A 60,948-nucleotide genomic window follows, 5' to 3' on the forward strand; every position below is an offset into this window, starting at 1 on the left:
TTTCCAATAAATCTTGATGAAACTTTATCAAATGGCTTCACGAATAAAAAAAGACTTAACATCTACATCGAATACTACTTAATGTAAATGAGAAGGACTAATATTTGAATCCAATCAGAGTGATGTCAATATCTACTAAAAATAGCTAAATTTGTATATTTTTTTTTATAAATAAAATAGGGACGAGAAATGTAGGATAATTACAGAAAAATATCTTATTCTTTCCAATGTAATAATTAATTTTTATCTACACTATGGAAATAAGATTGTATAAAGATGTAATAACCTATTTTTAATACATTTTATGGTCAGATATATAATAAAACTAGAAATCACGGGATACATTTTCATTTTGATAGACAGTAAGGTTTAAGTCCTAAGGGGTTGAATATTTTATTTTTTCCGAATCTTTTATGATGTGACCAGGGCATTGCTAGCTTTAATCATTTGGGAGGAAGGGGGGCTTAACCCAAAAATATTCAACGCCATTATATAATCACTTATAAAATGTTAATTATATATATATGTTGGCAGGGGCGTCCGCAGAGGGTGGGATGGAGGGGCTGAAGCCCCCACCCCAAAAAAAAAAAATTAAGGTTTTTTTTCCAAAATTTAATACTTAAAATTTTGTAGATAAATTTCAAAATTTATAGCTATTAATAGAAAATTACATTTGTGAAATTTTTGGAGAAAAATTCAATTTTTTGCGAACAGCAGTTATTTTTTTTTTTTTTAATTTCCAAAAAAATTGATATTGGAAATTAAATTTTTGAATTTTTTTTTCCAAAAAATCCAAAAACCTAGCCCCCGTTCAAATATAATCCTGCGGACGCCCTTGGTGGAAGCCAAGGTACGATGTCTTTGTTATAAAATCAATTATTTAATTACAATATTTGTAACATTAATTAACATATATTAATGTTAATTTTGATTTATTAAAATTACATGGTTTATTAATAAAATATAAGTAATATAACTGTGGGCAGTTGAACTTTATAAAGGGCCCACAGAATATTTATATTTTAGTAATTTTGATTAAAATAGTTAAAAACTACACCATTAATATGTCGATCTTCCATGAAAGATCTTCAATAACTGCATTATCCTCATCCAAAGTATTGTAAATCTTTCATTTAAAATTATTCATCTCTTTTTTTTGTTTGCAACTTGTACAATTTGTTTATACAAGTTGTTTCCATGGATATGACTATTTCTATAAAGTCAATTTTACTGGTATACAATTTTTTGTTAAAGGCCTCCGCAATCTCCACCCACCCGTTCTTGGCCTCGTTCCAGTGTGAGTAGTGTATCCCTCCTGTAGTCACGGGCATGATTATAATTGATTTTCGAAGACAGTGCGTGGAGTCTGGGGTAATATTCTGCAATAAATTTAGCCCAATAGACAATAGATTAATGGAGGGTTAACATTCAAATAAATAGTACGTCTTTATCTTTGATATATGAAGCAACCTTTAGTCAAAAAGAAATAGAAAAAGGGCCCAAAATAAGTTGGTATTTAGCCAATTATTCCCAATTATAGAATTATTATTCAATAATCATTGAAAACTGTAACAAGAGCGAATTATAATTCAACCAATCAACGTCCAGAACACTTAATAGCAGAGACATCGATAGTTGTATATTTTTGTGTTACCAATGTAACGCCGCTATAGAGAATTTAGTATCTAAAAGTCATTTTGGATTCTTTTTATTGACCTTTTTTTTAAATTACAAGAGTATAACACGGAAAAAGTCATCTAGTACATACATACACACACATTAAAAACTAATTTGTATTTGGGTAAAAAAAATTTGGGAGTGTAATAATAATAATAATATGAACGCTTGACTCTGGGTTAGTCCAAGTTGGATGGAGAGATCTATTGGAACGGTATAATGTTTGTTATTTCAATGATATAAGTAAGAAAAATATTGGACGTTAAAAAAAACCTGTGTTAAAGAAGAAGTGTATGATGCTCCTAACTTTAATAAAATTGTGCTAATATTGATTCTTGTATGGATTTAAACCACATCAATGTATATAATTTAAGAAGTAGATTTAGTTTTGATTACCTGTATGTAAAAGTTCAATAATTTCTTTTGGTATACGACAAAAAAAAAAAATATTGCTTGGTGTATAAGCATTTTTCATTCAGAAACAAGTATTCATCTTGATAGCCATCAATGTCATGAGGAGAGGAAAATGTGTATGATATGAGCAGTAATGGAGCTTTTAACTACATTTTTCGTTGAGTTAAATCATGACAAGATTAAGGATCCATAATTACTTTATCTTTTTTATACACAAGTATAAAATCAGTGGACCGTCTGAAAAATATACAAAATAATTATGGAAAAATACATATTAATAAATTCATCCATTCACAATTCTCCTTTCATAACATCAATGGTCCACTACAATTTTCAGTTTGACTATTCCTAAATGTACAAAATTGTAATACGTAAAAAAACCGAATTGTGATAAATACTTTTGTGATTTTTTTTTTTATATATATAAAAACCACTATTGTTTAAGATATAAAAATGATATGTTCAGTAGTTATTATTTAAATAAGACCATAAAAAATCTGCACTTATTAATGGAAAGGTATCAGTATATCTTGGATCAATTACTTAGTTTTTAACTTTTGGAACTCTCAAAGATTTTGGGACGAAGAAGAAGAAGTTAATGCTAATTTTAGAAATACATATGTCATTTAATAATTAAAAAAAGATCTTGAGTTGAAGGGACACACGTTATGAAATATATAGAGAAAAATGCGCATATCAAAATAGGTTGTAGAATTGACTGGTGAGAAATATGTAGAAGAAAAAAGGACTAATTTAAAAAAAAAAGTAGTATATGATTCTCTAAAATTTATGAACATAACAGATGTATAAACTTTTTATAATGAGTTAACATAAAATATAGATTAATAATATGTAATTATATAACTGTAGAGTTGTTGCTTTGAGAGGAATGAGCTCGATTACATTTGAGGCTTCTTTTTTCTTATCTTTTTGTGTGTGTGTGTTTTTTGTATGAATGAATAAATGGAATACATTTGAAAAGGGGGATTTGTTTGGGAGTAGGACAATATGAGTTGTTGTTTTTATATATATATATATATATAATCAAATAATATCCAATTATTAAAACACGTTCTTCACAAAAAAATATTTTTTAATAATCATCATATCGTCGTCATAGTCAGAGCCTGTACTATTCTTCATCATATCTTTGTCTCATTTGTTGGAATTCGAGGTCATCTTGATTACTTTGTCCTCGTCGACCGTCTGTTCTCCCAGTTTTTCTAGATCGTTCAGGTGAGGTTGTTCTGTTGTTTTTTTGTCCTCCGGGACGTTGAAGAGTTGGGGGAATGGAACGTTGAAGAGCAGCAGGTGCAGGTTTCATGGGAGGATGTGTTGCTGCCCAATATTCTTCAAGCCAACTAGACAAATGCTCGCTAGCTTCTTCAAGAGAATTTTCATGAAGGAGGATATCCCACATATCCAAAGGACAGAGTGCTAATTTCTCAGAAGCGACGAGCTGAACATTCATATTTCGTGTCTGAGATTTACCACGGGATTTAACAAGACGTTGTAACACTTTAGGAGAGGAAATTTGAAGGTACACTAGAATAGGGTTGAGCGAGGTTTTAAGAAGTTGAGAAGGGTGGTTGATTGTGTCACAATCTAGAACAACTAATTGAAGAGTCTTTGCAAGTTCGAATATTCGTTCAACTTCACTTTGAACCTCAGCCATAGAGGAAGAGCGTGTGTTGGACTTCTCAATAAGAGCACGTTTTGAGGGATTATTGAGAACATTTTTCTTGGCTAGGGATATATCAGAAGTAACACGCGTAATGATTATCCGACTTTCAAATCTCCGTTTCAAAAAATCGAATAGAGCCTTTTGCATCATATCCGTTACTTCGTATCCTTTTAATGAGGGACCTATGATCACAACAGGTCTCATGGATGGAACAACGTCATATGGAGGGATTTGTTCTTGCTTTTTACCCAGTAGACCCTTTTTCTTCCTCTCTTGCTCAACAAGAGAGGAAACTCCAGTAGGAGTTTGATGATCAGACTCACTTCCAGCTTCCGCTGTGTTTCTACGAGATGGAGGTGCTGCTGCTGTCGTTTCCTCTTCCCCATCTAATGTATCTTCAGAATCCATTGAAGCATCTTTTGGATTGCTATTCCCTGGTTTCTTCTTGGGTTGAAATAGTTTAGATGAAGAATTGGTTTGTTTATTGGCATAGACCTTGGCATTTTTGTTTTGAGCAAGTAATATACGTAAGGTTTCAAGCTTAGCAGGAGATGGAATAAAACCTATATCGCAATTTACTTGTACTTTCCTTCCAATCCACCAGTTCTGATCATAGCGCTCCATAATGTGCAAATAATCACCGATTCCGAAGGAAACAGCGTAGCCATGCACTGGAGAGTCATCATCAAGGGTTCCATCGAAAGCTACATTCGTTTTGACAGCAAAAGCAACAGGCTTAGAACGACTTTTCTCCAACTGTAACAAAGCCTGTCTCTCAGTATCACGACGAAAATGTTCTCTTTCTTCATCCAAGCTTAGATCGGATGAACGTTGAGAATAAGAGGATTCTCCAGAACCTTGTCGATATATTGAACTATATGCACTTCTTCCTTTCATAATAATTTTTTTTTCTATTCAAACTTTGCAGGACACAAGCACTATATATTATGAAGAAACACTTATGTTATTTCGTATTATAATGTCACTCTGACGTTAAAATATTTCAATTAGCCATTTTTCCCTAAGGTTTGTTTTCCCCCTTTTTTGATTACTCAGCCTTCGGCCTTTCAAGCAAAAAAAAAAAAAAAAAAAAGACCCCGATGAAAAAAAAAGTATTCGAAGGTATATGTAGTAAATTTTCCTTTACAGAATCGTTAAATTCTTTTTCTAAGACACTTTGTTGGAGATGTTCCAAACTCCCCTGTGTGAAAAGAAAGGCAAAAAGCATTAATACATGTTAATTAAGTAATAGGTATTTTTTTAAGAATTTTTAGTGGAGTAATTATGATAAAATATTCTCAATCCAATATATGTAAATATTTATTTAACTCCATTATCGATAATTACTAGAGAATATGTAGTAACAATGCAAAAAACTTAATGCAATGTCCTTCTTGTTTTTGTATATGTTACTTCTCCCCCCCCCCCTCCCCTAAAGTCCAACAATCCAAATTGAGCTTTCTAGTTGTTTTAAAAAGTGTACACACATTTACAAATCAATTTATAAATATTTAATCATGAATTTTTCTTTTAAATCATTAAAAAATATAGTTAAACATATATTAAATAATAATATGATATACTAATATATATATATATATATTTTTTTTTTACCTTAACTCTATAAGAAGACGGGGGAAAAGGAGATTCCCGAGTGTTGTAGTTTCTAGTAGCGCTTTCGGATACAGGATTCACTTGTGTAAAAAGCAAAGGGTATCACAGCATTCTGAATACTTCTTATTTCGGACTAAAAAAGAAAGATGAAAAAAATGAATATTTTGTATTCAAAAGGCGTGTTTTTTTGTTGTTGTTTTTTTAGAAAAAAAAATTATAGTACATAAAGCAAGTAGGGGGCAAAAAACATCATTTTACCTTTTGACTACTACTAACAAGTAAGCTCTACTTTTCGTTTTATGTACTTCAAATGTCTGTTATTAGTATTGTTACCCAACAATACTAAGAAGCTGTGTACTATGTAATCTTTTAAGTCACAGCCTAATAACTAAGAATTGACTCTCTTACGGCCTACAAAATATATATCAATATATGTATGCCTTATTCAAATTCAGACAATTCAAATATTCCCAAATTTATCTGATTATTACCTGAAAGAAATGTAAGGAATGTCTAGGGTTTGAAAGCCTTGACTTTGCTCTTAATTAGGCCTTGAAAACTACACATTCCAAGAGGCAATAGTCAATAAAAAGGCTTTGATTGAAGAGGATGCTACGAAATGTTTGCTCTATAAATCTGAACACGATCTCCCCAGTCCTTCACCTATTTAATTAATTAAATAATATCAGTATGAAACAATAAAAATATGAATGATTACCAACGACGAAGAATGATGCATGAGTCCTTGATTTTGGATTACTTAGTGAATGTCAATGATGATGAATCAAAAATGAATCCTCAAGCTCTCTCTAACAATGTTGATCCCTTCTCAGCATATCCCCACCCACCCAGCTTCCTCCTGCCACAAGCGAAGAATATTATTAAATATTGTTTTACTCTGCTCCGATCGAAGATATAATAATTAATATGACGTTTGACTTCCTTCTTTCTAGCAGCTAAGAATAGACAGATTGACAAACGTGAAGAATGTATATCTCACGCAACCTACAAAGTTTTCCTCCTCTTCTTTTTTTTTCTTCTTCACTTTTTTCCCCTTCTTCTCTCTACTTTGAAAGAGATACCAACTGTAATTATATTATATACGTAATGAAAATTGTACAATTGTTACCCAATTACAATAATTTTATACTTATTAATTCTTTTTGGATGAATATATAAGACAAATTAATTAGTTAGGTAAATGATGTGCGCTTTAATATGTATTTTCCATATATGAATAAAGAACAATGTTCTATAGATTGATTAAGTCAAATATTATTTAATTGTTATCCACTAACTTTAGATATATATAGATACAGTAATAACTTGACATACGAGTTGAATTCGTTCCAGAACGAAGCTCGTAAGTCAAAGCAATGTATCTCATCATAAGAAATTACTACAAAAAATCCAGCTGGAAGTGCCTCTCGAGTCCATAAAAAAGTTTGTTCCCAAAATCCAGCTAGTATACAAAAACTCGTGTTGAGGCACTCGTATCTCAAAGTATTACTGTATTATTTAATATTATAATTAAAATTTGTGCTTGATATATATATGAGCAAATTGTACAAGCTGCAATTTCTTCGTCTTAAAATGCATTATTTAATTTTTAACATGAGATAATTACCAACTACTAATTGATACATCATTTCATTTTGATTTATTAAAATCAGATGGTTATTTTGTATTTATTAGTAATATAACCCAGGGCATTTGAACTTTATTATGTACCACAGAATACTTATATTTTAGTAATTTGTATTAAAATAGCCTAAAATTACATATACAATGAAGTTATCGATCATCTATAAAATATACTGTGATTGTATTATCCTCACCTCATGTACACTAAATCCTTCATTTAAAACTATTAATCTAAGTTGAAACTTTTACAATATGCTTATACAAGTTGGAACTTGTACAAAACTACAGCTTATATAGAACATATATATATATATATACATATGTTCTGTAGGTGCAATTTGTTGTTTGTAAAGTCATATTGTAGAAGTTACAATATATTCGTCTTAAATGCCTCATTTAATAATTAAATAATTTTAATTACAAGCAGCTAATAATAGATGTTATCATTTGAGTTTGATCTATTAAAATGAAGCATTTGTTATGTATTTAGAAGTAACATTGAATGTCGACATGTGTTCATCAAAATGTACCACTTATCAATTAATAATTTTCAATAAATAATTATATATTACGACATTAATATATCTACATTAATGAATATTCAGGGGTGGCCGCAGGATTCAATTTTGGGTAGCGGCTTGGTTTTTGTAATATTTTTTTTTTGAAACAAAATCCAACCATTCATAGCTATTCAAAAAAAATTGTTTTATTTTTTTTATTTTTCTAAAATTAAATTAATTTTGTGAAAAAAAATTTAAAAATTAATTTTTTTGGAAAAAAAGTTTAAAAATTAACTTTCGAAAAATAAATATTTCAAAAACAAAATTCAAAAATTTAATTTCAAATATATATTTTTTTTTATTTCAAAAATTTTATAGCTATTTACAAAAAAATTAATTTTTTTGGAAAAAAAATTCAAATATTACTTTTTTTGCTCTGCCCGAATGACTAAAAAATTTCTAGTAAGAAGTAAAAATTCCTTAATTTGAAGGAGGGTACCCCACCCCCTGATATTCCATCCTCAATTGCAACACTTTTTTTTAAATTCAATAACTCCAAGCTGGTTTGACTTAGACTAGCCACATTTTAACAAAACATACTTACATATTATGTCGGCTATTGCTTGAATCTATAGAAAGGCTATACCCGCCCATAGTTTCTCCAGAAATTCCATTTGAATGCACCTCGTCAATTGTTGCAACTGTTCCCATAGTTAGAAACGGATGCAACAGTTAAAAAATATCGAATTTGCATTGTTCTACTTAACAAAATTAAATATTATTTTCGTATGAATAAATAACTAGACTTTTCATGATGTTAAAATATTAAATTTCAATGTATTATAGAAGATTACGTTATAATTAGATCTTTATTAACAATACCAGATCAGTTTTTTAAATGTCGATTAGAGAAATCCATTCTCTAAAACCTTGGATTAGACCCTTTTCCCCGTTCATTTTCAGAAAGGTTTTCGTTGGATATTCATTCGTTGACTCCCCCAGTTCATTCAATTCATAAAAGAAGAACACATGTGAGAACGGATAAAATATATGTTCCCACGACTACATGGCAACAAATCCAGTAAATTCGGAGCTTGTCAATATAAATGAATAGTATTAAAATGTTATATTATTTTCTTAAAAACTGTATGTCTAACAGCCACATGTTTTGAGCGTGTCACCGCACTAAGCAAGAGGGTACCACACAGATGTTGTTTTTTTGTAAAGGAAATATTTTTTCTACTAATCTAGTCCCTCGTAAACTTTTTAGTATTTTTGGGAACTTAGTTCAAATTTACATCACTATACAATTAAGTTTTACTTTATGAAGTATATAAACTAACAATCTTCAACGAGACTGAAATATACGTTGATTGTTATAGGATACTTAACCGAAAATGATGATTCATGCTGTAACACTATGTACATAATTATGATTTCCATTCATGACATTAAGTGTTTAGTATTTAATAAATAGTTGTGTCAATTCATTATGTGAATGCTCCAACAATTGGCTCAAGTCACTATTAGAATCGGTGTAACAAAAATCATGGGGATACCTCCCTAAGACAAAAATATACTGTGTACCTTGTTGTCCGTTTAGAATGTTTGGATTTCTTGGGTGAATATTATACATATTGTTTCTCAAATCGGAAGAGCTTGTAGTACAAGTTTCTCATTCAATGACAAACCATCTTGATAATTATAGAGTCATAGTCGATAATTAAATAATGAACAGATAATTGTTATGTATTCGTAACTCCTTTCCTACCTAATCATCTTTTAATTATTGTTATTTTTTTATACATGTATAAAGTACTATCCTCATTATTATTCTTATAAATAGCCGTGTATTGCCTATGTTTGTCTGTGCGGTAATGATTATGTATTAATAAGAATATATACTTATCCCTATTAAATTACATCGTTGTCTTATTCCTCCATGTCTCTTCTCTCCTCATTTCTCTCGGTCGTCCTGGATTCCTTTAATAGTTAGTGTCTCTTCAACCTCGTAAAGACACAACAATAATCATTGCAAGTCCTACAATAATTAATGTTTTATCTTTTAAAATTAGAGTAACGTGAATGGAAATATATTACATGAATTGTCTTACTTTTGGGATATTTTCTGTATTTGCTAATGTATCCTGGCTATTTAAGTCTAGAGCAGTGACGTCGTTACATCCCCCCTCCTTTGGGGAAGGGGCTCAAATTAAAATTCTATGCTCATTTTATTTTTATGAGTAATGTATCTCCTGGGCATTTGAAGTTTATAATGTGCCCCATAATACTTAAATTTTAGTATTTTGTATTAAAATAGCCAAAAATGACACCATTAATATATGGATCATCCATGGAATATTCAATTATTGGATAATTCTCAACACAAGTACTGTAAATACTTCATTTAAAATTAGTCCCCTCATTAGTCATAACTACTTCACCTGCAATTAGTAAAAAATCGCATCTTGTACCTCCAAAAGGATGAAAGCTAGAAACGCCCTTGATCTACAGTCTAATGCTTTGAAAACTAATCAAACATTTTTGAAGAAATTAACCTTAAATAAGTCTTTTAAAATCATGACGACTATCACACTTTGTGGAGATAATCCATGTCACGTTTTCTTGACTCCTCCGCATCTTCTCAAGTGCAGCTACAATACTACGTACATGTCTAGAATGTTAAAAGAAAAACTATTTTTTCTTTTAACATTAAATATAAATATATGGATTGCAGCTAGCCCTGGATTATCAAATTGCTTACAATGAAATTGTACCTTTATAAAATCCTTAATGATAAAATTGCTTGCATTGTTTAATAATCAAATTAACAACAATCCAAATTAAATAGACAATATTATTTAACGTAAAATGACCACACTGTTCGAAATTTCATAGATTGCCTGGACATTTTGCAAAATCCCCGATTTTCCACATTGCCCGTAATATATGTATTTCATCAGCCCACAAGTTGTGTAATATATTAGTATGGGTCGGAGTAGGTTCATAAGCCTCTGCATAATCGTTGTAATTGGCGAATGAATCCCTTATGCAGAACCCTATTTACTTTTTCCAGCGGAGTACGTAGTGGCCTCATAACCCAACGCTAATTGACTGTTTTTTGGTATGACCTCTAGAGTTTAACTAATTTTTTTAGTTATATGATCCATTTGCCTTCCTACTGGGTTTGCAAAGGCGGTCAGCATCAAGATATTCATTAATGATTCACAACCTTCACAAAATTCACTAAAATTTGACAAATTTTGAATATTTAACTTTTTAAACTCAACAAATGCTATTTGGCCCTTAAACGTTTCTAGTCCTGAGTCCACCATTCTTGATGCTGATCCAGTGGCGTCCCCGGGATTATATTTTGAGGGCGCTTGGTTATTGGAATTTTTTGAAAAATTCCAAAAATTAAACTTTTTTGAAAAAATTTCAAAAATCCTTAGCTATTCATATAAAATTAAATTTTTTGGAAAAAAAAATACAAATATTAAATTTTTACGAAAAAATATTTCAAAAACTTATTTATTCACATAAAATTTAATTTTTAGGAAAAAAATTTCGAATATTACATTTTTTGAAAAAAGTTCATAGCTACACAAATAGAATTAAATTTTTTGGAAAAAAATGTAAATATTAAATTTTTTGGAAAAAAAATGTAAATATTAAATTTTTGCTCTAAGGTATAATTTGCCATAATGACGAAAACAAATTTCTATTAAAAAATCCTTAATTTGGGGAGGATACATCCCCTCCAGCCCACCCCTTGCGGACGCACCTGTGACTGCCTTTACAACCCCAGTAGGGAAGTCAAATGGATCATATAAGTTAAAAATTACTATCAAAAATCAGTGAATTGTCATTGGGTTATGAGCCCATTAAGTACCCTGCTACACAACTTGTGGGTAGAAAAAATAAATAGAGTTTCTAATAAGGTTTTTTTTTAGCTAATTACAATGGTTTGGTTATGGGTTATGAACCTACTCCGGGTATTATTGACATATTATTTGGGTACTTTAAAATCCTATTTTTCAATCGTTATTTATTACTAAAAAAATATTAATTAATCTAGAAAATTGTTTCCAATTGTAATGTTCTACGAACACCACCAATAGACGGAAGTAACGGACCGGAGTAAAGTCAATAAGAACACCTTTGGATTGGGTCTACAATCATACACTAAAACATATATTCTATAAGGGATTATATTTAAAAGGATGTATATACATATAACTATTAAAATATACCAACTCGTAAAACACAAGGTACATTACTATCTATTTACAACAAATCCCTACGTCATGATCTAAAAGTAAATAAAAGACAATACATAACACCAATGCAGAAGAAACTCTGACAAAAACAAAATTCTGACGAAGAAGAAACTTTGACGAAGACAAAAATCCGACAAAAATCATGACGAAGACAAAATTATGACAAATACGAAACTTTGACGAAGACGAACTAGAAGATAATTATGACAAAGTCTGTCGAAGACAATATTATGACGCAGACGAAACTCTGACGAAAAAGAAAGCTGACTAAATGATGACGAAGACGAGAAGGGAAACGACAAAGGCGAAACGAAACTGAAAATAGCTGACAAAGTTAACACTGTTACAGAGTTATAATTGTAAGTCCTTGTTGGACTCAGAGTAGAATTGGGGATCCACATCGGAGCAAATGTCCTTGTTTATATATTCTTTTCTCCTTCTTCTTTTGTCACAGTTGATCTAATAAAACGTCATAATGGTTAAGCTACTCTCCTCCATATCATTCTTCAAATTGTCAGGGAGGCCATGTTGATTTTCAGTTTTTTTATCATGTCCAAAATACACACCATTTTCATCAATATGGACAACTGTGAGGAGCATAAAATTTCCTAGTCTTACAAGTACATTTCTATCGAGTTAATTCAAAAACGAATCAATCTGTTAATGATTTCCATTTTCTTGTATTGAAACTGTTAAATCATTTGATGAGCTGAGCCACGGAATTCAAATTCCGTGACTGGCAATACTCCTGCAATAATCTTTGGTTCACTTGGAAATAGAATACGCAAAATATTCACCGATATATTAAATAATATTTTCCACGTTTGAAACTTCTTTCCATTATGTGACTTCAAAATGGGATATCGTACATTTTACGTATTAGTGCCTTACAATTTTATATTTTGAGCATTAATGTCCCTTAAACCATGAATAATTGAAGTTATCAACAGTGAAGAACCGTTCCAACAAAATTCATAATAGTATAAATACAAACTTTCAAATACTTCACGAATACTAAATTAATAGATAGTAATTAAAATGTCTCATTTTAATTTTGAATAAGGCATTATAAGAGTTCTAACTAGTATATACGCAGATTGTACAAGTTGTAGATTCTTCGTCATATTTAAAATAAGACATTTAAATAACTATCTTTTCTTTAGTGATCGTGAAAGTTTATATCTATATTAATAAAGCAAAGTTTTAGTCTGTATGAAAAACAGTCACGGGGTGCACTATATAGTGCCCGCTGATGTATATCGTAAACATATTTTGATCTAAGAAATAACAATGTAGTCGTATTTTTGCAGGCGTGTGGATATAGCACCGAACGTGTATACAGGGTACACATATATAGTGATCCCTGGTGTATACCAAATACCTATTTATTGATCTAAGAAAAAACAATGTAGCTTTTGTTATAGCTCTCTTATGTATATCATAATTGATGTGCATTTCTAGTATATGTTAAAATTTGAATAAAAAATTAATTGTGCTTTTCTTAGTGATCGCTCTTGAGACTTGAGTACTCATTAGTCATCACATTATTTTATTAAAAAAATCTAAAACTCTTATTTTTATTCTTGAGGACAGAACGCATATTAATTGATATAAGTATTGAGTAGTTATGTGTGAGTGTATTCATGAAAAACGAATAGTAAAACTGAGGACATTTTTCTCTACGGTTTGAATCTCAATAAAACTTGTGATAAGACTCCTATCGTTGTAGAAATGCTGAGGCATTTTTCAGGAAAAAAAATTAAAAAATCCACAGAAATTTTTTTAATTATAAGAATTTCAATAATCCACAGCTATTCACAAAAAAATTTAACTTTTCTGAAAAAAAAAAATAAGAAAACTACAGCTGTTCACAAATAAAATTATTTTTTGGGTAATTTGGAGGGCTACAGCCCCTGACTCAATTACCAGGGTTGTCCGCAGAGGGTGTGCTAAATACCCCAGCCCAAATTAAGAAAAGTTTTTTTCGTTGTCATTATAAAAAACTCTTGTCAAAATGTATTTTCTAATAAAATAATTTATTTTTTCTGCCTTGATAGAAATATTTTTTTTTACCTTTGCATTGTTTCACTTATAATAACTTGATAGTTATTCGTCAAAATATTGTGCACTTTAGACTTGACTATATATATGTATAGTATTAGTACTGATAAACATAATGCAATCAATTCATCTAGTGTTTTTTTAATCACAAAGAGCTTATAAAAGTGAAGGTATTGACTATTGAGAGCATCTTCTTCGTTTTTTATTTATTAATAATGTAAAGGTTAATATATCTATTTTGTCTTTTTTTAAATATTTGTACACATGAAGAACCCTAGTGTTGGATTACAGTATTACTCAAACTATAAAAAAAACCTCGACTCCCTTAAAATTACTACTAAAGTCGAATGATCAAACCTCGAAATATTCGACTATATTTAATCTCATCATCATTTGTTTTTGTCTTTTGTGCGTGTTTTTCACTGGATTATTGAGGTAGGGGGAAATTCACAAACGGGATGATCACTTAAGGTAGCAAGCTCTAAAACCCTATTCATCCTCCCTGGGAAGGGGCTCAATTTAACACCACGTAGACCTGAATAATGTGTGTGCTCTTTCTTCTTTTTTGTTCATTATTTAATAAGTCGTGGGCGTGTTAACATCTCCTTCTAAAAAAAAAGAATTCACGCCAATTTTTGGTGTAAACTGATTTAAAAATGCATAATTAAATAAATTGATTATAATTTACATATCATTATAATATTTTCCTTGCTCTTATTCTGTTTTAAATGTAGAAGGTTCTCTTCTACATAGAAGTAATTCCTTCTCTCCTCTCAAAATGATATAACAGACAGCTGATATTAACAATGGTCTTAATTCAGGTGTACCATATGTCTTCTTCTCGCGCTGGTATAGAAATCAAATCTCAAACTCTATGTCATAAACCTCTTTCAAAAAGACAAAATAACTAAAGTTAAAAGTAGGGAGTGTGTAGCTATCTTTTCTCCTTTTTTATTTTCTTCAATTCTAGCTAGGAGTGAGGAAAAAAAAAAAATTTGGACCGACTTATCGGTCCTAAGGCCTGATGAATTGTGAAAAAGATCGGAACGATTAGAAAATAGACTGAAAGGGGCCATAAAAAAAGACTGATTAGAGAAGGAGTCCCATGACCGAACACAAATAATGAGTTACTACATATTAGTCATTTAAAAAGTAATTTCTATATATTACTTCTTTAGCGGAGTAATTTCATTATACCATTACTTATTCGTTACAAGAAAAGTAATCAAGTACTAACTAACGAGTTACAGCTCAATACGGAAAAAGAGTGACCACCTTTTCTGTTTAAAAAAAAAAGTCATTTTAAAAAATAGTAAGAATTATTGGTTTTCTAAGAAAAAAGTCATTATATGAAATTATTTTAAAAAAGCCACAAGAAGGCACTTACAAAAAATTCAATTTTTAAATGAAATTAAACATTCTTTTCTGAATAAGAAGCGGCTATCTTTTAGGATTTTAACAAAATAAACACTTGAAAGTGAATAAAGAAAAGAACCAGACAAGGAGGAACGGAGGGGGGGGGGTTGATAAACCTTATGTGAAAAAGGAACTCCCTGTAAGATGATATTATTTTAACATAAAATATACAACTTACACTATACGTTACTCTGATAGAGGACTCTTTTAAAATTCTTCTCAGAATGCAACCATTTTTCTAAAACAATTACAACAATTACTTTAACCGACAAGTGAGTGACTGTTTTTTTATAATTCACTCATACCCTATTGATGGAAAATATTTGTATATTTCAAACAGTGTTATCACGCTAACACAAAAATATACAATAGTATTTTATTGTCAGCTATTGATGTTTCAGCTCCCCCAAAAAAAAAAAAAAAAAAAATAATAATAATATTTTTTTTAGTGTCATGAACCTTGATTAGTTGAATTGGCTTATAACTACAAAGTGATTTTGGGCCTTTTTTATGTTATTTGTCCGATGAAAGGTTGCGTGATATAGCAAAGATAACAAACTGTTTTGATAGGAACCCTAATAATTCAATCAAACCTTGCATAGTTTTGACTGAATTGATGCCATGTGTGTAGATTATATTGACCTTAAAGAGAAAATTAATTATAAGCTACATCAATAGTAATTAAGTCATTATTTATTATGAATAATATGAGTACAGTTATAATTATGAATATCTAACCAAAAGTACAATGACTTGTTATTATTATATCACAACAAACAGTTATTTGTATAATTTATAATCTTTTTAGAGTAATAATAATTATACTCAATACTTAGACGGAGTCATGTACAGAGTATGCACACAAGTTTTTGGTATTTTTGCCCCCCTCCCTCCCTACCTTTGTATTTGGTACACACAATGTGTGTACTATAAAAAAGCCTGTGTTGGAATTTTTAAAATCCCTTCTACCTGCTTACGTATTTTGTACAATGTACCCCTTATATTAATATGTATGGGCAGTGATGTTAATCAGGAGGATTTTAACAGGGGTGTCTGTGAGATTATATTTTTTGGGAGGAGGGACTTGGGTTTTGGAATTTTTGGGGAAAAAATTGGGAAATTAAGATTTCTGAAAAAAAATTTCAAAAATCTACAGCTATTTTCAATAAATTAAATTATTTGGAAAATAATTTCAAAAATTTTTAGGTAATCACAGATAATTAAATTTTAAGGAAAAAAAAATTAAAAAATTAAATTTTTTGGAAAAAAAAGTTCAAAAACCCAGAGCTGTTCACAAAAAGTGCATTTTTTTTGGAAAAAATTTTGAAAATTAAATTTAAAATATAAAATTTTTTGAATTTTTTTTTCAAATATTAAATTTTTTTGAGAAAAATTTCCATAATCCATAGCTATTTACAGACAAAAATAAATTGAATAATTAAAATTATTTTTAAATATCAAATTTTTTGAAAAAAAGAATTAAATATTAAATTTTCTAGTCAGAATAAAAAATTTCTAGATTGGCTATAGCCCCTCCAGCCCTCCTCCTGTGGACACCCTGTTTAAGCTAAACAATCAACAGAAAATCAACATGGTATCCCTGACAATTTGAAAGAATGCTATGAAGGAGAGTAGCTTAGCTGTCATGACGTTTCATTAGATAAGCTACAAACAGCTGTGATGAGCGTGTGTTGGAAGAGAATAAAATAAAGAAAGATAAAGGCAAGTACTACTCCGATTTCGACCCACAATTCCACTCAGAGGCCAACAAGGAGTTGTAATTATAACTGCAACAAATCCTCGAGGTTACTCTCCGTACTAGCCTCTTTTTTTGGCCGAGGGGGGGGGGGCTTGAGCCCCTACTAAAGATTCTGAAGTCCCACCATAATGTTTATTATATCTTATATATTATAAGTCTATTTTTAGTGTTATCACACATGGAATTTTAAAAAAAACGCGGTGTATCAAACATTGATTGATAATTTTTGTTTTTTTAGAAATCCACGAAAATGATTTGCATTGGGTCAGTTTTAGGGTGAGCGGAGACTAGATAAATGTGCAGGTCCTTTTCTTTTTAAAGTTTAATTTTTGAATAAAATATTTTCTCTTTTTAAAACAATAAAATGTGGGCCCCTTCTTTTTTTCAGAAGATTTTTTTAGAAGAATATAAATATAATGACGTTTTTAGAAAAGTCTTCATCTTTGGTGGATCTTTTTTAAAAATGTCTTCTTAAAATTAGTGTAGATATACAGGATGTGGATTATAAATCCAGAAATTATGAGGATAATCTATATTAAAATTTATTTCCCAAAATTAATGGAGCAATTAACAAATATATTGTTTTTACATGACAGGGGCCTTAGTGAAATCCGTCATTCAAAACAACTACTTCTAGCTTCAACCAAAGCCTCCATACTGTCCCTGAACCTGGCACAGGCCTTGATGAGGGAACTCCTTGCCCATGTTTACCACTGCCTCGAGAATGAAAACCTTCACGGAATCAACAGTGTTATGGGCATGTTTATTAGACCCTCTCTCTAAGACGCTCAAGAAATAAGAAATTGTTGCATGTTACTAGTAATTTATTTTTTTAATAGAAAATAATATTTTATTTTATTTAATTTTTCAATTTTTTTCCAAAGTTCTGAAATTTTTCCCCAAAATATTTCTTTTTGGAATTTGTTTTACAAAAATTTAATTTTTAGAGATTAGCTCTGGACTTATAAAATTTTTCAAAAAAGATATTTTTTTTGAGAATAACTGCGGATTTTTTAAATTTTTTCCATACAAATATATTTAAAATTTAATTTTAAAAAAAATTTCCAAAAAAATTATTTGAAATTTAATTTTTAATTTTGTTTCCAAAAATATTTCTTTTTATGAATAGCTATGGATTTTCGAAATTTTTTTCGAAAATATTTAATTTAAAATACTATTTCAGAAAGTTTATTATTTGAAATTTTAAAAAAGATAATTTTTGGATTTTTTAAAATAAATTCCAAAAACCAAGCCTACCCCAGAATATAATCCAAAAAAGCTGCTTCAAGTGGTTCAGATCCAGGTAGCCAGTTTGGCCAGATTTCATTTGCCCAAAACCTTCAGGAAGGTTGGAGTAAGTTTTTGCTCCCAGAATGATCATGAGTCTTTCTTTCAGATGTTCCCGGCCCATCAAACTTCTTGTAAGCCTTGGTAATTTCGTAAAATCAACGCCCGACATGGAGGCACAAAATAATAGCCGCATGGGGTTTGTTTTTGGAGAACATCTCAAGCATTTTGAATATTTGTTTATACAATTTTGTCACCTGAATCAGATGAGCACACTTTCATAAGCGTAGATTTCAATGTTACCAAGATATTGAGGTCTAAACTTGTTCCGAATTTAGTAATTCCCACTCTGTATTTATACATTTTTTTACAAAATTATATTCAACGTGGAGCCCCTTTCAAGAGCGCGGCCTGAAGAAATTGCTTCTTCTCAAACTGGCCCTGTGTATGTAGCTTGTTACTTATACACATGACTTAAGTATCCAGTCAATTCTATACCAAGATACAATTCCGATTTATTCTATTTCTTTTTCTTTTTTTTTCTTTAATATAATAACTGAGATCAATGATGAGATTCTTCCCCCTTATTCCAGGGATTTCTTTTATTTACACCCTTGAAAAACACAGGTAAAAAAAATAAATTCTAGTTTCAATTTTCATAAGTTGGAGAATGAAATATTGTGTACACAATAATATCGACTAAAAGTTGTAAAAACATATTATTAAAAACAGTGAAAGTATAGATGTATTTTTATACAAAAATTATGATTATAATCGAATGACGATAAAACTTTCAACAATTGTAACTATATGTACTAGACATATTATCCGATCCGATAATTTGTTAAGGATTAGATGGACCCGTACCCCTCGGTGATTTTATTTTGTTTTGTCGCAATTGCCTCTTTTTTTCCCCTAGCATACTACTATTCTAAGTGTAGGTATATATAAAAAAACAAAATTTAATATTCATTTGTAGCTTTTCACTGGTAAGATATGTATCTCTAGCTGAGGAAATACTCGCTCATGATAATATGTATTAATCAATTATTTGATCAGTCGTGAATAGTGTTGGATCAGTCCTAGTCCCAGGACTGATTTCCTGATCAATCATTTTTAAGGGTACAATCTTTTTTATCATTCAACGATTAGTCGTTCCTTAGGCCCTACCAAAGTTAATAGAAATACAAGGTTATACCATGACGCGTCTACGATTGATGTTTGACTTCTACCACGCTTTTAATATTGACGTCACAGTAAATGAGTGATTGCGTGTTTTGTCAAAATATGTTTTTCTTGCCCAGCAATCCGTACGATACATTAAATTGAAAACTCTAGCAATAGTGACGTCAGAGACTATGAGTGATTGAGTGTTGAGTGAAACAACTACCTGTCTTGCTCAGGAGTGGGTACAATACATCAGATTGAAAATTCTAGAAAGCCTGATTACATGATGCCTTACCTAGTATTTTTATTAACCCTGTGTTCTAGCTATTTTTCATTTTCTTCACTCCTAGAATTTTTCCAAAAATTTCATTTTCTGTGAATAGCTATAGATTTTTGGAATTTTTCTAAAAAAATTGTTCGATTTATATTTAATTTTTGATTTTTTTTTCAAAAAATTTTATATTTGAAAATTAATTTTTAAAATTTTTGCAGAAAATTAAATTTTTTTGTGAAAAACTGTTAGTTTTTGAAGTTGTTTGAGAATAGTTATGAATTTTTTAAATTTTTTCAAAAAAATTTATTTTTTGAGAATATAATAATCTGAGAAAACAATTTTCCCGGTTGCTGTTGTGGTTCAGATCGTTCAAGAGTTGTTGATATCGCTGAAGACGGAGTTCTTTTTGACGTTGGGACAGAAATTGCCTCTCAATTCTTCTAAGCGACTTTCCTGCAGCCTTTCGGATGACCTTGCCCACAGTAGACCGATGTACCTTCTTCTTCTGACATCTTCATCGTTGGGTTATCCTTAAAGCATCCATGATATCTTCAGGCTTCACTTTGGTGAGTTGTCCACACTTGTATTTGTCCTTAAAATTGTTCCCATCAGCCAAACGATTTCTGACCCGACAGACTGTGACCTTGCTGACGTTTAAGGCCTTCATGATGTCCTAGTGATCCTCCTGTCGCTGATTAAAGTTAAAGTTCCTATGATGGCTCTTCTTGCTTCCATCGCGACTTACACATAATTTTTGTTTACAAAATGTACATTAATCAAAGGCTTAAAATCCAAGCTATCCAAAAATAATCTCAGCTTTAAGATATAATGAACAACACCTATTCAAAACTGTATTTTTAAAAGGTCTCATTACTTTTTCTACACTCGGTAATTAAAATTGTGGAATGAATACATAAATGATGATAAATGTACACGTTTTTATACGTCTCCTGGATCATTTTAAAAAATATTTCCCAGAACATAGTGCCCAAGACAGTTTAAACTCCACCACTGCTGCGTTTCTAAGTACCAAGGAGCCCTTCTAATATGCTATAATAAACTCTCGCCCACGGGTTGTTCAAGGTGAAATCCGTTAGACATCTTTATGCTTAACGTTTTAATAAAATCAAAGAAAATTTTTGATAAATCTTTGGTAGTCCCAAGGTGAATAGAAATACAAGGTTAGACCATCATGTAATTAGGCTTTCTAGAATTTTCAATCTGATGTATTGTACCCACTGCTGAGCAAGACAGGTAGTTGTTTCACTCAACACTCAACCACTCATAGTCTCTGACGTCACTATTACTAGAATTTTCAATTTAATGTATCGTACGGATTGCTGGGCAAGAAAAACATATTTTGATAAAACACGCAATCACTCATTTACTATGACGTCAATATTAAAAGCGTGGTGGAAGTCAAACATCAGTCGTAGACGCGTCAAAGGTATAACCTTGTATTTCTATTAACCTTGGGTAGTCCCACATAAAAACATTAATACATTTTTTTAAAAACAACAATTTTTAAACACGGTAGTGAGCTCAGAGTCTTACATTGAAACACTTTGGACTTAAAAAGTTAATGTAAATATTATTACATTATATGGCCGGAGTATTTTTTGATATTAGAAGGGTTGTTTGATCCTCAGGGAAGTGGCAGTGGGCCTGAATGTAAAATTTTGAAAAGTTAACGAATGAACAGACCTTAAAAACTAAAAAAAACAACGTTCAATCCATTTATTATTTGCAACTTGTACAATCTGCTTATACAATTTGTACTCGACATATATTTTGATATATAATATAACTTATGATTAAAATTTGCCACATTTTTAATGTTGAAAAATCCACCTCCAATGAAATGTATCTATTTAAGATTCATGATAGAAATATAATTTTGAATATAAGATTAACTTTGGATAAAGTGTAATTAAGGATTATCGTTTACATAATATTATGTAGTCATAATCCATATTCCAATCTGGATTGTTAAGAATTGAATAATCTTTATATATGTAGAAATTCTTTATTTAGCTACATAATACTGCTCTACTTTTTCAATAATGTCCGAGGCTGACAAATAAAACGAAGTTTATTTTTCAAAATTCGAATTTAATTTTCAAGATAGTTTCCTTCAAGAGTTTCCTACAATCAGTCCAGCGCTTCTCTAACATTTTGAGGTTTTTTTTTATCGTACGATTTGTCAAGTCCCTCTAAATAAGCTTCAGTTTCGTCTCATCGATTGATCCATTACTTTTTTCACTGGAGCATTTATTTTAGTTCTGAGAAAATCCAATAGCCGCATGGGGACAGATCTGGAGAATACGGTGGGTGTGGCAGCAATTCGAAGCGCAATTAGTGTATTTTTGCCATTGTTTTTAAAGATTTGTCACATGGTGCATTATCTTGATGAAACATCCCTTTTTTCTTCTTCATTTGGGGCCGTTTTTCCGCAATTTCTTCCTTCAAACGCACCAATAATGCCATATAATATTTGCTATTAATAGTACTTTCTTTCTCAAGGTAGTCGATGAACAAAATACCTTGAGCATCCCAAAATACGGAGGCCAAAACCTTACCAGTTGACGTTTTTACTCGCTTTTGGACCGCTTTCTCCAGATGCTGTCCACTCAGCTGACAATCTATTTGACTCTGGTGCGTAGTGGTGGATCCAAGTTTCATCCATTGTCACCTAACGCATAAAAATATCCTTTTTATTCCGATTAAACAGCTCCAAACAGCTCTCGAAATCATCGACACGTTTTTGCTTTTGGTCCACTGTGAGCAAACGCGGTACCCATTTGGAAATCAACTTTCTCATGGGAAAATGTTCATGCAAAATGCTGAAAACACTGCTTTTTGATATCTTTAATATGTCAACTATATCATGCAACTTCATTTTACAGTTTGCCATAATCATGTTGTGGTCTTTTTTTATGTTTTCCGGTATAATCACCTCATTTCGATTTCCAGAGCGTTCAGCATAACTGGTGCTTGTTCGGCCACGTTTGAAGTCAGTAAACCAACGTTCCAGAGTCCGGATAACACTTATCAAGCCAATTTTTTGCTGTGACGGTATTTTTCCCATACAAAAGCAATGCTTTATCAAAACACGGAAATCAGTTTTTTTTTTTCCATATAAAAAAAGTAGCCTCACTTAGAGCACTATAATTTGGAAACAAATGATCAGATTATCTTGAAATTTTAACACATGACTTATTTCTTTCCAGAAATAATATCCATTTTGTATTAGTAGGCCTATCTATATGTCAGCCTCCGGACTTATTGACCCACCGAGTAGTTAGCTGAGGAGGGATTATAATTTATATCCGTAATTATGGCTATAAAATTTGAATTTCATTTCATTGTTATCGTACGAGTATATGCTATGGAATTGCAGATTACAATATAATGTAGCTATTTATTAGTACTAATTTTGTAGTCTTATACGTCAGTACAAAATCAGTATGAAACAAAAATAAGGAAACCCCAGAGAAATCCAAGGATAATTACCTAGTGTTGGTTTTGAATAATTTAATATAGTGTTAAGTCGAATTCGAGTAAATGCATCTAACAAAGAAAATTTTTGTTTCATTGAGATATCAAATTTAAGGTCAACAATGATGTCAGTTTGACTCCCTCACATTATTAATAAAATAGTGTTGGATTTGGGTTTGGAAATCCTAGATCGGTCTGAGAACGTAATGATTTTTGTTGGACAGAACTTATTCAGTCCTTTCAAAAAGTTCAATATAGACGGATCCGAAGGAAAAAATTGGTCTTTATCGGTCTCAAAAAAACGGTCTTATTTAAAATTATCTCTATACCAAATTTAAATATCAATTGCTTATGAAGTCATACGTATTTTCAAATTGAGAGTACGGTAAAATGATATCATACGAAGTTTAATCACAGATAGCTCGGAGGAATTTCCATCCCGACGGCCCATCTGGAAAACAGAACTCCTAATTCGAGTATATCTTGAGATTTATAAGATCAAGTTAAGAGGTTACTCCTTTGATTCCCTTTATCTTCCTTTGATTCTGACTCTTGGAGAACCTTAGTAATTGTCAAATTAAAAGCATATCTAAATTTCAAATTGTTATACATTTTAGATTTATGGGTATCCAGATATTTATAATCTATGTTAGACCTTTGTTCAATATAATGAAAACATCAATGACGTTTGATATAAGAAAAAAATAGAAATTTGGTCCCTCATAATGACATATGAGACTGAAAAATATCGATCTAGAAAAAATCACTTAAGACCGAATCGAAAAAAAAAAAAAAAAAAAAAATCAAATCAGTAGAGAACCGAGTCTCAACACATAATTTTAGAAAATAATTATTGGCATATTAGGAAACTTCGAACCTTCGGATCAATACTTATTACTCCAATAAGTTCTTACGAGATTAATCCATTTCTCGAATATTTCGATTTTTGTTCATTTGAGTTTAGTCGAGTTTTCAAAAAATATTTATTGAAATTCAAGTCATTTTCAGAAAAAGGTGCACTTAAGTTAAATTGGAGTTTTTTTCAGGTTCCTGTAATACTTGCTCAAATCCATCACTCCATTAATATATTCAATATTTCATTAACATATTTGAATTAATTTTGTAGTTTATTTTCAAAGAAACATTAGGAAAAAGAGAGAAAATCTCAATAATATATTCTTTTATGTACATTATAAATACTATAAACCCCTCTCTAATATTTCGTTGATATAATAATATATGGGCAGCGTCAACTCAAAAGCATTCTTGAACAAAATCAAGCAAATAGGAATTTCCCAATTTATTCTTTTACTTCATAAATATAAACGACACAATATTTCGGAAAGATATTTGCATCAATTATGGAATTTATATTCAAATTTCAAGGATGAGTTAAGATACCCAAGGATGTTAACTAAAGTTTAGAAGCTTCATTTGATTTATGAAAAGGTTTATAGGACCCTTTTCAAAATATAATGAACTAAACAATTTATAATTTCAAGTCTGATTTGGAGGGTATCTCACAAGGATTGATCATAAAAGTTTATTAGTAAAGATGGAAGATTATTAGATGATAAATATATGTAAATGCAGTTCACTCATTCTTGTTAGTGGGGAGAATCATCCAAGCTTGCCTTTGTGTTGATATGTCATTTATTTGGGTCAATTTTCGCCTTTTTTTTTAAATTTTCAGCTTCAGTTGTGATACTCAGAACTATTATATATAATCTAGGTACTACATTTGATTTATGAGATCTTATTCGGCCTTTCAAATAGGCAGAATCCATCCTCTACATTTCATTTACTAATAACCGTTAATTTTTTGCTACCTTTAAGCTTAATTAGCGGTGCTTACAAAAGTTAAATCTGACTAATTTACTAATAGAAGTGGTAGATAATTAGTTGTAGAATACAAATTCAGAATTCTTTTTGATGATGAATAAGAAATATCATTCTAGCTTGCTTTTATATTGACATGCCACATATTAACTATACCAATGGCGTTGGATGATTTCTGATGGTTTTTGTCTGTAATTATAGCTCGTGAAAGTTCATTTGAAAGGTGTTCTTTGCTAGCATTAAAGCATCTTTTTATGTTATAACATGATATTCACCTTCAACTAAAACCATTTTTTTTCCATTCTACTAGCACAAAAAAGCAGGAATTTTAAAATGCATTAGCAATAGCATTCTTCCTGTACGAACAACTTATTAATGTTGGGCGGCATTACCTAGCTAACGTCTAGACTTATGAAACGCAAGCCATTAATCTATGTTGCTTTATTTTATAATGCTGTGTTAGACGCCAGACATGAAATTGTCATATTTTGCTTCGAATGTATGTACATATTTAGCAAAATGAGTACAGTACATACAAAATGCAAAACATTGTTGCTAAAGGAACTCTTATCATAATTAATTGTACTCTATTTTTGTACTTTTGGTCAAAGTACCTACATAGATTGTAACAGCATTGAAAAAGAGAGAGAAAAGACACAATATATATATTGAAAAGGGTGAAATTTAAATAAAATACTGTAAAAGGACCCTCCCAATACTTTTTCTTCTTCTTAAAATTTGGAGGGAAGTATTGAAGGAAGAAAAAAGAGACAAAAAAATGGAGGGATGTAGACGCTGGAAATAGCCAAAGCTGCCACAATTAAACAGTTTTTTACTTTATTATTCCTTTCACTCTGTTCCTCCTTTTATGAGGCCAACGTATTATTTAGATCCCTCCCCCTGGGCTGTTTTTTCTTTTTGGTGAGTGTTGCTAGAGTTGTTGTATGTGTCTGCTTCTGTTTGTCTGTATCGTTCTTTCCCTCTGTGTACGTATGCGGTATGTAGCCTCCCTCCCTCCCTCTCTTTTTTTTTCTCTCTCTCTTTTCCCTCCTCTTGTTCTCTTTTCTTCTTTTTCTAACCTCTTCTTCTCTCTTTCTTCCCCCCCTCTTTGTTCCAGGAGCGCGTCCCCTTCTTCTTCAGAGTTGAAGAAAACAGAGAACAGGCAAAACAGACAATCCGCGGATATCTTCACGATCCAGGTGAGTACTTTTTCCCACATATTGAGAAGGGATCCATTCATCATTAAATTATTTAATTTTTAGACATGGGGTCGGATAACTTTTGTCTAAGATGGAACGATTTTGAATCCAACGTATCTAGTAGCTTCCGTGAACTACGAGAGGAAAATGATCTTTTTGATGTTACTTTGGTCACGGACTCTGAGAAGGAGTTTAAGGCCCATAAAGTGATCCTTTCTGCTTGCTCTTCCTTTTTCAAGGGGATATTGAGACGAATGGGGAGTCCAAGTCCCTTAATTTACCTCAGAGGTATCGGCTCTTCTGATTTAGCCGCTATTTTGGACTTTATGTATAATGGCGAAGTCAACGTGGCACAGGAAGAGCTCAACTCCTTTCTCTCTGTGGCTGAAGATCTGCGTATCAAGGCATGGACACATTCATTCATTCATTAGAAATCCTCTTAATACACTACTTTACTTAGTCATTACCAATTGCTTTTTTTTCTTACTCATTCTCCACGTTGAGGCCTTGATTTGTGGACGAAGAGGATTTCTAATAATGTGTATTATTTTGTTTGTCTCTAAAGGGTTTAACTCAGAAACCCGCCTCATCCGAAAATGTGTCTCAAGGCGGAGAGGACGGCGAGATGCCCCGTAAAATGGGCTCCAAATCCAAGTTACTGTCCTCTCAATCATCCAGTGGTGCCCCCTCTTCTCCTTCATCTTCCAAAAAATTCCGTCGTATCGCTCCTAAGTCGAGCGAAGACGGAGGAGGTGGAGGAGGAGTCAAAGAGTTAATTGATGTAAAATCCGAGCCGACTATTGCATCCATTGCAGAAGCGTCTGGAGCCGATTATGATGACGGTGGAGACGTATCAGGTTCCTACGACGATGCATATGCCGACGAATCCGCGTATTTCGATGAAACTGGAATGATGGGATTAGATGACATGCCCCATGATGCCTCACAAGATAGTTCCAAAGGTAGGAAAGACTTCCTCTTCTTCAAATCCAATTTCATTTCTATTTTCCTTATTATTTTATACAAAAAAAATATTGTAGTAACCCTCCCCCTACCTCTCCTCATAAAATCCAGTCTCTCTGATATGTTTACTACCCAAGAATGGGCTTTTCATTCAGAATGTTGTACACCTATGATGTTGATTTCATTTAACATATAATGGGCTTTTTAATTATGATATGATAGGATTCAATTTGAATGGTGGAGTGATCATATTACTATAACACGATATAATTTCCCCTTTCTCTCTGGCCATTGAGATGATAATATGATATAAGAACCCATTTGGTACTTATTATTTTCGCCTCCTGCTATTTATTTCTCTTTTTTAAATGAGACAGGAGCAGCTTTAATAAAAGTAAATGTAAAAACCTACAACTGTTTTCCAATGTGTAATATTTATCTTCATATTTGAATACCGTTCTAATTTGACTTACTTTAATTGAGCTCTATGGTAGTACGCACAACATATCGTCATCATCATCACCACCTTATATTAATTAGAAAATACTGTAGAAATAGATGATGAGGGGGATGCATCGGTGTTCTACAATTAAATTTAATTTATTTGGTGATTTGTAAATCCATTACTATTGTTAACTGACTTTTGGTTGATGAAGATAATTTTTGTGTAAACATGAAGAGAGTTAGGATATATTTTTTTAATTTTATATATTTATGTTGAACATGTATTTTTATGTTCAGTAGTTTTTTTATATCAATATAAAGTTCTCTTACTATGGGAGGGGAAATGTGTGTTTTAAGTAACCGCGTCGTCGCGTTTTGTTAAGAAGAGAGGCTGTTGAGAAAGCAGGACTTTTTAGAGCACACGTAGTTTTAAATATGATGAAGCAATAAAAATAATTTTATTTTTTGTCTTGGATGGTTGTAGAGTAGCACCATTTGTTCATATACATATATATATGTCGTTTACAAGTTACAATTTCTACGTGTCCATTTACAAAATAGGTCATTTTAATTACCGACAGCTATTCCTCGATGCTATCGTTTCATATTGATCTATTCAAATTACTATAGGGATTTTTAACTAATGTGTCATAGAAAAGTATTATCAATTTTTAATGTTAATTAAGAAGTTCAAAGTTATATCATTACTATGGTATATATTTAATTGCAATTTACTCATCATAAGTAGGATTCTAATGTTTTGAGTAGTTATAACTTGTACTAGTTGCATCCCATTTAAGAGAATATTAATGACTTAAAGTACTTGTATGAGGACAGTACTATAATTGAATACTCGAAGGATGGTCGATGAAAATTATTAATTGATACGTATTATGTGACTCATAAAAGTTATAAAATCCCTATGGTAATTTTGAATAGATTTTTGAAAAAAAAAAAAAAGGCATTAATGTACATATAATTATTGGTAATTAAACTGACGGATTCTTTAATTAAATAGAGCGTAATGAGACGTGGAAATTTTAACTTGTACGATCTTCTTATATAAGTAGTAACTTGTACAACACAACATATATATAATATGAAAAATGCAACGAACACTCAAGTTACAACTCATCGCTAAATTGTAATAGTCGTAGCATTATCTCTCAATATTATTGAACTGCATTTTGAATTTATTGCCGGTTTGGTTCAAAGAAGAGAAGAGAGTTTCCGTTAGTAAGAATTATTATTTAGCTCCCTCCCTACCTCCCCCCTTCCCCCACTTCTTTTCAAATCATATTCGACTATATATTATTTTGTTTACGGAATAATCCAATAATCATAGTTTCTGTTAAAGGTCACAGGTAAAAAAATATATATATATCAGGTAGACACGAGTGTAGGTTAAACATGCATGTTCATTCCATTTTGTTCTCCGTTACTCAAGTAATAAACGTTCATTCATACTAATATGTGGACGAATTTTGTCACAAATTTAACACTTGTTTCTTCCGTTGTATGTAGCAATGTTGTCATTCATTAAGCAAATTAAGTTGCTTGTAGAGAGCGTTCAGTATTTCTTTCCTTTAGAGTTCTTAAATATTGATCAATAACTAAGTAACAGTTAGTATTTCAAATTGATCTAAATTATTGAGCGTTTTCATGTGACGTCAGGATTGAGGATGTCGGCCATTTTGGGAGATTAAACAACCATATTTTTTTTAAAGGACCCCCCTTTTTTTTTTTCCATTTATATTTGAAATAATGGTTAATTATTGGATGTCGAAATGGGACCTACAAATAAAAGCCTTGCTGTCTATCAAAAGCATAACCCTCTATTATCTGATTTTATTATACATCAAGCACTAATATGTATTAAAAGTATGTCGTTACATCGCTATACTTCCTTATTTCCATACTGTTAATAATAAAAAGGGATAGAATTGGATATTTTTCTATAGCCATCCTACTTTTCTACTCTTTAATGGATCCCAATTTTTAATTATTTACAAATCTAGTCATCTTATAGGGATTTTTAGGACCTATTTCTTTGATTTAATTCAAATATTCCTCTTTATAATTAGCATTAAGCAGTATTCAATGCAGGTATTAAGTTTCTTTTATTCTTAAAGCTATTTAATGAAGTTTCATGAAAGGTTGTCGGAAATTTGTCCAATTTATGTAGTACAAATGCCAATTATGAAACCCCAACATGGCGTCTTCTACAATTAGGATATACTTTATGACATCAGTGAAAACGCTCTATAGATTTGAACACTTAACATTTTTGCATTTTTATGTGCAATTATTTTATTTTTAGTATACTCATGTGAAGAACTGATCATTTATTTCTGGTGCTTATAAAAACAGAACAGGGTTGGATTAATGTACATAAATATATTTATAAAATGAAGTTTTACATCATCAGTGAATAAAGTGAACAGCTTATTTAATGGTGTAGGGGGTTAGGAAGGCGCGTTTCTCTTAGTATTCGAGTTAAATTAGTATTGATAAAGTCTGTTCATTTTTGTAGATCAATATGTCCGTCGATTGAAAAACGGAGCTGGTGGAATTTGCCTAGTTTGTTGTAAAAAATTTAGCAAAATGGGTAATGCCCTTCGTCACTACGAGATACGTCATTCCAACTTTTCTCAATGCCTCTCCTGTTCTGTTTGTGGCAAGAAAACAAAAAATCAGATTTCTTTGGATCAACATATGAGGATTAATCACGGAGTTTACAAAAGAGAAATTGTCGGATCTGTACAGTTCCCACATAACAGACCCTGATTATTTTTCTGTTGTATTTTAATTTTATAACCATGATAAAATATTCAAATATATTGATAGAAATTTGGTTTATTGTTGGATATACTTAACTCTAATCTATTTTTTAGTTTAACAGCTGAAAAGTATTCAAATATTTTTGATTCAAAGTAAGATATACGTACTTAAATCTATTTATTAGTAATTGTTTGATGATTTAAAAAATTAAATCTTCTAGTTTTATCGTTCAAGTTTTAAATTTTTGCCTTTTAATGTTGATTTATTATTTGGTTAATTTTTTATTATTCCTTATGTTAAATACTTTTTAAAGTTATAATATCATATTATGCCTTGTTACATATATATATATGTATATGTATATATATATAGTTATTAAATATATAAAGAAGTTATTTTCCTTGTAATGCAATTTCATTCGAGCTAATTGTATCTCTTTGATAACTAAGGTTTTGTCTCACTAATATTATTTATATGTAGGAGGGAGTTATGTAGTATATTGAAAATTTGGCCTGTTTCATTTAAAAACATGAAGTTGAGTGTAGCTTTGAAGTATTTGTATGGATCTTAATGAATTAATTAAGTAAGTTTGTTTCTAGAAACAGAATTGTATATTTGTCTTGAAATTGGTGGTGAGGTAACGGGTCAGGATTCTTCTTCCAGTCCTAACACGATCTTATGCGCGCGCATTTCTTTTCAAATTTAATAAAGTTTCATGCCTTGTTTCATCAAATTCTCAATTAAAAAAAAAAAAAAAGAAAAAAAAAGTGATTTATATCTAGACCGACCATTTAATTCAATTTGGCTTTCAAATAGGTGACCAAATTGTGTTCTATATGAAACGTTGTCTTTTTATTAATTGATAATGACTTGCACATTCCAATTTATAATTAGGCTGTGTTGTTTTTAATGAAAGGTTCGATGACGGTATATTACAGCTTTTACCATTGTTTGTTTGTTTGTTTGATTGATTAGTTGTTTTCTCATGCTTGCTCTTCATTATTCCTTTTGTGTATTTGTAGCCTATTGTAGTAGATATTTAACTGATTTGTTTTTCGCAAGTCCTTATAATCAAACGATACAGACTCTCATCATGATTTGAAAAGTCATTTTTTGTTTTGCTTTTTTTTTCAGAGTCTATAAATACGAATAAGGATTTAAGTATAGGAAAGCTTAAGGACAATTCTGGACGTGCAAGTTGTTTTATTTGTGACAAAGAGTTTAGTTCGGTTAGCACCGCTAGGCGACATGCGAGAAGAATACATTACAATCATAAATGTGAAATATGCTTTAAGAGGTTCATGACCTCCCATTTACTAGAAGAACATCGCTATCGATGCTCTCTTCAATACTCATTTTACAATTTTAATAACAATTAATACATACATGTATAATATTTGTGATTTTTTTAAATTTATTATGATTATTTTGAGAGCTGTGGCATAAGGAATTGATTATGAGTAAAACACATTTATTTTAGTATTTTTTTACGATATCTTAGTGATAGATTGATTTTGTATTTCTTTTAGAGCGCGTGTGCGCGCTCTCTCTCTTGTATCTCAAAAAGTTGCTACATTTTTTTAATTGATAAGTGTGATCAAAATGTCTCAACAAATAAACTTATAAATTTACCTCAATTAGTAGTGGTAGTAAGATAATTCTGATAACTATTTTTAGTATGTACTTTGCCATGTGATAAATAAATACACTACGTGTCTGTGCATCTACTTTTCTTCTCATCTATATGCTATACCATAGTTTACTGTTGCCGTAGTTAGTAGGTAGTAGGACTTGACTATTCCGTAGTGGGAGAGATAAGACCATTCCATGAGACTAGCCAGGAAAATTCATTTAATATTTTTAAATAGTCGTATAGTTTTGTATTTCGTTATTTGTGCCATTTATACCATATCTTATTTTCAATAAATACACAAAGTTTTTGTTCACAAAAGTAGATTTTATTCGTTAGAATTACTTTCCATAAAAAGAATAAACCACTTTTCAGTATTTACTCTCTGTATTATGGCTCATGCTGTATGTGTTATCATTTATTATTACATCAATCCATAGGGAAGTAAATACATAAGAGGAGCCGACAAGGGTTGCTCAGGAATTACTTATGGACTATGTAGTTCGTGGGATGCTCAATGGGGACGGCATACTTGTTTTTGAATAATATTGAGTCATTTCAATTTGAATACAACCATTTGTTTATGTATATCAAAAAGTCCTGACAGTTGATGTATATCGAATCGTTTGATCTAGACCTTATTTTTAACTATCTTATGTTAGAAGTTAGATATGTAAATACAGGAAAACCTAGTCTAACAGCTATCTTTTTTTAAGCGTGTTACCCCACTTTATGTAGATTGTCATTTTTAGTATTAGTTTTGTGTATATATTGCAATGTTGGATCTGGGTAAATAGTGAATTTTATTACTATATAGGGTCTTGAAATAAAAGTCTGTAATATAGCGAAACTTGGACTAAACAGAGTATTATTAATATATTGACTGAATCTATTGGCGCAGCTGGCATAATGTTTTGTATCACCTGCCGCCCAATTATGCCGAATCTACAATGAAAACCCTCCTTATGTTTTTCTTTCTCTATGGATTACTCTATTGAGACTGTAGATAAGTGGTTAGACCCTACTAACGAATATATATCCCCCCAATAGGAGCATCAACATCTGAGGTATTCCTTTCATCCAATGATTGTCCCCTTGTAAATTCTCTATAAAAAGAAAACTAGCTCTTCTTACTTGGTGTGTTTATTGATCTTATTGTCGATTTTATGTATATTTAGACACAAATATAAAATAATGCTATAGGGAACCAGCTGTTTAGTTTATTTATGCATTTTTAACTTCAACTCTAACCCATACCTTACATAGATCAACTTCCCTTTGGAAACTAGCAATATTTACTCGCATAATAAGAAACAGTTGAATGGAGAAGGGCTGCTTCATCATTTGGGTAGTCGAAATTAGTAAAGCTTTATCAAACCTTGATATTTTGTTTTCTTTTAGTGATAATATGTTACTTTTCCTCGTTCTTTTGAATTGCAGCCACAATATTGATAAAAGTACATAGTAGTTTTTCACGAACGTACGTAGTGTAAGTTCTTGGTTTGATTGAAGCTTTATATTCCTGTTTTCAGGCTATGTTCGGAGACTACGAGATGGGAATTCCGGTATTTGCATGTTATGTGGGAAGCGATTTGCCCATTTTGGCAGTGCAACCAGACATTTTCGGCTAGTACATTCGAAAGCTAGAAATAACTACAGATGTACAATTTGTGGGAAGGCGTTTGTTTGCAAATTATATCTCAATGGTCATTTAAGAACTGCTCATCAGATATATCAAAGAGAACTTCTTTCTGAGCCTACAGAGGATGTAATTAGCGAGGAAGTAACAACTAATTCTATTTAATCTGAACTTTCTTTCTGTTAACAATTTTGTGATTGAGCTTTGTTGAGTTTAATATGTTACATCCTTTATTTGTTTATTAATGAATTCTTCTAAGATATAATATTATATAATTGAAAGAAATAAAGTAATTATTTGTATTTTTTAATTGACTTTAAACGTAGTCATAGTTCTCAGTCTGATTATATATTAGACTGAAGAGTGTACTACTCTAAATAGGAGGGAGAGTGCTGATTTTCACTTACTATTTCGCTCTTATTTTAATTTGCCTGCAATGATTTAACTGCTTTAATATGATTGATAGTCTCTGGATAGAATAATTTAGAGATTAAACAAAGGAGACGAAATCATGCCAGGAAGTAATTATGTAGTACATCCTAAGTGTGTACCAGGGTATTTTTATTTCCCGGGAAATAAACTTCCGGGATGAGATGGTAAATAAAAAATATTGTGAAATTAAATCATAAATATTATATTTTAATATATTAGAATGCATTTTAAACTAGCCATACATTTGTGCAAGATCCTAAATTAATCCATGCTTCCTTGATTACCAGGGCAAGTTAGCCTAATTAAATATATATTCAACTGTTGGAATGTTAATTTTAGGTGATTCGTACTTGGGGTATAATGAAAAGCTTTTTATCTCAATACGAATGAACTTTTCCATGAATGAATTATGAAAAGGAAGTCTGTACCATTATGAAATAATTAATTGAATTTGAGATTTCCTGGGAATTTATTTTGGATGTATAACCCGTATAAATCCCAGGAGAGAAACCCCCCTAGTGTATACCCATATCATTTTTTAGAACTGAAAGTATGTACATTTTGTACTTAAGATAATATTGATAGAATAGAGCGTTTTCATGTGGCGTAAGCATTGTGGATGTATGCCATTTCGGGAGCCTCAATAACCAATTTTCTTCATTAATATTAAGGAAAATAGTCAAATGTTGGATGTCAAAATGGAACCAGAAAATAAAAAGACTATCAAAAATACATACCTTTAATGTCTAGTGTGATTATATATCTGACCCTAATATGTATTAAAAGTATGCTATTACATCGTTATACAACCTTATTTCCATATTGCAATAAATTAACTATTACATCGCAAAGAAGACTATACTTTTCCATAATTATCCTACTTTTCTCGTCTCTAATCGACCCAAAGAAACAAACGTACAAATTTAGATACCTCAGGGGTCTTCAGTTCATAACACATGGTCTGAAAAGTCCTGGCTTAAAAGAAACACGTTTTTTTTTTTTGTTAAAAATTGGCTTCTTTAAAATTATAATTTGTTATATTAACTTTAAAGAGCAGAGACCATAAAACACTTCTTAAGCCATTGTTTAGCTTGAACGGTATCTTTTCCCATCAAGAAGCAGTGTTAAATTATAACAAGAAATTGTTTTCGATCCATTCTTTTGTGTAAATAACTAAAGTATCGTCACACTCATAAGCACTATAGCTCACAAACTAAGCAACAAACTGTCATGACAATTTTGACTGCTGTCTTTTAAAGGTTGGAACTATCTGAAATTGAGGTGAATAAAGAAAAACACAAATAAAAAACAAAAAAACAAGCTTTGTGTGGATCCCGGGACTTATCAACCTATGTGTTATTACTTTGATTAAATTCACGATATCAGTGTTTCATCATTGGCGTCCAGTAGTATTAAATGTAGGCTTAAAGTCTTTTTTTATTCTTAAAACCATTTAATGAAGTTTCATCAAGAGATATCCGAAATTTGTCTATTTTAGTTATTAAAAATGCCAACTATGAATCCTTAAGATGGTTTTTCCTTTCAATGTGGCTGTAATTTAAGACGTGAGTGAAAACGCTCTATTGTTCATCTATTTATTAGTGAGGACATGTAAAAAATACTGATTCATCCTCCCCCTCCTCCAGTTGTTTGAATTTAAGTCCCCCCTCCCTCCAATAAATGTATTAACGCGTTGTTTTCTATGCCAATAAAAGTTTAGGTTATTCTGTATTTCATTTTAGGTATGTATATACGACTCCCTGGTGATAGAGGACAGTGCTTAGTCTGTCAGAAGATTTTTTCTAGATTCTATTACTGTCGTCGACACTACGATATTGTACATAACACAGAAACAAAAGGTGCAACTTGTGATATTTGCTTCAGGTCTTATAAAAATATTGATACCGTTAACTCTCACAAGAGAAAGAATCATCACATTAGGAAAAGCATTATTAAACCGTTTAAAGAAAGAATGGAGATCATTTGAATGAATATACGTATTTATACATACTCTAAATAGTATATATATATATATATACATTTTAGTTATTATACCACATTTTAAAGGGCTGCACCGATGTACGCGTAGTTCTCATTATTCATTTAACGAATATAATCGTTCAACTATGTTGTATTTTGAAGATTTGATGGGATCTACATTATATATATTTTAATTATGATATTTCTTTAAAAAAATATAGAGTTAACATGTACCTCTATTTAAACTCTATCACTTATTTTATAGTCACTTTTATAATTAATTAATTATTGATCCTTTGTCATGTGTATGTACATTATAATTTTTGCATTCTTCTCATCAGATGATCTGTCGTCTGAAAGATATTTTACATTAAAAAGTATTATTATTTTAAATCTATCTCTATTAGAGTGTTTTCATTTAACATCAGAATTGAGGATGTCGACCATCTTGGGGAGGAGGAAGGGGAGGCATACACTATCATATTACTAAGCCTATTAATATATTTTTTAAAAGATTCCTTAAATAATGGGGAATTACTCTGCTTGATGTCAAAATAGGACTGATTAATAATAGAACATATCTGTATCTAACGCAGTGGTTCAGAACCGGGGCTCCAGTGAAATAAATTTATTAAAAAAATGCTGTGGGGACTGTTTGATGTATAAGAATAGACTCTTAGGCTCCCTATATCCAATCAAAACCTGACAGGATCTCAAATATTAAAAAAAGAAAAGAAATCCAATTCAAATGATTTACTGGCACTTTGCCTTGAGCTGTTATTTTTCACATTTCATAATGTTTCCAGTTATAATGATCTCGTTTAAAGTCCTATTGAGTTTTGCCACGATAATAGCGCCGTGTGCATCTGTAGATAACAGTCCCTATATGATTTTAAAATATGAAGTTGCATCATTTTACCTACTTTGTTATTGACATAGTGTAGCCACCAATTAACTGTTTAACTATTTCATCTGCAAGGATCTGATCTATTTCTCCAATTATTCTACTTTTCTCGTCCCTAATCGATCTAAAACAAATAACTAAAATAACCTGCCAGTTTATTGGGATTTTAGTACCTATTAATTTGATTTAATTCAAATATCACAGTTTTTCTTCGCCATCAAGTAGTTTTTTAATAATTAAAGCTATTTGGTTCTCCAGGAAGATATACTTCTGAAGTAATTGGAGAAACATTGTCCCTGGATATGAATAAATAAATATCATTTGATGAAATTGATTCACAATAACTTTTTTTTTTAATTTGTCCATTTTATTTAATAATAATAATTTCAATAATGAGCCCCAAGATGATGTCGTCCCCTAAATTTATGAATGAGTATATTTTTGACGTCAGTGAAAACGCTTTAACTACATAACATTAATATTATTCCAGCCTTATGGTACAATAGAAACTTAATTTTTGAAGAAAATAAAAAAAAACATTTTGGGAAAGTGCACAAGTATTATTACCGTCTTTTTTTTTTTTTTTTTGAACAAGTAAATATTGCTTTTTACATGCATCGGTGCATCCCATCAATATACACCATAAATAAATTAATTATAGTTTTTATAATAATACTATTAATAAATAATATATCATCATAAAGAATAATAATAATTTTAAAGTAACACACAACTCTACTGACTTATTTATTTTACAGTTTAAGTTTGTAGTCGTCGATAGAATGAAAATTAAATATATTAATTTATCAATACTACTCTACCTTAAATTTTTTTTTGTTCAGTTTCATGCAGATGATGTGACACACAATTAAGCGTTCAATTAAAGATAAGGAAGCTTTATTCTGTCGTATACATACTTTGAGATACGAGTGTCCTAAAATACCAGGGTTTTAATAGATACAGAGAGCTTGCCATAAGACACAAGAGCGGACTTCAAGCTTTATATCTATTGTTTTATTTATTATGATTTTACTTATGAGCTCCGTTTGGGAATGAATCTAAAGGTGGCACTATATTTCATTATGTTTTTCCGATTTCCTCATTCAAAACATCTGTTAACCATTATCAATTGTTTGTATCCAAGTGATTCACTTAAATTTTGTCTCAAAGTATGTAGCAGTACTTAATATGTGGCCGTCAACACAAAAGCAAGCATGGAGAAGTGGATTACATTTGTATTTTTTTCCCCAACTAATTATCATGTATAAAAGTTAACTAATAATATGTAATGATCCTATAATACTCTTAAATTTAGTCGAAACCACTGGCTCTTAATCCTTCGATCCATATTTATACATCTTGAAACTATTTATAGGACATTTTTAACCAATATTTATTCTTACTTAAAATAGCAAAATGTATTCCCAGGTTAAGAAAACCCTTGGCTTAACAGATCCCTGATTATTGCTCTTAAGACTCGAGGATGGATATCCTATTACCACAAATTATTTTATTTGATCCATACACATAAGTATTATATTTTTACTTAATGGTAATTGAGTAATACCCTCTTAATCTTTTGATAGCTCCTTTGGAGGGATTGCAAAAATTACCTATAATAACTTTAAATATATATATATATATATATTAGAAAGTATAAATCGCTGTAAAATGAAGGCTCTCTGAACTATAGGTAATCTCAACTTAATTATTATGTCAGTCATTTTAATTTTTTGAAGTCAATTAAATACACATCGTTTTCTTCTTTTTGTTCACGTTTGGTTTTATGTTGACGTACCACACATATGCATATGGTTTTGGGTGTAAATAACAGAACATGGTTTCTCTTGTATTTCTCATTTTAGGTATGTATGTGAAATTTCTTGACAATCGAGGGAAATGCTTAGTTTGTGGAAAAGTGTTCAGTAGATATGACTACTGTCGTCGTCACTACAATAGTGTACATAATACTGAGACCAAAGGAGCCGCTTGTGATATTTGCTTTAAGTCCTATAAAAACATTGAAACCGTGAAGGCTCATAAAAGAAATTGTCATTTTTTAAAGGAGGGGGGATTTTGAATTGAGCTTTGACAAATAATATAAGAATATATAATTCTCATTATAAGTTTTATAATAAGACGTAGATCATTAGCCTTTTTTTTTATATGTCGCTATCCTTCATTATAATATTACTATTAGTAAAAGAAGTTTCAAATATATACCTACTATGTTTTCAATGATGGTTGAAGTCCTTTATTTGATGAGGGTTCATAGTAGGGTGTATATAATTAATTAATGAGTGTATATCATGACTTTAAATGTTGTGAGTTGTTCTTGTTGATTTAGTATGGAGAGGCCATCTGGCGGGTGCATCTCTTTCGAAGTATTATATATATTCTTTTAAAATATTCGAATCTTACATTGAAACTTAGAAGGAATAAGCCATTGGACTACTCGAGCAAAAATATAACAAGTTCAATTTTATTGTGTTTTATTACTACTTGCATTACGCTATATAAAAATTGCACCGCCGAAATTTCTACCCCGGCCCAAACAAAATGGTCTCTCATAGACAATAACAAGAACGGAAATTGTCTTTTACAAGTAAATGTCATCCAATTAATAAGCTAGCAAGTTTGCAACTTGTACATCACAGGGAAGCCGTTTATATATCCCATTCATCAACAAAAAAGCAGGCTTTTCTTGAAATTGACTCTGGATTGCATACTTTGTATTTTTGGACGAATAATTATCGTCAATTTCCATTTACAAATTACAAAAAGCATTGTTTAAGTAGCAAAGGTTCATCATCACAATCACAGAATTAGATAGATCCTAGGTTAGAATGGTGCTGCTATAACCTACCTTCTCATAAATCAAATGAAGGCTATCTACTCAATAGTTCTTAACATTCTTCTCCTCATCCCAGAAATTTGGATAGAAACGTATGAAATATTGATATTGCTTGAAATGTTCTTGATTTTCATTGGAGATTATTTTTGTATTTTTGCATTTTGTACATTTTGAATGAGGAGAAGGAAGGGATATTAGAAATATTTAGCCCCAGATTAGAGGGAGAGTCATTTTGGTTCTTAATTTCATTTTGTTAGATAATGTTGAGAGGAGGACGACTTTTTTAAAAAAGTGCCAATGTATTTTTAATGTGCTTCTATAATTGTTTTTAATTAATTAAATGTGGAGGGGGGCGGGGGAAGTAATAAGGAACTGCTCTTTTTCTCTGTTATCACATATTCTCGCTACAACTAAATCGTAAAAAAAAAAAATATCTTTACAACTAATAAAAATAACTATTATACATAATATGTAAATTTTCTTGATGTTGTTGTTAAGAGAAAAAGTCTAGTTTTTCTGTGTTTATTTTTAGGTAAGTATCTAAAACTTCCTGGCAATAGAGGAAAGTGCTTAGTGTGCATGAAGATCTTCACTAGATATCATTATTGTAAGCGACATTACGAGATTGTGCACTGTAATGATTCGCAGTCAGTGATATGTGATATATGCTGCATGCCTTATAAAAATATTGAGTCTCTAAACTCCCATAGAAGAACCTGCCACCAAATATTCAAGTTCAAATACTGATTAATGATTCATTATCTATTATTACTACATCATATACTTTTTTTTTTTTTTTTTTTTTCATTATTTAATTTTTTGTAAAGCGCTCTGTAGACTGAAATTAAATAATTATGATAATTTATAGTTTTTGTTCCCATGGGTTTTGGAATAATGAGAAATAAAACACCTTTAAAAACCACACCTCATAATGTACTGTATTATATTTTAACCAATTTTTTTTTTATTTCTTTTTTCTATCATGATGATTTTGTTATTTTTCACTTTATACTTTGATGCTCCAGTGCGCTAGGTGCCTATGCCATAAAACCAGTTGATTGTTCTTTTTAAATACATATTTTGTCACCTTGCATTTATGATGATGATAATGATTAAAATGTCCAAACATATACTACCACTACACATACTTAATTAATTATTATTGTACAAAAACAGCAAAAATAAGCTCCCAATAATGTCCAAATCGACAAATCAAGGGAAATAACTGAAAATACACAATTGCTGTCTTATTTAATTGTTTATCAGGAGGAGAAGGCCCAGTATTAGTCATGTAGTAATATGTATCTTACTATTAAGAGAGATATAGTTAAGATAAATCCATCTTAGTTAATATAAGAGTCTTCCCCGGATCCCTAGCGATTTTTATTTGTCAAATAGATTAAATAAAGTGATACACTCAATTGATCTCACTACTTAACATCATTGTATAGCTGCTAAATTATCAATGAAAACCCTTTTCTCTTTCCTTTCTTCGTCTCATTGCTAATCGGAATCGAATAAAGTACTAATATATAAATATAATGCCCATTATAAAAATATAAAAAGACCATTTGACAAATTTGAATTACAATTATTAAGGATTTATTCATTTGACGTAAATTGAATATGGGTTTGATTAGTGCATTCAAATAAGGGACACGGGATTGGTGGTTATATTGCTTTATTCGTGTCTATTTGTCTTTAAGTAGTATCGCAGGTGATCACCAGGTGGACTCTCCTCTCGATGTAATGAATCAATAAAATGATCTTTTTGACATCCGACTTTTTAATTGTTTTCTTCAATACATTTAATTGCATTAAATTTACTGTTTTAATATGCATATAGTTGTGTAATATACATTTTATATATTACTCAGTAAACAATAGACTTAGCCTTATAATTAATTAGTTACCTTTAAAAAAATACATTTAAATGATGGCAAAAGTATTATTTGTAAATGTGTTCACACTATATTATGTCAAAAAAGAATGCCTTTTTATATATAAGTATATATATATATATATTATACATATCACACGATAAAAGCATGGTATAGCTATTGTAGTAACGTTTTTTATGAAAAAAAAAAAAATAATAATTATACTTTTAAAAAAATCGAAAAAAAAACAACGTCTCTTTATTTTAATTTTGTCATTATTATTCCTTATAAATAATTAATACTTATTTATAATGAATGACGAATCATTTTTGTACATAGATAATATAGATTAATGTTTTGTATCAAACATAGTTGACCCACACCCCACCCCCAAAGGCCGCAACATCCCCCTTTCCTCAATAAATAAATAAGCCTACTACACACATAGATGCCGTCAAATGTATTTGATCATTGGTCTACTGCTCTAATGATGATAATGAGTTGAATCATGTGAATAATTATATTTCTTGATTAATTAATGATTAATATTATTATTGAATATTGTATTTATTTATTTTTTTATAATAAAATACGGAATATTACTCTTCTTCATTATATTTATATATATGTAGATATTTTTTTAAATCAAAAGAATCGACTTATGCACAATTGAATTATTATTATTATTATTATTATAAATACCAAGTACATATTAATTGCAATTAAAAAGGCGTAGCAGTTGATTCATTCATTCATGCCGAGATACTTAAATATTATTAATTGTTGTATCTATGGTGTGTGTGTGAAACTAGACACCCCTCATCCACGAGCCACGCTTAGCTACTCCATCATTCATTTGCTCTTAGGTGTATACACTTCTAATTGATTAGTCCCTCCTGTCGTCATACTTAATGATGTTATATATTAAGAATATGGGCCCTCTAAATTAAAATACACTTACGCTATACCAAAGGAAGGACTCTGGGGAAAGAGAGAGTGGACATGAAATTCATGTTACTTATAGATTGTTTCCATTTTTCAACATAAGGGAATGTTCAATTCCTTCACTAAATTTGATGACTAATTTTAGAAATGTTAATTACATCTTATGTGCGCTCGAATGGTGTATTTTTTTTCCTCTTTTTTTCTCTTCTAATTACTATATTAATCTGAATAATGCCTTCCATTTATTTCATTCATAAGTAATATCAATTTGGACGCGTGTGTACTTTATATTCTATGTAGTAGTGTGGAACACTCATTAAATTATTTCCCTTGTTCAACGAGCAATGTATCTAGTGTTGTGTCGGACCCTATCGCGGTCCAGTGTCACTTATTCGCCCCTTAAGAGGTTTAATTATCCAGTTATATATACATAATTAAGTAGATATTTAATATGTTTGTACTATATTGCATTACAATGAAGACAGGACTATATTATGCAAGTTGATGTGCTTAACACATATATGTATATCTTTTGGCTTAATAACTAGTGTTGTGTCAGTCCTTATTCAGTCCAGTCTTTAAGACTGTCGGTCCTTGGGGATTCTCAGTACTAGTACTACTGATTAAAAAAATATGTAATATAGTTGAGTGGCGTAATCCACTCTAAAAGATTTAGAACTGATATGTAGGGCTGAACTGGACGGGACTGTGCAGTCTTGAATAAGGACTGATACAACACTATTAATAATCCATCAACATGTTTCGAAAAAAAATCAAAGGCTGGACTGGACCGACATAATAATGTATCTAAATGTATCTATTCATAAATTCTTCCTTTGTATGAGTTTTTGTAACGTGAGGTGGTTGGGGGAAAGTTTAGGGTCTTTCCTATATAATTTTTTTGTATAATTTGACGGTGAATCTCTGATGTGATCGTGTGCCACTCTTTTCCTGGAGTCCCTTTAACTCACACTACTCGTAACCACCACACAATCGCATTCTCCTCAATCTCCTCCTTCTCCCAATGTTGTCGTTATATGTATTGGTTTTTGTGTTTTGTTTTAGGTAAGTATGTGAAACTTCCTGACAATCGAGGGAAATGCTTAGTTTGTGGGAAGATCTTCAGTACATACCATTATTCACGTCGACACTACGATCTTGTTCATAATGCTCTTACCAAGACAGCGATGTGTGATATTTGCTGTGCCGTATATAAAAATATTGATTCCCTTAATTCTCACAAAAGAAACTGTCACCAAATATTTAAAAATCGATATTAAAAGAGAGATGTATTGATGTATTGATTGATTCCCTTGATGACGTGATGCTGATGAAGATATTCTCCTAAATCTCTATTTCTTCCTACCTACCTAAACCAATATCACCCACCATCTATTTATTTTTTAAATAAAACATGCTGCACACCCTGCCAGCTAGCTGCAGCGGGCTCCCTCTACTACCATGGCTGCTCTCCTGCATCAACTTACCATATTAAAAGTGTGTGCAAACAGTATTGAAAAGAGGGGCTTATTAATTGATTACTTACTTATTTACTACTCAGAGTGCCTCTTATACATATATATACCTATAATATAAAAATATCAATCATTTTTCAAGTCTGAATGTCAAATTCATCATTGAAATAATAATATCTATCTTCTCCCATAATTGCTATTAATCATTATCATACAAAGAAAACACACTTAATTTTTTTTCTCCACCTCATCATATACAAACTTGGTTTTTTTTCTTTAAGTAGTAAATTAAATTTAACTTATCAAAATGATTCTCAAATTGCATTTAAAAAATAAACAAAAATATTATTAATGGTTGAAGGAGGGAAGGTTTTTTTTTTTTTTCGTGATGGCTCTTCAATTAATTAACTAATTAAGAGAGAGAGAGAAGTAATAAAGAAGAAGAAGAAGAGAATAGTGCCCAACCTCTCCTCCCTGTCTCTCTCTACCATGATTTTTTTTTATAAATAATTAATTAATTAATCAATCATTATATTATACCGAAATAAATATTTATTTATGATATACAATTATTATTTTTTTTAATAATCAAAGAACGGAAAGAAAGTAAAAGGAACATTATAATGAAAAAATTACTCTGTGCTAATCTTGCCTTGTTTTTTATCAATTGTCACTAAAGCTTTTTGCGAGAGACATTTGAATATAAATATACTTACAATATATATAAATATATATATATTTATTAATTAATTAGTTTATGCGCGCTCGCTCCAACTTTTATCTCTATATATACTTATATATATCCAGAGTCAAAGACGAATCAATGTGGCATTAAATATATATTAATATTATAATTACAACTACTTCTACAATGTATATAGATTTAAGACATTAATTAATTATGCTATTTAAGCAATTGTTACCGTGCATTTTCTTGAAATTATGATGATGATCATATAAATAATAATTTTTATACATATACATTCTATAATGATATAATTACGATAATATTAATAATAAATGATAGAAATATGTAAACAATCTCCTCTTTTGTCTGTTTTTCTTTTTATAAAAAACAACACTTTATTTATCTATCTTATCATTACTCATACTTTTACCCTTGGTGGATTGAGATCCTGTCTTCCAAATAGGTGGAATTCACATTGATAGCCAAAAAATGTATGTTTGGCTGGTCTATAGAGAGCAACACTTTCAGAGGCTATCCTTATTTATTTGGTCCAGTCCTGTCTTAAGACCGTTGGTCCTTTGGACTCTCAGTACTAGAACTGATAAAAAAACCCAATAAAGTTGAGTGACATCATCAAGGACCGATCTATTAAGTTTTAAGACTGAACTGGTCTTCAGTTAGGACTGAAAACATACTAGACTCATCTGCCTTGATAGCTTTATAAATATACCAAATATTTTTTCATGCAACAAATAACACTTAAGACAAAAATCATTTTTGTAGGGTTCCCTTTTGTACTATTATGAAGTTGTATATCTTTATTTTACAGTCAATTATAATTTAGAGCAAAGTGATTCAAAATGAGGAATTTATTTCAAAGAAAGGGTCAATTGTTTTTCTGTACTTTTCTCGTACTCAGAAATTTGAAAGGGCGTACCTACGAATTATACTGCATGCTTGTTTCTTTTGTTTAGATCGTGGCGAAAAATATCACTAAATATTGTCGAAATTGTTCATAAAAGCACTCTGTGTGCCACAAAGGGATATATTTTTATTTATAAAGGTTATTTTCATGTGTCTCGGGGGGTCAAAAGCACATATTCGCAATCAAAAGTCAAAAAATTAAAATTTGAAATTCTGTGAACTAGTGTTACTAATAAATTGTTAATTAAGGGTTAGGGGGTGGCTACTACTCTTATCCTCCCTCTTCCTCTTGATATATCTACATACATTCAAAGTGCCTTGCTCCTCCTTGTTTTTTCATGCAGATCCCATCTATCAGTGTGTGTACAAATGTGTATATTATATGTATTTATATATATAATTCTTATCTATCATGACGACAATATATGAATCGGTTTCTTTTATATTCTATTTTAGGTAAGTATTTGATACTTCTCTCTTTCCACACACATTTTACCCATTTGGAGATCGTCAAATACCTACTACTTCTACTCTTTCCATGCATTCATGCATGTTTCTTTAGAACAAGGAAAAAGAAGAGGGAGTCCAAGGCACACAAAACTCTCGACTGAGACATGATGTGCTCCTTCTCCCGTCTATCGGTTTAAAAAAACTACTCCTCTTATAGATAGCAGTGGTCAGCAATAAATAGTGTTGGATCGGTCCTAGGACTGATTCCCTAATAAGTCTTTTATTTCATCGATCCGATCTTTTTTATCATTCAACGGTCCCATCTTTTTATATTCTTCAATCCTAGCTAGGATTGAAGAATATAAAAACAAAGAAAAAATAAAGAATAATAGCTAGAACGTATAATAATAGGTTCTAGTCGGACACCTCCTACTGTAAACCTCAGGTATTTAGTCTCTTTGAAAGAGGTTAAGTAACTACGTCATTTGAGCTAACATAAAGCACCCATAAGGACAACTTCTAGGACTGACACATTTTATTAGGACCGGACTGATAGGATCAACTGATTCGGTTTTTTTAGACGGATCCAACACTAGGAAAAAGCTATTCACCAAGTAGCTTGGCTACGTGAAATTTCCCCCTCCCACCAGAGTACGCTTTTTATGACAAATGACGTTACTCATGACGTGAACAATTTGGTAGATTTGTTATAGAGTAATATTTAAGACCCCTTGGTGGACAAAAAAGTATTCTCGTAGCAAACTATATTTGGACAAATATTGATCATGGAGTTTTTTTTTTTTTTTTTTTTTTTTTGCAAACTTGGATAATGTGGTACCCTGTCGTGTTCATTTGGCCGTCCTAAAGTAATGGAATTTTTAATTATAAGTAGAACCCGGTTAAGGTGCTTCAAACGGATATTTGTATATTTCGGACATTTATGAAAGTCCTGAAGGAGTAATAATTGAGTAAATGATAAATTGGATACGTGGATTTACTTTATATATGATAGATTTTATCGGTTCCTTGAGGTCCAGCTTTATAGCGGGTTCTACTGCATTATGTTGTCGTGAACAAGTTACAACCTAGAATATATGGTAAATAATTATTTTATTAACGAATTTACAGCCTACTTATGATGAGGATGTTTGAAGTAATTGAATGCTCTTTGGAACGTCAACATATATTAATGATGTAATTTTTGACTTTCTTATTGAAAATTACTAATTGATGATTGTATTCTCTGGCGCATAATAAAGTTCTATAGCCTGCAGTTATATTACTGGTAAATACATACTCACCAAGTAATATTAATAGATCGAAATGACAGTTGTCTGATGTTAAACAAATTTAATTAGACCTTATGAGACGTAGAAATTGCAACTTGCACATGACACATACATATTGTAAAATCATTAACTACCAATCTTTCATTAAACTAATGTAAGATAAAGTAGTTTAAGTTCAAGTCTTGAAAGTTATTATTATTATAATATTTAATTGTATAGCCTCTATAAGGCTCCAAAAGGTTCCTGACTCCTGCTTTCTAGGTAACTTAAACTATTACAAAAAAGCAAAGAACCCAGAATTCATTATCTCTCTACATACACCTCCTTATTTCTTCATTATCTATCTCCATGTCCTCTTGATTAAACATCCAATAAGTAAGGTTATTCTTTTCTTGTACGTAATATATTTGTATCTCTATCCCTGCTCGTGTTCTTCAGGGGTCAAATTCGTCACTTTTATACATAACACAAAACGCATCGTTTGATATACTTTGATTTATGCAACCTGGTTTTGAAAATCTGCATATATCACAAACTAGGTGGGTACATAATATATGGTTCGCATGAGTATATATATTATAGGGTTGTATTGGTCCCATAAATTGGTCATCCTGTCGGAATTGGACGTGAAAACCGTTTCATAGAGCTAGTGTTGTGTCGGTCCTTACTTTATTGATAAAAATATCAATGGTTTATTGAGCTAAATAAGATATATGAAATATGTATTAGGATTATTGCACATATCTTGCAAAAAAGTGTTATATTTTTAATTATAATACGAACATATTATATTGTTATAACTTATTATATTATATAACATAATAATTAAAAGGAGGAAAAACCCCTCATTGACGTCACAAGGGATCATTTTTACCTTCTTTAAGGACCGACAAGTGGGACTTGACTGGACCTCGATCCTCAATAAGGACCGACACTACACTACATAGAGCAATTTTTGCTAAATGACGATCATCATAGATATCAACCAGTTAAGTCTTTTCCAATTTTTATAAGATTTTTAAGTACTTTAGTTATACCTAATTCATAATTATATGAAAAATAATGGCCAACTATTCTCGTACTTGAAAGATATCTAAAGAGTTACTATACTAATTCAATAGGTAAACGGACATAGTTACTTTACTATATTATTAGGGATCCATCGAGAACTGATGACAGGTATGGGGTCGATTTTAAGTCCTGCATTAAGGACCGGTACAACCCTAATATTTTACTTATTTTAGTTTTTTGGTGAGGGTTTATTTCTATTTTTTGCCCAGATGGTATCTCATGATGCTACTCCCTTTAATTATAAATTGACAACAATACTACTCGTATTAAGTTTTAAATAAATGATTCTTATATGACTAATATATTAATGTTTTTCTAATGATTAATTAATAGGTATAATGGTTAATAGATCTCTCCTATATCTAAAATGTTGCTTTTTTATTGGTTACTAATTCTTTCTTTTTAAATTATATTTTATTACAAAAATAAGAAAATCAGTTTTTGAATCAGTCAGCATATTCAGACGTAGTGTTGTTTCGACTTGCGCCGATTGATTCGAAAATCACTTACTCAACTCAATAATAAAATATGAAGAAGTGAGCTCGTTTTTTTTCTTCAAATTATGTATATCCATGACTTTACTCGGCTGTATACAACCGAGTCTGAAATTATATGTTCCCCCTCATATATTTTTTTAAGATATCTGCTGCCAAAAACTGAATAAAATTAGTGAGATAAAAGTAAAAAAAAAGTAAAAGATAAAATTTTCCACCAAAGATAGATCATAATTCATATCATGATTAACCTGAGTAGGATACAGTAATACCTTGAGATATGAGTTTTTTTATGGATATGCGCTGGTCTAGAGTTGCCGATGGGACACGAGAGCCACTTCAATCGCAATTTTTTTTCGTTATTTCTTATGGGATAAATTGCTTATACTAACGAGCTCCGTCCAGGAACGAACTGAACTCCTAAAGCAAGGTATTACTATATTTCTTCAAATTTCAAGGCCTATTATTTTATTCTTGCGTGTATAAAAGTATCCTTGATCTATTTATTATTTGATTGCAACGTCTCTTTTTCTTCATGATCACAATTTATAATGATTTTCCTCTATCCGTGTGGCATAAAAGATCAATTCCAAGCATTTTTGTATGTAAATTATTAAAATCAAATTGAAAAATTATTTTAGTTTCTAATTAACTCTTTAATCTGTGGCATATTATTAAGTTTAAATGCTCATACCACGTACACACCTTTCTACACTTGGTACAAAATCCCAACATGGTTACAACATTTGCCAGCCAGAATGATTTTTTTAAAATAATTGAGTGAATTTGTATTTTTCAACGAATTATCGTACATTTTTTTATCAAATTATTCTTGGGCTGCGCTGCAAATTGCACAACTTAAAGTAGCCAAAATTGATTTGTATCACCCTTAAAGAATGATAAATTGACATTTTATGATTAAAAGGCGTCATATTGAGGCCAATATAAGTCTCTTAAATCAAATAGAGGTTGTAAACTATAGCTAAAACTCTTGGGTATATTAGCTCATCCATAAATTTGAATACAAAGTCTTTATAATTGACTCAAATATGTCTATAAAATATGGTATTGGTGTATATATGAAGTAAAAAAATAAATTTGGATTTCTTGATTATTGTTAAGATTGTTTTTATGTCGACTCGCCACATAATAACAAATATATAAAAATAATTTGATTAAATTGCATCATTGTAGAAGTAAACTGAAATGAACGAAGCTTTACCGCGGCGGTAAATGAAAGTTTTGACCCATTTTGTAGAATTATACTAAATCATAATTGATTCTGATCCTTTTTTTTAAAATCTGTTTTGAAGAGTCCTGTTTTATGTTGTAGTACCAAGGCGTAGCATAATATTATGTAGATATAGTATTTTGTCTGAGAGATGATATATTTGTAGGGGTGAGGTGGGTTGGGGGTTTGAGGATGATGGTTACACTGATTCACCTACAATTGTATCTCAGAATGTTTATCTTAAACCACCAATTCTGTAGTGTTCCTTATTACTTTCAATTCTAGGTAAGGTGATGAGAATACCTGGAAAAGGAGGCAAGTGTTTAGTTTGCGATAGAGTCTTCAGTAATTTTAGTAATGCTCGTCGCCACTATGAAACCACTCATAATTATAGCGTACAACCTGAGACATGTGATATTTGCTTTGCATCCTATAAAAACAAAGAGTCAGTTGGGGCTCATAAACGAAAAGCTCACAAAATATATAAATCCAAAATTATCTATTCCTAAATCAAATGTACATTAATCTTGTATATGGTAATGATCAATAAAGGCATGTACGCACGCACGCACGCTCGCTCGCATTCAGCAGCTGCTAAGCAGAGCAAACCAAAGCAGGAGGAAGCCACCAGCATCTTGAATGTGTTACTTATAATATCTCCATTGCATTTTCTATTTTTATTTATTCGAACCATTCAGTCACCATGGCCTTGGCACACATGTTATTAAGGGTGTCTGTCTGGCTGTGAATGGCTTGTCTCTCTGCTTGCTATTTGCTGCTGCACTCCGTCGTCGTGCCTTTGTATAATCATTCAATAAATCTTCGAAAATCCATAACTACCTAATATAATTCGCGATATTACATACTTATTATATTTGAATGAATATCAGATGACTTCTTTCTTTCTCTTCTAATCAATGAACTATATGACCTCTTACCATTACCTTCATACTTTGTAATACGTTGTTGTAGTATGATTTAATACTACATGGCTTAATAATACTAGTGAATATGTATCAATATGTATATATATTGGAGTGGTCCAAAAAATATCAATTCTGTTGGAGGGGTTTATCATTCCAATCTTTCTTCAATACAATACGATTTTGATAGCAGAAAACAGTTACCATCAGTGGCAGAGGGTCACTGCTAGTATTGTGGTGGTCCTTATTTATTCGGTCCAGTCTAGTTTTAGGATTGGTCCTCAGTACTGTCGTTCTCGATGAAGCCAAATAACATTTATCAAGATTTTTGCACATATCTTGCAAAAATACATTTTATTATTATAATACAATATAATATGAACATATTATATAATTTATTCTATTATGTAACGGAATAATGAATAAATGAAAAACACCCCTTCCCCCATTGACGTCACGAGGGATAGATCCTATATAAGGACCGACACACCACTAGTCACTGGACTCCTCCTACAATGGTTGAGGGAGAAAACCCCTAAATTATTCTATTTCAAATGGACGGTTAAATATTATGAAGGTGCGCTCACGGTCGACTTTACCGAAAGTCGGACCGATCGAAAAGATAAATGTGTGCGACTTTTTTCTTAAATTTTAATTTTGGAATCAGTGGCATATTGGTAAGGAGCCCATACCCCTCCTGTTATAACTATTTTAAGGCCCTGGTACATTGTATAATTGTCATAATTTATCTATCTATCTCGAAATTGGAGAAAGCGACAATGGACCGTTGAAATTCAATTATTGCAACCTTTTAATAATAAGGAAATAACTTCGTCAGGTGAGGCGAAGTGACGGCAAGATTTTTTTTTTCGCCCGAGATCTTCGGATAATTAGAACAAGGGAGCTTAATTTATTATTATTAAAATGTTGCAATAATTTTACTTAACCAGACCGCTAATGCAGTCTCCAATTTCAAGATAGAAAGATAAATTATAACGTGCAGACTAACATATACAGTGTACCCTTAAGGGCTACTAAAAGTTAAAGTGGATGGCAAACAAGAAGCGAAATTTCTTATTCTATGTATTTAAAAAAACAACCCTGAACAGATTCTGGTTGTTATGCAAGACTCCTGGGCCATGAAATGAAAGACTCCTTTTCTAGATAAACAATAGTTAATTCCGTAATTCTAGATCATCCTCTCGAGGACGGTATTCATTTTGCAGAGTAATTATCTTGCCCAAATGATTTAACTATATTTTCACTTCGAAAAAGGTGAAATAGGTTTGGAAACCTGACTTTTTATTTGATCCCAAGATGACCTTAAACGCCAAAGTTAATCAATTGTTATTAAACTTTAGTTACATAATAGTGTCCCAATTGAGAAATAAATTGGGAGCTTAAAAGGTGCGTGGTGGCGTTATTAAATATTAAAATAGTATTTTCGTACTTTTACTGCTGTGTTTTATTTATGTTCCAAATCTCATTCATACTGAAAGGCCAACGTTTATTACTTTTTGGACCACCCTAATATTGAATACATCCATATTTGTATGACATCATCTCAGACAATCAAACCTTAAAAACAGAAACATAAGGAAGAAGAGACAAAAAATTACTAATTATAGCGCTTCAATAAACAATTTTTTTTAAAAAGTTTCTTGCATTTTCTTAAAAAGTAACTAACTATTTACATACCACTTGACTTGAAAAGACTGTTCCTTCTCCTTCGTATCGTTTAATACGTATTCTATTTAATTATGTAAAATATTCTGTATTTTGTATATAAATAATAAAAAAACCTTACCCTCACATCAATTAGTGTCTACGAAATCATCTATGCATTTCTATTTTAATCTCAAACATCTCAAGAGTCTCACATTTTAGAACATTAATACGATTTTAAATCCTCACCAAAAACAAAAGGCGAACCATTATGTACTATATCTATGCTTTTCTGATATACTTATAAGTATCTTATGCAGTAGTTCTTTATTAGGGAGGAGTGGGGAAAAGGATTAAGAACAGCTGATAAAGCATCCCTATAGTTCCATCCTATCTGTTTTGTTACAATGTACACTGGCAAGAAAAAGTTTGGAATAAAATAAAATGGAACTTCACTTATTTTTCTAATTACCTATGACTTTATCATCAAGTAACATAGTAATTAGGCTAGTAAAAGGAAGAAAAATTAATTTATTTGTAAAAAATCCAAGTATTTTTGTTTAAATTTTAGCTTAATCAAAAATGCTCCCTTTGCCCCTATAAATGCTTTACATACTTTTGGCGGTCTTGCTGTTATAGGCGAGTGTGATATCATTCCAAGCATTCTTCAAAATGCTCCACAACTCATTCCTACTTGTGGGCACTTTTCCCGAACTTTTCTATCCAGGTAATAGCTCTATTGGGCTCAAATGAGGAGATTGAGCTGGCCATTGCATAATAGATAAGATTTGAGAGACTTCTTTCTTTTCCAAGACATTTTTGCAGAGCTTGGATGTATGTTTTGGGTCGTTGTCTTGTTGAAAAACAAACTTTCTTCCAATTAATCTCTGTCCAGAAGGAATGACTTGCGTCTTCGGGATAGAGTATTCTGAAGGAATTATCTACCAATCTCTCATACTTGCCAGGGAGAAACATTACATATGAAATTAATCCTGGCCAAAACAGGTGGATTTTTACAGACAAATAATTAATAAAATATTTTATGTATCCATTTTTTCCATATTAATTTCAATCGGGTTAAAGTAAAAAAATATTGATAAAGTCACATGAATGAAAATGACGAAAAAGTATTTCTTTCTTGGCAATGTATGTGGGTTCATTAGAATATCAATATCTTATATTATTGTATTAGAGCAGTGATTCCCAAACTGTGGGCTTCGATACCAATGCCATGGGTTAATGTTAATTAATTTTGAGACGAATGTCAATATTATAAATAACATTAAGTTAGTTCATATCTTGATACTAAATGTAACAGTTCCCCAAGTCACTCAACACACCGTCTGAGGAGGTATTGAATGTGTTTGGTTTCTGTTTTATTTCGGCAATACCCTGTTGTTGTTCCTCCCAACAGTATTGCCAAATTTGCCCATTTTGGATTAAGATAAACTAATTTGGCAGCATCTGGGCAATTATTTTTTTCACTTAGTTTTTTTTTTTTGTAAGAATAGTAAAAGAATACCCTGTCAATGGTGTTCAAGTCTGCTCGGTGGAAGTCAAATATGTTTGAGGAGAGGCAATTCTTGACTTAAAAATATCAACAATCCCGTATGGTGCGTTTTAGAGGTCTTGTACTGACCTCCAACTTCATGGTCACTATATGATTTTCTTCTCCGATGAATAATTTATGGAAAGTGTATAGTTACTATACGAATAAATAATCTATCATTCATAATTGTAATATATGGCAGTTTGTTGTTCAAAAATGAATATATATATAAGATATTTTAAAAATTGGGGTCGTTTACTAATTTTGTTTTAAAATGGGTTGCTATATTTGTAAAGTTGGGAACCTCTGAGTTAGTGGTAGTTACAACATCAATTGCATATTTATTATTCTACGTCGTGCAGTGTTTCTCAAATTGTGGAAATACCCAAATGCGCTGCAACACTTAATCTAAAAGACGCGTTAGAATCGGACGTAAAGGTCACCCCATAGAACAATCGTTGCTAAATGACGCTGACATAGACTACCAGTGACGCCATTTGCTCTCAATTTCTACCATGTAATATTTTTAAGAATTTTAAATACTTTAAGTAGGCCTAAACCGTTCTAGTGGATGATTAAGCGATGCTGAAAATTTTACTAGACTAATTCAATTGGTATACTGAGGTACTTAGCAGTATAATATTATTGAAAATGATGCCTTCTAGAGCAGGGTTTCTCAAGCTTTTGCAACTAAAGGGACACTTGTGATTCTCAAAACATTCACGAGGTACACTTTTCCAAAACAACTAGTTAAAAGCTTTATGTAAGAAATAACGTAAGATGCAGGCTTGTCTTGTGTCACTGTGAGCTGTAAAGACGAAAATACATAGTCTGGTTAACCTCAGTGAGACACATTAACTTGCCTCCCTGTGATAATTTTATTCTTAGTGAGATGGGCGAGAGGCTGAAACGCAGAGTTGAATTCAAAGTTACTTTCAGTTTGTTCCTCGCCTTTGATTTTGTGATAGTCAATATGGAAAGGAAAATTCTGACTCACATGAATAGTGGTTGTAAGAACCAACATTAATTTGATTGCAGGTTTCATTGACTGGTAACTAGTATCCAGAATGAAGCAAGGTCTAATTGGGTGGGCTAAAGCTTTAAGCTGCTGATCATTTTATTAGTTTATCTAAGGTACTATCCTATACAAGACACGTGTCCGCTCGTATTTTAGCCTCCTTCAATAGACTTTCGTTTCGCAGCAGTTGGAATATTACCCGCTTTAGGCTTTATCTGTTCACTTTGCTAAAAGAAGGTGTTCTAAAATTAGTAGGTTTAATCCCAAATAATATTAATCAGCACAATTTTAACTCCCCCCTTATTTTGAAATGGTGTTTTTCTGATTTATTTTAGCTCCAGCATCATAAAAGTTTTTTTTTTTTTGACAAAAATTATTTTACAAAATCTACATGATTTAGTCCTATTTTTCGCCTTGACGGATCTTTCATATAAGAAAAAAACATCAAATAAAGTTTGTAGGCCCACATATTTCCAGATTCAAAAAATATTTTAATGATTTTGGTAGGTTGTTCTGAATTGTAGGAAATATTTTGTACGTACTAAAAAAATAACATAAAACGGAACTTTTCATGTGGAAGTCCAATAAATTCTTTATTTTTGCTCACAATGACAAAAATGATAGTTTGTTGTAAAGTGAAGACATACAACTTCATAATAATAAAAAAAGAGTAACTTAAAAAATCAATATTCAAAAATATATGTAAAATTTGTTGCTTGAAATAATATTTTTGTATATTTATTAAGCTATGAAGGCTTATAAATAGTGTATAAAATGGTGCTCTTTGTAGTTCACGAAAACGTAAACTTTGGGGGTTAAATGTTATTTTCATGTGTCTTAAGGAAAACGAAATCAGAAATCTTAATCCAAGGGCAAAAATTTGCAACTGGTATAATAGTGACATGCCTGGACTTTAGAGTAGACTGATTTCAAGTTGATGACTGATGCAATCCTGTCTATAATTTTATGTAAAAGATCAAAAAATGGTTTCTTATATATTATTGGTTATCTAATTAATTCGCCGTGGCTTTAAAAAAGTTTGAGAAAAACACTTGTAGTGAATAGTTCCACATCATGGATTTCAATATATATATTTAGAAGAAAGGGTTGTATATTTGTTCCATAAATGTTCAGAAACTCAAAATACTTAGAAACAAGGTATATCAGATACTCTTTTTTCATGAAAAAAGACGGGGAAACACTCCCAATTTTGTGACGTATTATGTATAAATCTTAGTAATGTAAGCGTAGATTCAAATTTTTCGTCAAATTGATAAAATTTTATAAAACATAAGGTCATCTAAAACAATTTCAAAACATTTTCTCAAAAAAACTATAGTGATTGTCAGGCTTTAAAACACATATTTTCTCAACAAGTGTTTGTTTTTTCTTTTCTAAAGTTAGTTAATAATTTTTCATTTTCAAAATACTTGAATAAAAACGTCACTTAAGTAAAAAAAAAAAATAAATCTTGGTTAGTTACGGCCCTATGAGGGACCTGATAATGATAAGAATTATATGACTCTTGCAAATGTAAAAAAGTTAACATTATAAACGAAAAATGGTTATGCAGTAAGTCATCTTCTGCTCTTCAAATGGCCCTTCAAATTGGATTGGAAGTTATGTGCTTAGGACGTGGATTCTAGAAGGAACAAATAAGGTATTTTTCATCTACTAATATCTTTTTTATTATATTTTTATTTAATATGTACATATTGTTCCAGATACTACGGTTGGATCTATCAACTTAAAACATTATTGGATCGTTATTACCTTCTACGCAAAAGAAAATATCCAATATCAATGGGTGTCAATAATAGGAAAGAGTAAAGTGTAGCGTTGTGTCGGTACCAGTCTATTCTGAGGACTGTTGGTTCTTGAATTATTCCTTAAAGGTCGATAGGTGCAAGGTTAATAAAAATAAAAGGTTATACCATTACGCTTTTCATACTGATGATGGTTTGACTTCCACCACGCTTTTTAATGGTGACGTCAAAGAGTATAACTCTTACCAAGAGTAGCTTTATTTTGTCTTTCTCGACTGTGACTGCTAGAGTAGCTCTGTTATACTCTATGACGTCAAAATATATCTGTTTTGCCCGGCAGTCGGTACGGTACACTAAATTGAAAATTCTAGCAAGTTCAATTACATGATGACATAACCTTCTGTTCCTATTAACCTTGGATAGATGGAACAGCGTATTAAGTCAAAGAAGAGATGTATAAATAATATTGCACATATGTGGCCCTTCAACACAAAAAAAAGCTTGAATGCTTTTTCTCAGCAATCCTTAAGAAACTATTCAAATTGCACATAAATTAACAAAAAAACATCATTACAATGAAATAATTATAAATTGATAGATTTTATTACAAAGGGGGCATAATATCAGGTCCACAATTTGGGCATTTCTCCTTTTCTTGATATTTGTTCCAAGATTGTTTTTGTGTTTACTTCCCACATATCCTGTAAAATATGTTTTATTATTAAGTATATTATTGGGACTGGACCGCAGTTCTCATGTTTAAATACTAGCCGACACAACACTCCAAGTTTGTTACAGGAATAAAATGACGATCTCCAAATCTTTAAAAAAATGATTTTATTTCATGCTTATTTTTCTATCTAAGGCCATGTTGAATACTTTTTTTCTTCTACTCTTTTTCAGGGGGTGTTTCTGTGTTTAAGCAACATTGCAAGGAAGAGAGGGACGATATAGATGAATTGGATCGGATAATTCTGAGCCAAATGACAAAAGTGGATCGTTTTTGGTCATGTGATACCTGTGGACTTCAATCTCGAGACAAAACGGATATGAGAAGACATGTGGAGGCACGACATATTGATACAAATGGTTTTCCCTGTGATCAATGCTCGTATGTGTCAAAAACACGCTACAATCTCGTTAAACACGTTAGACGAAAGCATCTTATCAAGGGAGAGGATGAGACGTCCTCATCTTTGACATCCTTCCTTCCCTAATTTATAATTAATGATTTATTAAATCATCATTTTTTGTCTATATTTTTTTTTAATCACTACTATAGTTTGTTGTAGATCAATCCGCACAGAAACTTTAAAGCCTTCTAGATACTAAACTCTGTAATTTTATTAGCAATTATTTATAAAATATATATTTACAAATCTATTAATAATATTCTCCTCCATCTGCCTCCACAACAACTTTTGACAGATTTGCAAGCCCTCATCGGAATCCAACTTGGTTCATTTCTTTGCACAATTGCAGACTTCAAAAGACTTGATATTGCCATGAATGAGGGCTGGTATAAGCCTTATATTCAATCCCTCCCTACTAATATAAGTCACATGGGTAGAGAAGTGCAAATGCTCTCATTTTTAGGAGTGCATGTATACAATTGTAAAATATATTTGTACAAGTTGTAACTTGTACAATTAATATGCAATTGTATCCATTTTCGCTTCTCTACAGATTGGTACTGGCGGTGAGACAGTGATGGTCTCTTAGTTATAATAGGCCAGCCACAAACGTGGGGGTAACTTCCCTCCTTGGCTTATGCATATACTACTAGAAATCTCTAGGTAGAATAACCTACTATTATGACATAAAATTAGTTTAAAAGGGCATTTGTCAAATATTTGTTAAATTATTATGGGAAAAAAATGTATTTATTAGATTTACATAGTCAAAAATATACCTGAATGTTTTTTTCCATGAAAATAGGACTAATAGTCGACAATTGTCCTCTGTAGTCATTTCTCAGTTATTCTGTCCCATTTGTAGTGGGCGCACTTGAGCGTTCGCCTACAGGTTTTTAGTATTTTATGGCGTATGTACTGCACCCTTTCTATTCTCGTCAAAAACCACCTTGACAACATCATATTTTAGAAGACTCTTAATGTTCACCGGGCTTTGATCTGCGTGAACAATATTTCCTCTTCTTCCTCCATTGTTTTTATTTATATTTATTTACTTATGACTGAATAGTTGTAATTAGCAATACAACACCCTTGGGGTGTTGCATATCCAGAATGATAAACGTACTGGTTTGTAGGATTTGGAAGGTTTTAAATTGTGTGCGGATGTATCTGCAACCCCTATGTAACATTATTTGTTTCTTTGTTCTCGCTCGATTAAACTTAATTTGGATTATTAATATTTGGACACCCCAATCTTACTATTTTTTTAAATATTTTATGTTTAGTGTATTTACTAATACTACGACAACTATTTGTTAATTTTGATACGATAATAATATTGTGAACAACAATCTATGTATGTTTGTATGGATTTAATTTTTTGTTTTTTGGGCTTTTTCGTCATGTTTAATTTAATAATAAAAATAACAATTGCTTACTCCTCCACCAGGGGGAACAATTTGAATAAATCAATCTTCTTTTTTGACAATGTACAGCTACATACTCGTAGCATGTAAGTAGATCGCAAGGCGACATTATAACTTAATTATTATCATTATTATAAGAAATTGAAGTAATATGCTTAATAAACACATCTTACCTTTTTATGTATGTACTGTACATAATATGCGTCTCAATTTAGTTTGAATTCATTTCTGTATCAATTTGAAACCTCAATACCTACAATGATGAATCCAAGAACATAGGGAAAAGAATGTTCATATTAATGAAGCGCCTAAGGAATATCCATAATGATGAAAATTCAGTTTAAAATGAGCATATTAAAAAAAAGAAACCAAAAATCAGTATGGTTGCCCTGATAATTTGAAGAATGTTTTAGAGGACAGAAGGAATAATAATATTCATGACCTTTCATTAGATCAGCTACAATCAGCTTTAACAAGGGAGGAAGGAGAAAAGGATATAAACAAAGGCATTTCCTGGAATGACTTCTGATGTCGATCACTAATTCTACTCTGTGTTCAACATGGACCTACCATAATAGCTTCACAATAACTCCTCAGGGTTACGCTCCGTCTTGTATGAGCACACACTAATGTTCAATCTGGTTTTGAATATAATTCAGGAGATATTATCTATGAATTATCCTCTACGTAATGAGTGACTACGTGCGAGTGTGCTCATGAAAAACGTTGAGTAACGCTGAGGATTTCTTGGGTAGTTATGTACATTCTATTATTTTTGAGACAAAGTTTGTCTGTTCGACGTACCCTAATAACTTTGGACAATGCTTGTTACTACCGCTAGTATATGCCAAATTTCGAATTTATATACCTAGAATGTGGATTCAAAATATGATGCACACAAGATGCTCCTAGGATATTCCAGTCTCAGCGGTAGATAAGCACCCCTGGTTAGTAGCGGATGGTTAAAAAAATGAGTAGGGAATCAATGTCTTAGATTTATAAGAGTGGAGGGAGTGTAACCTAAAATCTTGCATAATTATTAATTCAACTCAGATCTTTTCTTGTATAAAATATACAGTC

The 60,948-nt window shown here is 31.1% G+C and overlaps 2 protein-coding genes across 5 annotated transcripts; one reads left to right on the forward strand and one right to left on the reverse strand.

Annotated features, from left to right (window-relative positions):
- Window positions 1-1,692: 1,692 nt before the first annotated feature.
- LOC121115276 (voltage-dependent L-type calcium channel subunit beta-2) lies at window positions 1,693-6,411 on the reverse strand. 4 transcript variants are annotated; one of them, XM_040709483.2, is made up of 4 exons: window positions 6,108-6,411; window positions 5,881-6,052; window positions 5,390-5,522; window positions 1,693-4,976 (listed from the first exon to the last, which is right to left on the reverse strand). In XM_040709483.2, exon 4 carries the CDS (start codon window positions 4,670-4,672, stop codon window positions 3,224-3,226), a length of 1,449 nt encoding a protein of 482 aa, XP_040565417.1. In that variant the 5' UTR covers window positions 4,673-4,976; window positions 5,390-5,522; window positions 5,881-6,052; window positions 6,108-6,411; the 3' UTR covers window positions 1,693-3,223. The 4 variants fall into 4 exon arrangements, with proteins under 4 accessions (XP_040565417.1, XP_040565419.1, XP_040565418.1 ...); XM_040709485.2 differs by having other exon boundaries at window positions 6,112-6,371; XM_040709484.2 differs by having other exon boundaries at window positions 1,693-4,713; window positions 6,108-6,362.
- A 19,630-nt stretch (window positions 6,412-26,041) lies between these two features.
- LOC121115280 (uncharacterized) lies at window positions 26,042-60,078 on the forward strand. Its single transcript, XM_040709488.2, has 5 exons — window positions 26,042-26,111; window positions 26,232-26,313; window positions 26,377-26,717; window positions 26,879-27,275; window positions 58,212-60,078. Exons 3-5 carry the CDS (start codon window positions 26,379-26,381, stop codon window positions 58,523-58,525), a joined length of 1,050 nt encoding a protein of 349 aa, XP_040565422.1. The 5' UTR covers window positions 26,042-26,111; window positions 26,232-26,313; window positions 26,377-26,378; the 3' UTR covers window positions 58,526-60,078.
- The last annotated feature ends 870 nt before the right edge of the window (window positions 60,079-60,948 follow it).

Source organism: Lepeophtheirus salmonis, chromosome 3, assembly GCF_016086655.4.
Source record: "Lepeophtheirus salmonis chromosome 3, UVic_Lsal_1.4, whole genome shotgun sequence".
Classification (NCBI taxonomy): Eukaryota; Metazoa; Arthropoda; class Copepoda; order Siphonostomatoida; family Caligidae; genus Lepeophtheirus; species Lepeophtheirus salmonis.

Excerpts from the sequence above, each read along its gene's own strand:
- LOC121115276 (XM_040709483.2), bottom strand. The coding sequence starts at position 4,672 with ATGAAAGGAAGAAGTGCATATAGTTCAATATATCGACAAGGTTCTGGA.
- LOC121115280 (XM_040709488.2), top strand. The coding sequence starts at position 26,379 with ATGGGGTCGGATAACTTTTGTCTAAGATGGAACGATTTTGAATCCAAC. Across the intron at positions 26,718-26,878 it reads CTGAAGATCTGCGTATCAAG|GGTTTAACTCAGAAACCCGC; the intron begins GCATGGACACAT and ends TTGTCTCTAAAG. Across the intron at positions 27,276-58,211 it reads CTCACAAGATAGTTCCAAAG|GGGGTGTTTCTGTGTTTAAG; the intron begins GTAGGAAAGACT and ends ACTCTTTTTCAG.